The sequence below is a fragment of the Rattus norvegicus genome, chromosome X (genome assembly GCF_021556685.1).
Source record: "Rattus norvegicus strain SHRSP/BbbUtx chromosome X, alternate assembly SHRSP_T2T, whole genome shotgun sequence".
Classification (NCBI taxonomy): Eukaryota; Metazoa; Chordata; class Mammalia; order Rodentia; family Muridae; genus Rattus; species Rattus norvegicus.
Window position 1 is genome coordinate 144468821 of NC_141554.1, and position 72089 is coordinate 144540909.

General features: G+C 40.5%; 1 pseudogene; it reads left to right on the forward strand.

Annotated features, from left to right (window-relative positions):
* The first annotated feature begins 25550 nt into the window (after positions 1-25550).
* LOC120099250 (U1 small nuclear ribonucleoprotein C-like) lies at positions 25551-26030 on the forward strand (annotated as a pseudogene).
* The last annotated feature ends 46059 nt before the right edge of the window (positions 26031-72089 follow it).

The following is a 72089-nucleotide window of genomic DNA, read 5'->3' on the forward strand; positions in this document are numbered from 1 at the left end:
TAATATTCTTTCTTTATTTTGTGTGTTTGGTGTTTTGACTATTATGTGATGGGAGATGTTTCTTTTCTGGTCCAATCTATTTGGAGTTCTGTATGCTTCTTGTATGCCTATGGGTATCTCTTTTTTTAGGTAATGGAAGTTTTCTTCTATGATTTTGTTGAAGATATTTACTGGTCCTTTGAGCTGGGAGTCTTCACTCCCTTCTATACCTATTATCCTTAGGCTTGATCTTCACATTGAGTCCTGTATTTCCTGTATGTTTTGGACCAGTAGCTTTTTCAGCTTTACATTATCTTTGACAGTTGATTCGAGGATTTCTATGGAATCTTCTGCTCCTGAGATTCTCTCTTCCATCTCTTGTATTCTGTTTGTGATGCTTGTATCTACGGCTCCTTGTCTCTTCCTTTGGTTTTCTATATCCAGAGTTGTTTCCATTTGTTCTTTCTTGATTGCTTCTATTTCCATTTTTAATTCCTTCAATTGTTTGATTGTGTTTTCCTGGAATTCTTTCAGGGATTTTTGTGATTCCTCTCTGTAGGCTTCTACTTGTTTATTTATGTTTTCCTCTGTTTCTCTAAGGGAGTTCTTCATGTCTTTCTTGAAGTCCTCCTTCATCATGATCAAATATCATTTTGGAACTAGATCTTTCTTTTCTTGTGTGTTTGGATATTCCGTGTTTGCTTTGGTGGGAGAATTGGGCTCCGATGATGCCATGTAGTCTTGGTTTCTGTTGCTTGGGTTCTTGTGCTTGCCTCTTGCCATCAGATTATCTCTAGTGTTACTTTGTTCTGCTATTTCTGACAGTGGCTAGACTATTCTATAAGCCTGTGTGTCAGGAGTGCTGTAGACCTGTTTTCTTGTTTTTTTTTTTTTCCAGCCAGTTATGGGAACAGTGTGTTCTGCTTTCAGGCGTGTAGTTTTTCCTCTCTACAGGTCTTCAGCTGTTCCTCTGGGCCTGTGTCTTGATTCACCAGGCAGGTCCCTTGGAGCAGGACGTTTTGTCTTACCTGTGGTTCCGAGGGTCAAGTTTGCTGGTGGGGTGTTGCTTATTAGCTTTCCGCGGGGGCAGCAACCAAGAAGATATGCTCTGCCCTTTCTGGGAGCTTCCGTGCACCAGGGTTCCAGATGGCTTTTGGTGTTTTCCTCTGGAATCAGTAATGTGGGCAGAGTATAGTCTCTTCTGCTTTCCCAGGCATGTCTGCCTCTCTGCCTACTCAGCTATTAAAAGCAATGACTTCATGAAATTCGTAGGCAAATAGATGGATCTAGAAAATATCATCCTGAGTGAGGTAACCAGTCACAAAAAAACACACATGGTATGCACTCATTGATAGGTGGATATTAGGCAAAGAGCTTGGAATACTCATGATTCAAGTCATGGACCACATAAAGCTCAAGAGGAAGGAAGACCAAAGAGTGAAGTCTTCAATCCTACTTAGAAGGGGGAACAAAATAATCAAGGGAAGTAGAGGGTGGGAGGAACTTGGGAGGAACGGAGGAGGGAGGAAAGGGGAAAAATCAGGTATGGGAGGAGATGGAGAAAATGTACAGAGGGTCATGAAATTGAACAGATGTGTGTAGCAATGGTGGATTTGGGAACTGGGGGAAGCAACTAGAAAATTCAGATGCCAGGAAAGCAAGATCCTCCCAGGACCCCATGGGGATGACATTAGCTGAAACAACCCACAAAGTGGAGGGAGACCCTGTTGAGACCATATTCAGAGGTTAGGCATGGGCTCCCTGTTGAGGGTTGGGGCCACCCACCCATCTCCAAAATTTATAACTTAGAATTACTCCTGTCTAAAGGAAATACAGGGACAAGGAATGGATCAGAGATTGAAGGAAAGGCCATCCAGAGACTGCCCCACTGGGATCCATCCCATATACTGCCACCAAACCCAGAAACTATTGATGATGCCATGAAGTGCTTGCTTATAGGAGCTGGTTATAGCTGTCTCCTGAGACGCTCTGCCAGATCTTGACCAATACAGATGTGAATGCTCAGAAGCAACCATGGGAATGGTCACAGGGACCTCAGTGGAGGAGTTAGGGAAAGGACTGAAGGAGCTGAAGGGGCCTTATCTGGCATCAATGGGAGGTGAGGCCCTTACTCCTGTGAAGGGTTGATGTCCCAGGGTAGAGGAATGCTAGGGCAGTGAGGTGGGAGTGGGTGGGTGGTTGAGGGAGCACCCTTATAGAAGCAGGGTAAGGAGGGATAGGATAGGACATTTGCAGAGGGGAAATTGGGAAAGGGGACATTTGAAACATAAATAAATAAAATGTCCAGTTTTTTTTTTAAACTAAAGTATGTTGCTTTCGATATAAGAACAAACATCTCATATATTTTGTTCATTTCTGTCGCCCAAGTGTTAAGTGGTGTGCCTGGCATGTACTATATGCTCCATAAAATTCTATTTGAAAGTAGCAGGGAGATGAGGAGGGGAACACTAGGGGGAGTTGAAGGAAAATAGTGGTGAATAGATTTGATCAACCGGCTTCATATTAATATATGGGGCATTTAAAGAAAAATTATTATTTTAAAATAATTAAAACATTGCCAAATATATGGCCTACAAAAACGTTACACAGAAAAGGTTTCCCATAAATCTTTTTTTTTCCTTTTCACAAAGGACAAGATATGTGTAATGAATGAGTGACTTATTATTAAGTTAGTATTTAGCAAAAACTGAACTAAAGATAATAGGAAGCACATTTGATTTTAACAAGAATTTCTTCAATGAGAGCTCTGTGTCAGGCTAAGTTCTGGGCTTGGAGAACACAGACATAAATAAAATACATCCTTTACCCTTAAGGATCTCAAAGTCTAGTCTTATGAAGATAGACAAGTGAACAGCCTGTTAGAGCAAAGTATGGTAAGGGCCATAAATCAAGCCCCATCAGATGAGGGGTCTAAGCTTGAGGGCTTCTAGAGCCATTAAACATGATACTAAAGACATGTTTCATTTTCTACAATAAGAGTCAGTAAGGAAATAATTACTCAAAGAATCTATTTTTTTTTTTTTTGGTTAGAGAAAGTGTGGAAATTTCATTATTGTTAATGGAAATAGAACAGTGAAGAAAATGGAATGAAGAGAAATATCTAAATCAGCTCTCATTATGTATGAAATAGAGTCATTTACTGCTTAAGTGATGTTTGTTAGGAAGTTATCTTGGTAGTCGCTTTTTGAGAAAGATGATCAAAATCGCAGGAAAAATGCCAGTTGGTGCCATCATTACGACAACTTTGCACCAACAGGAGATTTTGTCCATTAAAATAAACTAGCATTTAAAGAATTGAGAGCTTTTCATCTTTATTATTGTGGATTGCTTTTTTTTTTAAAAAAAAAAAGAAGAGCAAACAAGTCAGTTGAACAACTGAGTATTAGAAACAGTGGTGGAGTTGCTGAAACAGGTAAGGAAGAGAAGAACTAAATCTTAGAAGTTTCTTCTCCAGTACAACAGGTAGAAAGCAGAACAAATTGAAAAATCAGTAACTCTAGATCCAGCAGAGATATCATAGCTGACCCCAGCTTGTTCACGAGGAGCCTGGTAACTGCTACTGGCCAAGTAAACCAAAAATGCATGAATTGCCAGAGCTTTGGTGTAGAGATGACTCTGAGAGTTGGAAACTCCAAGAAGATTCAGTCACAGGGGACCCATATTTTGCAAGTTGCACTCCTAAGGTATTCTGCTGGATTCCTACCAAATATTGGCAAAAAATCTCCAACAGAAAAGAGGGGAAAGGAACTTCCTTGAACTGTCAGAACATCTGTCTCTTGTGGGGCCTGGTAAACTGTGTTGACCAGAGCCCCAGTTTCTAGGTTTGTAGCAGAACTTAGGCCACCTGGAGGAAATGAAATGAAATGTCCCACTCCAGCTCCTTCTAGACTTCATACAGAGGAAGGGCATATCCAACTTCAAACCCTTTTTGCCATATTGTCTCATGAAGTGGGGACTGCCTTGTGAATGAAGTTCATTGTTGAGAATGTCAGATCCCCTCTAAGACCAGTACCTTATCATGGAAATGGAGAATGCCTTTAGCTCCTGTAAAGTTTTCTATTGTATTACTAAAGGCCTAGTTATCATAGTTCTATTGTGTCTGTATAGATTTATGGAGAGATGCATGTTCATGTGTGAATATGTGCGTATGCAGCTTATAAAGGCTACATTTGTCAGAAGGCAACCCTTTGTGTTGTTCCTCAGGTACTATCTATTTTTTAGAAATGTTGAGATTATGTTTTTAACCAGCCTGGAATGCTTGCCTAGTATGATAAGAGGGTTAGTCAGTGATCACCAGGTTCTGCTACTTTCCATCTCCCAAGCACTATGGCTACAAGTGTAAGCCATTGTGCCCAGCTTTTTGTGTGAGTCCTGGGGGAAGAAACCCATGTGTCCTGATTATACAACAAGAACTTACCTGAGTGGGATTTCTTCCAGCCCTATAAAAGGAAGAGAGTTTCTTTTTTCTGGTATACCATTTCCACCTCTCAACAATATAATATATAATATACTCAGAGACAAAACAAAACCCAACCCATTTTAAACAAATTAAATCAGAATCTAGTTAGACTCATCAGGAAGCTTGTAATTATCAGACTATAGATTTTTAAAGAGTTATTAAGGGGTGGGAATGTAGCTCAGCTAGATTAATGCTTACATAGGATGCACTGAGCCCTAGGTTTGATCTCCAGCACCATATATAACCAGGTATGGTGAGACAGTCTTTAATATCTCTACTGGGAAGGTAGAGGCAGGAGGATCAAAAGGTTAAGGTCATCTTTAGCTGCACAGTAAGTTTGAGGATAGCTTGAGCTAAATAAGATCATGTCTCAAGAATTATCTGATATAAAAGGATATGCAATTAAAGGGTTGGAAATTTTAATAAAGTAACAAAAGAAAGGATGGAGGTTCAAACCACTGAAACAGGATGAATACTTATGATGGGCTTATGAGGAGATGAGACACAGCTGAAGAAAGAACATAACGCTGGTTGGACTATGATAGGAACTTCCAAGATGTGAAAGAGAAAACAAAGACTGGAAAAAGAACAGAATGTCTTAAATCTGTGAGACAGAAACAACAACCAATAGCATATGGAATACCAGAGGGTGAAAAATGGAGAAAAGAAGAGAAGCAACAATGGACCAGATTGTTTTTTAAAACAGCCTTCACATAAGCAGCATATCATATCCAAGCTGCAGCAGATGAAAGACTAAGACACAGAAGAAAATAATTGTAGGAGAGCATCTCATCTATAGAGGCGCACAAGTAAGAACCACACACTGACTTCTCCTCAGAAACTGTTCGTGTAAGAAAAGAATGTAGTGAAATATTGCAAATGTTGCTAGGAAAAAAAATCAACCTAGAGTTCTCCATCTTGCAAAATAGAGACACTAAATATGCTGTCAGTTAACCTGCCTTGAAAGAAATGTTAGAATGAATTCTTCAGAGAGAAGGAAGTTGACAGAAATCAGCCATTAAAAGAAGGAAGAATATCAGAAAGGAGTAAGGATGAAATAAGACGGCTTATTATTCCTATTTTTTTATTAATCATTCCATTCATTTATATCTCATATGATATTCCACTTTCGTTACCCCTCCACCAGCCCCCATCGCACATCTTCCCTCCCCCTCCCCTTTGGCTGTATGAGGGTGCTCCCCACCACTCCTCCAGCATCCCCCTATGCTTAATTGCTTTAATATACAACAATTCTTCACAGCAACAGAGGCTGGGAGGATAGCTTAGTGGCATGTACAATGCCCTGATTGAGAGCCCAGAAATAAATGCACATTATGTCTGCACGTATGCTATGTATGTGCTAAGTATGTATACATGCTGTGTATGTGTACATGAATCAAATGAGGGCAGTGATACAGGGAACACAGGGGATTAGGAATATTTTGTAATTATGTGGTAATTGCTTGGTCTGTAGACCAGTATAACCATTAAGTGGGTTCAGTTTATCCTGGAAACAACTTCCGGCCTCAGGAGTATGAGGTAAGCCGTCCTACTGTTTCTACCATTAGGAAGCCAAGGAGCTGAATATTTGTAATTAGTTTGCTTTGTCGTTTTATTCAGTTCAGGATTCAAGCCCATGGAGTGGTGCCATCCGCATTTAGAATAGGTCTTCTCACCTCTATTAACCCAATAGAGATAACCTTTTACATGCTTGCTCAGAAATTGGTTTCCATGGTGATTCTAAATTCAATCAAATTGACCATCAAGATTAATCATCTCATTAAGAAAAACACGACAAAAAGGAGAAAGAGGGCCTGTGAGGTGACTTGCTGGGTTACGACCTGAGTGGAGGAAGGAGAGGGAAAATGCAAGTTGTTCTCATCTTCCAATGCTCACGGTGGAACATTCACGCCCACAAACAGACATACTAAGAGAATAGACATGTACTTACATAAATACAAATAAAAAGTAAAATAAGAGAAGAAGTAAACTAGAAAAAGTTAAGTTAAAAGCCAGTGGTAAAGAAAGAAAATATGTAATTTGAGTTAGCCATAAAGAAGAACAAAATTATGATGCTTGAAGGAAAATCAATGCAAACAGGGAGAATCGTGTTAAGGTCCGAGAGGGAGGGAGGGAGGGAGGGAGGGAGGGAGGGAGGGAGGGAGGGAGAGAGAGAGAGAGAGAGAGAGAGAGAGAGAGAGAGAGAGAGAGAGAGAGAGGGAGAGAAACAGACTTGAAGAGGAAAAGGGTTTGAGGAAGGAGGTAGGTAGGACCCAGGAGAGCAGTGATACTGTGTTGTCATGCCTACATACCCATGCAATGTGGAGAGCTTTTGGTGCTGCTTCTAGGACATTTGTCACTGGGCTTGGACAAGGAAGTAGGCTCAGATAAGAATGTGCCATGGGACTTTGTTTACTACTTTGCTGAATCACACTTTATGTGATCTCTTTGCTTTCCACTTAATTACAACCTTATGTGATCTTGACTACTATTTAGATTGATTACATCGTCTCTCATCTAAGAACTGACCATGGTTTTCTAATGTACCTAGAATGATATAAAAGCAAGTTGGAGAGACATAAAGCTGCTTCGGCCACAGTACAGGCTGGATGGAGTCATGTTATAATTTTGTCTAATCGTTTTTCTTCCTTTTCAATCCTCACTCCCTCGCTTGAGACCCTGTTGACTGACTGAGCTGGCTTGGTCCATACAACATCTAGTTGTGGACATTCTCACCTCTTTCCCCTCTGGGTCTCTATTTTCCTGTGTGAAAAGTATGGCTGTTCTGTTATTGGTGAAGTTAAGGATTCTAGGAGAAACAGCTGTCCTAAAATAAGGGGCTGTCAACCTATCAGAGGTGATGCTATTGGCCATCCTGTGAGGAGAAAGACAAGCACTTGAGATCTTACAAACTGGGTTTGGGAGAAAGCACAGGTAGATAAGCAGTACCAAAGGGGCTGAGGTGATCATTTGGACAGAAGAAGCAGAGGATCTGTGTAGGCTTAGATTTTTAAAATCCTACTTTTAATAAGGGTTTTCAAATGCTTCAACTTCCCTTATAGCCCCTCATCCAAAAGTAAGGGAGAAAGGTGGTAAATAGGAAAAGGGGATATTTACCTGTTTAGAAGTAGTTCCTTGCGGGTGATTCCAGTTTCTATGGTCGGGTTACCAGCAGTCCAGTTCAGTAGTATCAGGATAGCAAACATGAAATGATGTCTGTGGCACAATCCAGCAGAAACTGCCAGGCCTCCACTGAATTGGAGTGGACAGTGGAAGTGATCAGGACTCCAGGAGAAATATCTGCTATGCCTCTCTCAAGGAAGTGAAGATCAGCAAAGATGAAGACATGAGACCAATGAAGCTTTGCAAGTGTGTGTTACCTGTTGAGTCCTATTTATACTTTCTTCAAACATCATGTGTCCTACAGGTCTTGCTCAACCAAATACCATGTGAGTTGGCCTCACTATGTGAGTCTGTATTAGCAAAACACCATGTGAGTCTATCAACTGACATATCCAGAAACTTCCACTTCAGGTCTGTGCTTTGGTCCAGAAGCTTAGTAAGGACACTAAGATCTTTCTTTCCGGAACATTCTTCTCACCCTGACACCAACCCAGTCCTTTCAGTATCATTGAAAGAGAAATGTCAAATCTAGAAAGCAGTCTTATATTTACAGTGCCTCCTCCAGTAGACTTCCTCACAGACAAGCCTGCAGGAAATCTTCATTGGCTGCTATAATCAACAGACATTTGGGGAAGAATCCCGAGACAGTTAACCTATATAATTTTTAAATGAATGAATTGAAATGCCAATGGTCTGAGATTTTTTTCTTTGTCCTGAAACTTACTATTAGCAAAATTGCTATAACAACAATATGGAGATATTCATAGCGAATTAGAGAAATTCCATTTTCTGTCTGCAAACACAGTTAAGCATTTAACATCTAATGCTTTTTAGGATTTACAGCTGACTAGGGAGCAATTAAGACTGAGCTTTAATGAATGCACATGAAATTATTTCTTTTTTCCAGAAAGAAAGACTAACTTAGTAATGGGCTTCAGACTCAATTCGGGATCTCACTCAGTCATCTTCTTTGAATAAAACACATTTGTAGGTAAAATTTTAACATACATACCAAATGCAACTTGCTATGTTCACCTCCTTCTCACTCATGAACATTCATGGAGTAGTCCACAATTGTTGAATGACTAAGTAGTTAAACTTATCAGCTGTTCCACAGAAACAGCAACTCCCTGTGAAAGACTGAATTAATTAAACTTCATGTTCTGGCGAACTCTGGCTGGTGGTAGTTTAGAATGTAGCATCTCTAGTAACCTGTATCTGAAAGCTACCCCCATGGGAACAGCTGAGGCTCAGATGCCTCTGCATTAGCCTTTTTCCATGTTACACACATCTGCCCACAACTACCCAGAATTCCTGTTGTCCCTGATTCTTAGCTATTAACTCCTCTGGCTATTATATCTCTCTTACCCCACCACTGATACTTTGGAAAATTGCATGGATAATTATTATTAGACATTCCAAGGGATTCTCTTGCCCCAAAAGACATGAAACTTACAAGTCTATGTCCAAGTTCCTCTTCCTGTTGCTGTGATAAAATGCTGTGACAAAAACCACGTAAGAAAGAAGGGGTTTATTTTATGTCACAGTTCATGGTTCATGGTTCATTATGATGGGAAAATCAAGGCAGCAGGAGGTTGAAGAAGCTGGTTCCATCACAATTACTAATCAGAGAGGGATGAATGGCTGCTACTCATCTCATTTTCTCCATTTGTACAGTCCAGGTTTCCAGCCAGGAAAAGGTGTCACCCACAGTAGACTAGTATAACTTCAATGAAAACAGTGAACATAATCCCCTATAGAAATGCTTAGAGGCCATCTCCAAGGTGATTCTAGATTCTGTTATGTCTACACTTAACACTAACCTTACTTAGCACTAACTATCATAGTTTGGATCCTCTGGAAAGCTGAGATAAGCTTTGAAGGACAATGTGTTTAGTCAGAGAAATATTTATGAAAGGTATGAAGATTGGGGCCAGCAGTAGGCAGGCAGACTCTCTAGGCCTCTTGCAGATCTAGCATTTGTGACAGGAGCAGCAGCAAGCAGGATTGGGGATGTAGAAGATCAGACATGGGTGTAGCTTGGAGAAAATTGGAGCTGGAGCACAGGGAAACTCTGGCCCCAGACACTCTCATGGGGTTCCTGGACCCTCCACAATGCCATTCTCAGTCCCTGGCTGCAGGTATTTTGGCTCTTGGCCAGGGCTATGGCAGACTCCAAAGGCACTGGAGGTATCCCCTCCCTGTGCCCAGTCAATTTCACTTTACCAGCATTCAACCTGCGCCCCTACCAGGGAAATAAATGTAGGTTTCAAGCAATTGTCCTAGATTTATAAATAAACCTTAGAACTTGAAGTTTTCACTGATACAGTTAAAAAGGGATATCCCCAGTGGCTTTAATAAGTTGTAGGTGTATTAGTATTCATAACAAGGCTGGTAAGTGGAAATTTTCAACTCAGAAAATTCCACAGTACTCAGTTGATTACATGCAATGTTCTTCAGTAAGATTTTAAGAGGATTAATTATTAAATATATAATTTGGAAATCTCAAGGGATGACTGAAATTATTTGCTTCATTTAAAACAGGATTCAAAACTTCCTATCTAAAGAAATGCTCGTGGTTTGCTTAATACCAATCTTTTATCCAATTAAGTGGAAGGCGATCTTTACAGATCTGCCCAGGACTTTTCAGTTGTTATGAAAGAGTCATCTGACTTCCATAAAGGCTCTTGCTGTATGAAGAGGTTATTTGCAATTTCCAGTGATTAGAATATAACAGTATTTCCCAATTTTTGTGTTTTCAGGCACAAATTAACAAATTAACTTTCCTACTGGGAAGTGTCTTTAATCAGCACACGCCCTGCACTCAGAACAACCCTGGAAAATAGTAGTGTTTTCTTTTTCCTAGAGTAGGAGCAAATCTAGAACCTCATGGATGGAAGACAAACACTCTCCCAAACTGAGCTATATTCCCTATGTAATGTTTTGATCTCCATTTATGAGATATGGAAATTTAAGTTGATGGCTGAGTTCTACTCTAAGAAAAAGTGATGGACCCCAGACTTATTAGATTCTAGGGATGATACCACATTGTGGACCATTAAAAGTTCCATCACAAATTCATTTACAGGAAGGCAAGGGAACTGATAGTATCCACAATAATTAATCTCTGCTCAAGACTCTTGATTGACTTTACACGGGCTTATCTGTTCACTGAATAAATCGTATCTCCGTCAACTCCTTAAAAACTATATCAGAGTTTTATGTGTAGGTGGATTTGGGAGTAAAATAAATGTGATGATTTTTTTTTTTTTGCAAAACGAATTAGACCCATGGTTTATTTAGATTTTGAAATTTCAAGTGTTGGAAGGATATTTGCCCAACCCCCACACACATACTCTTTTTTTCCTCTCTTGGTTTGGTTATTGTTGATTGTTTAATTCTGTTCTTATTGGACAATAAAATCTATAGAATTTCAGTGAGTTTAAACTTCTGTCCTAGGATATGAGTGATCTTAGTATTTGGTTCATAGGCAGTTAAAAGCGATGCATGCTATGGTATGGCTCAATGGAGCATTGGATCCAATGGAACTGAAGCTGCCGTTATCTGTGAGATGCCATATGGATTGAGTATAGTGTTCCTCAAATGTCGATTGGATCCTGTGGCTTGACAATATTGTTGATTTCTTCTCTATCCTTTCTGATATTTTGCCTACTTTTTTTTTGACCAATTATTGCTACTAGCTACTGGGTTCTTAAGCTGTGGGCACATGTTTGTCTATTATCTTGTAAGTTTTGTTTTATTTTAAACTCATATTTAGACTTAAAATGTTTATGTGTATGTGGGTTACTGACTATCTTAACATTTTAAGGGACTGGAGAGATGGCTCACTGGTTAAGTGCATTGGCTGCTCTTCCAGAGGTCTCGGGTTCAATTCCCAACACACAAATGGCAACTCACAACTCACTGTAACTAAAGTTTAGAGGATCTGGCACCCTCGCACAGACATACATGCAGACAAAACACCAATGAACATAAATAATAATAATGATAATAACAAAATGAAAATAAACATTGGGAAAACTAGATTTATCATGTTTTTCTATAGCTTGTTTTAGTGGTTACTCTAGTTATTATAATGTATGTATATACACATGTATGTATGTATGTATGTATGTATGTATGTATGTATGTATTTGTGCCATGGATCATGTATTTGGTACCTTGATGTTCAGAAGAGAATGTCAGATACCCTGGAACTGGAGTTACAGGTGCCATTAGCTGCCATGTGGGTGGTGCACGATTGAGTAGCAAAGAAGTCACAAAGATTTTAACATGTCCCAGATAAGTTATGCTTTTGTGTGTGGTGGCATTTTCATAGCTATCTTTGACTACACATGGGCTTTCATATGTAGGTTCCCCTGGACTGGGAAAAATAGTATAACGCAAGGATAATGTGCGCCAACAAGCCAAAGTTCCTCTTATGATCCTTGAAGCATAACTAATTTGCCATTAGAATAGCCTTTATTTCTCAGTCTCACATAAGTACATTCTCCCCACCTTTCTTATTTCTAAAGGGTTCATTTTCAAGTAACTTAAAAGATAATCAGGTTAGCAATCTCTACATTCTCTTTCAGGTAATGACCCAATATTTTCATTTAGGCTTATCTAAGCTGTGAGAACTATTACAGTCAATTGTAAAGATATTTTCTTTGGCTAGGAAACATTTTGTCTATATTCTGTCATGAGATCTACTAATGGGAGTAATTGAATAATCACAAAGCAGGAACATTAGGAAGCAATTTCAATGTGGCCTGTGCTGATGTGGCCAGGGCCATAAGAGATTGTGCTTTTTACTTCCAAATCCCAAAGTACATGTTTCCCCTTTGGTCTTATATGCAAGAGGCTCTTACACACCTGAGGGTTGGGAAGCCAGATCATTACAATTTGATTGGACAAAAGAACAAATACCTATCCAAACATGATGGGTCATATTTTATTCTAGTTCTTTTTTTTTCTAGTAGAAATAATAACACTTTTCATTGGATAATTTTCATTTACATTTCAAATGTTATCTCCCTCCCTGGTTTCCTGTCCAAAAATCCCCTATCCCATCCTCCCTCTTCTTCTTTGAGGGTGTTCCCCTACCCAACCATACACCCCTTCCGACCTTCCCATCCTGACATTCTCCTACATTGGGAGGTTCAGCCTTGGCAGGACCAAGGACTTCTCTCTCCACTGGTGCCCAACAAGGCCATCCTCTGCTACATATGCAGCTGGAGCCATAGATCTGTCCATGTGTACACTTTGGGTGGTGGTTTAGTCCCTGGGATCTCTGGTTGGTTGGCATTGTTGTTCTTATGGGGTTACAAGCCCCTTCAGGTCCTTCAATCCTTTCTCTAATTCCTCCAGTGGGACCCTGTTCTCAGTTCAATTGTTTGCTGCTAGCATTCACCTCTGTATTTGTCATGCTCTGGCTGAGCCTCTCAGGAGACAGCTATATCAGGCTCCTGTCAACATGTACTTCTTGGCATCAGCAATATTGTCTGGGTTTGGTGGCTGTATATATACAGGCTGGATGGCCAGGTGGGGCAGGCTCTGAATTTCCATTCCTTCAAGCACTGCTCCAAACTTTGTCTCCATATCTCCTCCTATGAATATTTTTGTTCCCCCTTTTAAGAAGGAGTGAACATCCACACTTTGGTCATCCTTCTTGAGCTTCATGTGGTCTGTGGATTGTATCTTGGGTAATCTGAGCTTTTGGGCTAATATCCACTTATCAGTGAGTGCATAACATGGATATTTTTTTGTGATTGGGTTACCTCACTCAGGATGATATTTTCAAGTTCCATCCATTTGCCTATGAATTTCATGAAGTCTTTGTTTTTGATAGCTGAGTAGTACTCCATTGTGTAGATGTACCACATTTTCTGTATCCATTCCTTTGTTGAAGGGCATCTGGGTTCTTTCCAGCTTCTGGCTATTATAAATAAAGCTGCTCTGAACATAGTGTAGCACGTGTCTTTGTTGTATGTTGGAGCATCTTTTGGGTATATGCCCAGGAGTGGTATAGCTGAGGCCTTAGGTAGCACTATGTCCAATTTTCTGAGGAACCTCCAGACTGATTTCCAGAATGGTTGTACCAGTCTGCAATCCCACCAACAATGGAGGAGTGTTCCTGTTTCTCTACATTCTTGCCAGCATCTGTTCTCTTCTGAGTTTTTGATCTTAGCCATTCTCACTGGTGTGAGGTGAAATCTCAGCGATGTTTTGATTTGCATTTCCCTGATGACTACGGATGTTGAACATTCCTTTAGGTGCTTTTTGGCCATTTGATAATCCTCAGCTGAGAATGTTTTGTTTAGCTCTGTACCCCATTTTGTAATAGGGTGATCTGGCTCTCTGGAGTCTAACTTCTTGAGTTCTTTGTATATTTTGGATATTAGCCCTCTATCAGATGTGGGATTGGTAAGGATCTTTTCCCAATCTGTTGGTTGCCATTTTATCCTAATGACAGTGTCTTTTGCTTTACAAAAGTTTTACAGTTTTATGAGGTCCCATTTGTCCATTCTTGATCTTAGAGCATAAGCCATTGGTGTTTTTTTTTTTCAGGAAATTTTCCCCAGTGCCCATGTGTTCTAGACTCTTCCCCACTTTTTCTTCTATTAGTTTGAGTGTATCTGGTTTGATGTGGAGGTCTTTGATCCACTTGGACTTAAGCTTTGTACATGGTGATAAGAATGGATCAATCTGCATTCTTCTACATGTTGACCTCCAGTTGAACCAGCACCATTTGCTGAAAATGCTATCTTTTTTCCATTGGATGGTTTTAGCTCCTTTGTCAAAAATCAAGTGCCCATAGGTGTGTGGGTTCATTTCTGGGTCTTCAATTCTGTTCCATTGGTCTATCTGTCTGTCTCTGTACCAATACCATGCAGTTTTTTCACTATTGCTCTGTAATACTGCTTGAGTTCAGGGATAGTGATTCCCCCTGAAGTCCTTTTATTGTTGAGGATAGTTTTCGCTATCCCGGGTTTTTTGTTGTTCCAGATGAATTTGAGAATTGCTTTTTCTAACTCTATGAGGAATTGAGTAGGGATTTTGATGGGGATTGCATTGAATCTGTAGGTTGCTTTTGGCAACGTGGTCATTTTTTACAACATTTATCCTGCCAGTCCATGAGCATGGGAGGTCTTTCCATCTTCTGAGATCTTCTTCAATTGTTTCTGACAATGAAAGCACCAAGCTTGAAGTTCTTCAAATTGGCTATAAAATGCAAATCAGAGGGTCCTCAGCCTTTAAGTAGCACTCAGTCACTAAGGTTCAGTGTAGACATACAAGGTTGCATGGGATAGAAACCCAAGCTTTATGATTTTCTTGATGTCTATTGAATTTCTTATGGAATTCTATTAACATTTTTCCCAAGGATAAAACAATTAAATAAAACAGTGACCAATTAAACCAAATAGTTACCAAACTGTTCTGTTTTAGAGAGTTGGAAAAAAAATACATGTAAACATTTTTGAAAGAAATGTGACCAGCCAGAAGATAGTTGTGAAGAAGCTCACAAAGCAATGTGTTTGTCATAAGAGGACCCATGTAGCTTTTGAATACCTTATTTTATGTGTATAGGTGTTTTACCTATATGTATGTATGTATTTATGTGTGTATATATGAGCATCATGTATATGCAGTTTCCATGGAAGGCAGAAGGGAGCATTGGATTCTTGGAACTGGAGTTACCATTGGTTATAAGCAACCATTCAGGTTTTGGGGAGAGTTGTTAGTGCTCTTAACTACTAAAATATTTCTTCAGCCCCAAGGACCCAGGTTTTAGCCCAGGTCTTGTAGTTACTGTGTGTCTCAGTTAGGGTTAACTATTGCTATGAAGAGACACAATTACCATGGCAATTTTTATAAAGGTAAATATTTAATTGGGGTTGGCTTAGAGTTTCCAAGGTTCAGTCCATTATCATCATAGACGGAAGCATGGCAGCATGGAAGCAGGCAGGGAGCTGGAGAAGCTGAGAACTCTACATCTGGATGGCCACGGCAGAAGGAAGAGAGAGAGAGCCACTGGCACTGGCGCAGGCTTTGGAAACCTCAAAGCTCACTCTCAGTGATACAGTTCCTCCAACAAGGCCACACCCACTTCAATTAGGCCATACCTCCCAAATTCTTATGAGCCTATGGGGATCATTTTCATTCACACTACCACATTATCTGGCAGTTCAAGTAATGAATGTAACCTCTCTGAATTTCAGTTTATCTGTGTAATAGGAAAGAATGCATTTGGAGTTTGTTGAAAGTTAAAATGAGACTGAATGCAATCAAACTACATAAATCCTAAATAATTAAATCCATTTGACAAATTAAAGTTATTTAATGTGCTTGTCACTTTAAAAAGTACTTGATTAGTGGAACCATCAGCCTTTGTTCTATAAACTTCTGATTGCTCTGGGCAGTGGTTAATGGAGAGATCCACAACTGGTCTAAGGACTGAGAATATGTGGCAATGGAATTTTGGTCCTAAATGTGACATCCATATCACCCCTTCCAATGCTCAAGGAATATCATGGAGGAGGGATACAGAAAGCATATAAAAACTAGAGCATGGGGTCCTATGTTACAAAAAGAAATCTTCTGGGTACGACATATTTTTTGCACTGGTGCTCCTACTATAGCTGTGGCTATCTGAAGGATGTGTGCACAAGACTGGGACCATCAATAGTTCATCACAGAAGGAGTATTAGATCTGACAGGAGATTCCCACCCCTGACAGAAGGAGTATGGTTATTGGAAAAGAAAAACTTTGTATTTCTTTTGGTGCATAAAAATAAAATCAGTTTATACCTAGACATATTCACCAGATGAGGAAGAAAAGAGTCTATTGTTGAACAAATAAATTATTCTTTTCTTATATGACAATCATTTCTGTTGGAAACACGGCCATGAAATTAATGGAAACTTTTTAAAGTTTTAAAAATTATATCTTATGTATTTTGTGTGCACATATGTAAACATGTAAGACTGTGTGTGTGTGTGTGTGTGTGTGTGTGTGTGTGTGTGTATCACAACAAAGCTGTGGAGGTCAGGAAAGCGTTCTCTCCTTCCACTGCATGGACCCTGGGACTCAAGGCTGGAACTCAGGTTCTCAAGCTTACCAGCAGGTGCCTTTACATACTAAGACATCTCACTACCCTTCAAAAGGGTCCAGGAAGAGCTTACTAGAGTCTAATAACAAACATGATCAGTGTTCAAAGAAAGATACTGTAATACCTTTGGTGTTAATGAAAATGGGATGTTGTTAACATTTCTAATTCTAAAGGGGCAAAAAAGGAAGTTTCTAGAACCTAAGTGAATGAAAACCCTGAGAACATGCTCTGTGGAGGGATGTGGTCAACCATCCCTTCATAAGTCACCTCTGGTCAAGTCATGAGAGAGGAAAGGGGAGCTATCAGAATACATTCACAACTCTCTATTCTCATATTCTGACTTTCTTCTACTGCTCCATTCTGCTCACCCACAGGCCCAGAGTCCCTTGCTTTCTAAGTTAAGCTTGGGATTCAGGAATTTCAAACTAAATGGTTAGAGTCTATCCCACCCAGAGAAGAAACAAAGCAGGATTGTCTTCTCTCACCATCTCGACTCAAGATCAGAATAAAAAGCCTAATTAGTGTGATAGTGTATTGGAACGGAGTGAAAAATCATAAATTGGGAAGGAGGAAATTATAATTTTTCTTCATAGGTGATAAGATAATCTATATACACTCCCACAAAACAAACAAAAAACAAAATGAACTGTAGGTTGTTGTCATTATGCAGGTGAAGGCAGACAAGATACAATGAGGCTTGCCATGGGATGAGAAGGAAGGATGGGTAGGAACAAAGTTTTAGAAGCAGGAGAGAAGGAGTGGGAAGGTAAGCGAGAAGAGGAGCTGGGAGAACAATGCAGCAGATGTTAAGATTCTTCTCTGCACATAGATACAGGTTGTTATGATTATTTTTAAGGATTGGGTGTGTACAGGATTTTGTGCTGTCTAGATGGGTAGGTTATTGTGTGGTGTGTTCTTTCATGTGGCATCTTAACTGAGTCCACAGGAAGAGAGCTGAAAGATAGGCGGTCTCTGTATGAAACTGGCATGGCAGAGACCTGCCTTGCGAAATTGTTGGGTAGAGAGAGAGCTGCCGGGTTCAGAGAGTAGCCATTGGCAGTTTGAGATGGGATGGAACTTAGCGGGTGAAATGCTTTGCTAACTGAGATGAAAATATCCCATAGATGCCATGTGGCCCTATGTATGGTACTGGCTCTAGCATGGGATAAAAGACAACATTTTCTATTTTTACTGTAACAATGAACAAACACCAAAATCTCAGTCAGTCAGAATAAAGCACAGTCTATCTTGTAGTGACTTAAGGCCACTTTATCACCTCCTGGCTTATTAGACATGAAAAGAAGCTCACATGGTAACACAGAGCTTGAACTCAAACCAGCTTATATCCTCAAAGAGGAGGAGCAGTCTTCCTCTCCTTTGTCCCTTCTACTATCACTAAGAACAAAGCTATCCTCATGATGGTAATTTCCCTGGAAAGTCAATGCAGAATAGAAGTGAGGAGCCTGGAGCCTGGAACAGAGTCAAAGAACAGGGCTACTACTATGGTTTGAGTGTAAAGTGGTCCACATGTGCATCTTTTGGTTCTTGCTCCCCAGCTAGCAGTACTGATTTGGGAAGTTTGGAGAAACTTGAGGAAGTGTGAACTACCTGGAGAAAATAAGTAACTGGGGCTGGGTCCTTCAATATGTGTGTTGCTTACCTCTTCCTGTGTCTATCCATGTTTCCCACCCAATCTCAGGTGAGCGGGTTTCTATTGTCTCACATTCCAGATGCCCAAGAGGATTGGCTAAAGAGAGCATGAACTAAAGTCTGAAAATATGAACCAAAATGATTCCTTTTAAGTTGCTCTCTCAGGTGTTTAGGTTATGGTTATAGGAAGCAACCAATAGAGCCACCAAAGCAACCCAGACATTTATGCATGAAAAAAACCTTTCACTCAGAATCCTCTTTTGTTTAAAATGTCTTTTATTTAACTACACTGATTCTCAGCTAATACAGTGAGTTAGATTTCATAAATCGTAGGACTTGGAAATTTCACAATAAGACATACACCTTTACAGAAAAAAGACTTCAAATGTAACCATTTATAATGACTTTTAAGAAAAGCAAACAGGATCCCTTATGGTAGATGCTTATAAACCAAACCTCGGGGTTCTGAGGCACAAAGATGGGGAGTTTGAGGTCAACTTTTAAAGACTTCAGTATCTAAAAATGTAATAAGGATGTACTTATAACCATATCTTCTATTACCTGCCCACCTTCTCCCATCTCTTGCAGCCTCTACCCTCTCTTTTGCATAATTGACAATGGTTAGTCTTAATTAAACATGATTATCTGGTTATTTTAATTAAAGAAAAACCTCTCAAGTACACGAAGGTATGTAAAGTAGTTTAATGAACTCCTGTATACCTATCATCCAGTTTTACAACATTATCACTTCATTGGCTAATTTGATTCCACTTGCAATTTATTATTTCACCTTGAAATCATTTTAATACTATGTTCCATATCATTTGAGACAAGTATGATTATTTTAAATCTGGCTTTTCTTTTAAAACACCTCGATTGGAGAAAGAAGATGAAGAAAAGTGTTTATCAAGGCCAAACAGACTAGCAGTCATCCATCTGCAATACTCATTGTCCTGAAGGCAATGTTAATTCATACTTCAGTCCTAACAGGGCTTGCTCCAGGGTACTCTTCAATCTTAGCTATATGTCATCCCTATTTGATAGTCATTTGGTTGTTTCCTTGTGTGCTTTTCCACTAGAATATATGCTCTTTAATGACAGGAACTAACACATTTCATGGCTCATGTTAAGACTTTAATAAATACCTATTGAAAGACTGGAAGTCAAGGAAAGTGATAAAAGAACAGAAGAAAGAATGCAATGGACAGGGTATGAATGCAAGCAAGCATGAAAGGAAGGCTTTCTATGATTTTGTAGGGGAGGTTATAAGATCGAATGGACTCCTCTAATTGGGCTGCCTCAAGTAGTGTCCCATGGATCATGACCTCCATGTCAGGGATAACAAGTCATATCTGCACAATTGTAAGAAATACTCTATTGCTGCCTTTGCCATTGCTGTGACAACATTTTACAATACAGCTCATAAATGCAGAAGGGACTATACATTACAAAAACTGTAGAAGCTTCCCACAGTGAAATTAGGATATGTAAGAAAGGAGAAAGGAAAAAGTTGAAATCACCTATTGTGCTATTACCTGGAGATAAATAACTTAAGTGTTTTGCTCTTGTTTCTGCTTTTGGTTTTGTGTGTGTGTGTGTGTGTGTGTGTGTGTGTGTGTGTGTGTGTGTGTGTGTGTGTGTTATGTGCAGGTTATTTAATGGGAACATAACATTACAGCTGCCTTAGAACCTGTTTTCAGTGAACAACCCCTCCATAACATGTTTGACTGCCTTGAAGTTTACTATAGGTAGGCAGGGTGAAAGGATCGAGACTCACTAAGAGTCAATGCTCTAGGCAAGTGAGTTTCTGGATTGTGCTCACTAAAGTTGTACAACTCACTACAAATGTCATTGACAACATCCTATGGGATGTGATCCTGAACTGAATATGAAAACGATTGTGAGTTGAGCATGAGCATTCTTTTCTCTCTTTTTCCTGACTGTGGCTGCTGTGCTTTCCCCACCATAACAAGTCATGCTCTTCAACCTATGAGCCAAACAAACAAACAAACAAACAAAGAAGCAGAAAGACATGCAAACCTTGGGTTTCTAGGTTGATTTCATCATGTACTGTGCTACAGCAACAAGAAAAGTAGCCAATGGTGGATGCCCTAAGTGTATAATCTTAATTTTAATGATTGCATAGTATTCTATCTTAAGGAATTTTGAATTATTATTACCGTAGGACATATGAGTTTCTCCACATTTTTCCCATCTGATAAACAATGTTGAAGAGCATATATTTTAGCCAACTCTTTTTAATAAAAGTTTTATTTCTTAATTATCAGTGTGTGTGCACATGTGTCACAGTGCAGATCAGAGGACAACTTTCAGGAGTTGGGTCATCTCCTTCCCCTATGGCAGCAGTTCTTAGCCTGTGGGTTGTGACCTCTTTGTCGGAAGTTGAAGGACCCTTTCATAGGGATCTTCCTAAGGCCACTGGAAGACACACACACATACACACATAATTTTTATATAGTATATAATATACATGTATATATTATATATGTAAAACAATTCATAACAGTAGCAAAGTTACAGTTATGAAATAGCTGTAATAATTTTATGATTGGGGGTCACCACGACATTAGGAACTCTATTCAAGGGTTGCAGCATTAGGAAGGTTGAGAGCCACTGATCTATGGATTCCTGGGATTGACCTTAGGCTGTCAGTCTTGTGCAGTGGGCACTTTTCCCACAGCTAATTTTTGCAGGCATTTTTCCTGTACAATTATTGAAAAAAGTTAATCATCAATCAACTAACATTTTGAGACTTTTCTCCAAATTTCCTCAATGTGTTGCCTTTCTTTTATTCAAAGTGGAGTTGAGTGATAGAATGTATAACTGAGTGAAAGGAAAGATTGGAACTATGGCCATTCTCATAAGTCTCAATAAGAAGTATGTGTGGGCATGAAGGGGTGACATTCTAATCTACTACAACTCTTCCATTAAATTAGAAGCCTGTACTGCACCTGTGTCAGGTAGAGTGCTGCTCACTTGAATGACAATTCTTTGCAAAAGCAACTGTTAAAAAGTCTAGGCTACAGGAGGCACTACCACAGTTTGGATTCAGGTTGAATGGAAGCTTTCTTCAGTAAAAGTAGGGACTGAAGAAAAGGAAAAAGAAAAGCATCAAGGTGAACAGCAAACCTCAATATGGTTTAGACTGAAATAATATGTGCCTCACAAGGAGACACACATCCAAAGCTACTGTCCCCAGCCAGCATCTAGGATCTGTGAAAAGATTCTCCTGTGAGTAGCAAAAGAGGCAATGAAGAGAGATCATTGTGGAGCCTGGGACAGGAGATACAGGAAGCTTCCATGTTCTACGTAACCTTATGCCCTTTCACCTTCAAGAAACTGTATACAAGTAGCCTCTGTTAGCTTCCCTGCAAATGACACCTGAACAGTAATGTAACCCTCTAAGAGTGGTCATGTATACCTTAGAGCACAAAGGTATACAAGGTGGCCATTTGCTTTGATTTTATTATATTTGAGGATAGGGTAATAGTGTAATAAACTACTAAGTTTATAGAACTATAACTGAGGTGAATCACGCCACAGGTAGAGTTTGTCCCAGCTGTAGTCTACACTCCTCTTTGAATCAAGGGAATACAGACTCTACAAGGTGACTGGGAGTGGAGAGGTATGAGGTTTTTCTTTAATTTTGAGATTCTGAAGATATATCTGCACATGATTTGATCATAAATACAGAGTACACCAAAAGCTCAGTGTTTCTCCATGGGAGCCATTTGAAATTTCACTTGTGGAGAAAAGGTTTCCCCTTTATACTAGAACTAATGTTTTTCTTAATAGAAAAACAAAAATAAAAGTCAATAGAAAAATGAATACATGAGAGTTAGAGGTGAGGTTCTTTCTATGGGGAAAAAGCTTTGTCCTCCGGGCAAGATAAGTTTAACAATGAGAGGGTTGGGAGTTGATGATGCAGATGGGTTTGCAGCTGGAACAACAGGCCCTGGGTCCCACAAAAACATGGTCGGCTGGAAGGTTGAAATAAAAAGGCAGAAGGGTACACAGCAAAGGCAATAAAACAATAGTGGAAAGACTCTTGGCTCTCAAAGATAGGAAATTGGCAGCATGGGGGAAGGGGAGTAGCCAGCTTCATATACCAACTACTGAACAAATGTTGTTAAATATTGCTTGCTGTGAATTAAACTTCCCAATATAGCTCTGTGCCAAAAATGTTCAACAAGATATGGTGCATGTGCAAAAAGCACTACTTGATTTAATGTCACAAACACATACTATGTAAAGAGCAAAGCTCATAAAATTCATACCGTGGATATTTTGTGGCAGCCAAAGTCAGCTGAAGGAGGTGTGGGTGGTGCTATTCAAGGGGTTCATGGGCATATGTGGGGGTGGCATGAACACAAAGCTTAGGTTCCAACTAAGAAAGATAGGTCAGATATCCTTCTAAGATTTAGTAAATTAAGTAACGTTTGTTATCTATTGTATACTACGTCTTGTCCTGGGTCCCATATTTACATCCGTGAACATGCCCCTCAAGAGCTTACACAATTAGTAAAATGTTCCAATAACAGTAGAGTGTTAGAAGTATTAATAGAAGTTCACCCAGAGGCTGGGAAGGTGGATCAGATTTAAGGGTTTTCATTCTTCTTGCCAAGAACCTGACTTCAGTTCTGAGCACCCATAAGGCAGCCCACAGCCTTCTGTAACTCTAGTTACAGAGAATCTGACATCCTTTTCCGGCGTCTGTGGGCACTGAATGAATACAGTGCACCTATACTTACATAGTTACATGCAAAACACTCATACGCACACACAAACAACAATTGTTTTAAAAGAGGTCCACTCAGGTGTTCGGGTGGGTTAATCCAGCCTAGGTTTAACAGGGTGGGCAAAGTATGAAAGCATCTGTGACTGTGAGTTGAATGAAGCGGTAATGTAAGCCAGTGTGGGAAGAATTAACTTGGATAGTCATCAGGAGGCATGTGAGCTGGTGTTTATTCAGAAAAAATATATTGTAGCTTCTGATAGCACATGAGGAAATGTGGCCTCTAATAAGGCTACAGAGATAGATGAATATATTTTTCTCTTCCTTCGCCTTTGATGAGAATTGTTATGTTGTAGGGGAGCTGATTGGTCTTTGCTGACTGGGAAGGAAACACTTTGGATGCTCATGAGATAGTGTGTCTTACCATCATGGGCACCCACATAGTTGCTATCTCTCCTGAGAATTGCTGTCAGTAGCAAGAAAAACTTTAGTGATGCCATGGATTTTAAACACATAGTCACAAAACCACTGTGCTGGCAGAATATAGTGGAATGGTTAATAGCATTTTTCTTTTATGTATGTACTCGCAAGAAAGCACGCAGGGTAAATCTTCGACTGTCGAATTTACAATCTAGCTCCCATCAGTGGAATGCTGGTGGTCAGGAAAACTCCCAGTGAAGACTTCTTGGAATGCAGGGGCATTGACCTTTGCCATGCTTGTTCTAAGCCTAGGTGTTGGCTCCCCTGGGGCATCTCAGGGTTAAGAGATTTTCAGAAAGTGCTTCCTTGTGCACATCAGAACTGCAAATGTCTGCATTATTAGTGTCATTTTGTTTGGTCAACTCACAGGAACATCTGTGTGGGGGGTTGCTGTGGTGAAGCTCGTGTTGGATCCTGAAGCAGTAAGATATGTGTGTGTGTGTGTGTGTGTGTGTGTGTGTGTGTGTGTGTGTGTGTGTGGTGAAAGACAGATTGCTAAAAACACCAAATGGTTCATAGAAACCCTTCTATTCTCTCTGAGCCCACGACGGATGTCACTTAATCTTCGTATCCTGTTCCCTAATTGATGACCTAGTTACCCTCTTATGGTGTTTGGAATCTCTGAAGGGTAACATACAGAATGTAAACAAACAAGCTTTTACGTGCTACAAGTTTGAACTCAATTGAAATTCACGAAAACTACTTATTGCTAATAAGCATTGTGGAAAGAGAGGCTCATTCCAATGGGCCTGAGCACAGTGTGGGCATCTTCTTTGTTCTGTTCCTTACAATGTCAGAAACAAGATTTCTTTAGAGTTTGTGAGGTTCTACCTGCCTTGCTTTCTTCTGCATCTCCAGAATCATTTAGAATATTAACATTTGAGGCCAAAAATCATCAGCAGAAGACTCTCAGTCGTGCTACCTTTCCCTCAGCTGCATGTCTTCTTAGGTGTCCTGCTTCATAGAAAAGGGTTGTGCAAGACCTAGTTAAGATGCCTCTCTTGACACTGCCACAGGAGGCAGAAGATACTTAGTGGGCAGTAAAGAGAGCTCTCAAATAGCTGACAGGAAGTGTATTAGTCAGAGCCCTCTAGAATCTCAGAACTTATGGGTAGTCTGAATAGAGTAAGGGAATTTGTTGATTTACAGTCTTTAGTCCAAGTCCCCAACAATGGTCAGCAGCAGCTATGAATGGAAGTCCAAGGATCTAGCAGTGGCTCAGTCCCACGAGGCAGGCAGGTGAATAAGAGAGGATCTTCCTTCTTCCAATGTCCTTAGGTAGGTCTCCATCAGAAGGTGTGTCCCAGATTAAAGGTGGGTACCACCACACTTAGATCTGGGAGTTGCTTTTTCCCCAGATGACCTTGAACTCAGAGATCTCCTTGCCTTAAGCTCCTGGGATTCATAGCCACTTTGCCTCAAGATCTCCATGCCAAGATCCAGGTCAGAAACTTGTATCTCCCAGCCTCCAGATCAGGATCAAAGGTGAGCCTTCCAATTCTGGATTGTAGTTCATACCAGATACAGTCAAGTTGACAACCAGGAATAGCCACCACAGGAAGGAAGCAGAGACACTGGATTCCACCCTCTGTAAAGAATAGGAAAAGAGAAATTGTGTCCTCCTGGCTTCTTCAGTGCATTTTGTTACCTCATAAGTCTGTCCAGAAGTTGTTCAAAAGTGTCAGTTAACCTGGGCTCTCTAGTGAGACCATGTTTCAAAGAAAATACAAAATAAAACAGCTAGTGAGATAGCTCAATGGGTAAAGTCACTTGCTGGCTGAACTTGACAACCCGAGGAAAGCAAAGCAACAAAATAAACAGCCAGGCACAGTGCTGGGCACGGAATGCCAGCATTCAGGAGGCTGAGGAGGAGAAGCAAGAGTTTGAGGACAGTCTTGTCTAAGTAGTAAGACCCTGTCTCTTAAAATTACACATACACGCCCAGGTAGACAACGGCCTGTGGAACAACATGCTTAAGGTTTACTGGGACGACTGTGATACGTATCTTACCCATGATTCTCCATCTGTGAGGAAGACACACTGCAGTGGTCAGAAACACAAAGAGAATGTGAAAGAGTATTACCAGAAATGGATGGAAGAGCAGGCCCAGAGCCTGACTGACAAAACAACGGCTGTGTTTCAACAAGGAAAGATCCCTCCAGCTCCCTTCTCTGCTCCTCCGCCTGCAGGGGCCATGATCCCACCTCCCCCCAGTCTCCCGGGTCCTCCTCGGCCTGGCGTGATGCCTGTACCCCACATGGGAGGCCCTCCTGTGATGCCAGTGATGGGCTCCCCTGCTCCTGGGATGATGCCTGTGGGACCAGCTCCTGGGATGAGACCACCCATGGGAGGCCACATACCCATGATGCCTAGGTTTCCAATGATAAGACCTCCCGCCCGCCCTATGATGGCGCCCACACAGCCTGGCATGACCCAGCCAGACAGATAAGAGCAGAAGTGCTCTTTATCCTTTTGTATTTCTTGTTGTTTCACCAGGAGATCTTGGTGCTGAGCCTGAGTGTTTACTAGGTGCACGACAAGGAACTTCCTTTCCTAACAGAGGGAATGCTTCTGGAGGGAGAAGTGGTACAAAAAAGTGCGGCTTTCACTTACACCGTGAAATGTGAAAAAAAAACTGTCAGCTCTTTAAAAAAATTACACACACACACACACACACACACACACACACAGGCACAGATATCTATTTATCTATATATCTATATCTATATCTATATCTATATCTATATATATCTGCAGGCACATAATGTGTATATCTGTGTGTTAAATATAGAGTTATTTCCTAGGTATTTTAATCCCAGCATTAGTAGCCCTGATGTAACCCTTTCTGCTCCAGTCTAGCACTCTGTATCTGAAGCACTCATTATCTGGTGTGGCGCTTTGTTTTCATGTTTGTTCCCTAGCTAGACTCTACCCTTATGGGCAGATACCTCATTTAATTAATCTCTATATCCTCACCACATAACACAGAGATATGAAGAGAGTGACAATTCATTAAATGTCCCTAATGAGTGGTTGGGTGAATTGAATAAAATAAAATGTCATTTTCTCCACTCGGTATCAGGAGCTAGGAGTGAGTAAGTGAGATTTTCTTGCACATGATCCTACCACAAAATGTAATATATGTTTAGTTGAATTCAGTAGGCATGGGAGGACTTGTTATGTATGAGGATGGTTTTAGGGATAGTGGGAGGGTGGCACTGAACAAGTGCAAAGTGCATCCACTTATAAAAGCATCTGACATATAAAATAGCAAACACGGAAGCAGAGAAAGATGGTGGGTCTAGGTGGTGAGTATGAGCTAATTCATAATGGTTCAGAGAAAGGAGGGGCACAGAGGAAATCACTGTCAAATAGAGCGGCCGCAACCAGCAGAGGTGTTTGCAAATGCAAGGCAGTAAGTATTTGCAACATTGCTGTTCAGTGCTCCATTCTTGACTTTGGTGTGTTTAGAGAGGTCAGAGTGCACGGTAGTGGTTGGTGGAGCCAACAGAACATTTTCAGTAGAGTATTGTGATGGCTCAGTGGGTAGAGCCTGATGACCTGTGTTCCCTGTATTCCTGAACTTAGCGTGCGTGCGCACACACACACACACACACACACACACACACACACACACACACAGAGAGAGAGAGAGACAGAGAGACAGAGAGACAGAGAGACAGAGAGACAGAGAAATAGACAAACAAGTAAATAGGATAGATGATAGATAAATAGATAGATGGATGGATAGATATAGATAGAAGATAGATAGATAAATTTTTAAAAACAATTTAGGTTAAGAAAGAACTTTAAAATAAGTAAAAATAAAATTGAAGTGGACATATCCAAAAGGCAATACTATATCACACATTTCTAGAAATGCTTTCAAATCCTTCTGCATTTTGTCTGGGATCAGTCATGGGGTTTTTTGTTTGTTTGTCTGATTTGGTTTTGGTTTTTTTAAACACTACTCAAACTAAAGCCGAGGCCTGTCCTTTTTCTTTCCCCTCTCTAATTTCTTCGGAGCACTGTTACAGTCTGTCTCTTTACTCACCCTGAGCTATGGCTACTAATTTAGGACAAAACAGACTAGAATCTCAAGAAAGAGAACCCCTTTCTCGGTAATTATAATTAGTAAAGGAATATTATTGTAGATTTTTATGGCACATGGCCTAGATCACGTAGTATCTAACATCTAGAGTTGAATCACAAATATAGAAAGAGATCCAAGATTACTAATGAGCTTCCCGAGTCTGCCGAGAAGCTAATTTGATATCAGGAGAAATTCTATTGCATGGCATCTGTCTGTCATGCTAGCCAAAGAGTTGTATAATGGGCAGTCACAATTGAAAATGACCTTCAGTATGCCCAATTCATTTTTTTGATGTTTCCATTTTTCCCATCTTACATATTGCAACAATAATAGTAGCCATAGAAATAACTCCAATTGTAATTCAAATTTCAGAATGGGAGATTCAAGGTATGGTGACTTTTTCAATTGAATGTCGAGGGTAGATGAGTAAGAAACCTAGGAAGAATGAACAAAGTGAGGGGCATTGTTCAGAAAATCAGACATGGACACAGCATGGGCAAGACAGTTTGTCCTACTCAAACAGGAATTTTTACATAATGAACCAAGAACTCAAGTGGATGATGTCCCATTCAGGAAGAAAAAGTTAACGCTTGCGAACAAAAGCCCAGGACTACCGTATCTTTGAGCAGCTGCCTCTACTTCCTGAGGCTGTGCCTGTGGTGCTCTTGGCTTGGAATTCCCTGCCTGCTGTTCCTTTAACCTGGCTGTGCCACTGATGGAAAGGAAGCTGGCTTTAGCCACTGCATTGACTCTGCTGCTCTTTGTCTATGCCACGTATGTTAGTTATCTCTTTCATGGCTGTGATCAAAACACTGACAACCATTTAAGGGAGGAAGGTTTATCTTGTCTCATGATTTAAAGGTATCATGGTAGGGAATGCATGATATCCGGAGTGTGAGGTGGCTGATCCCTTTGTGTCCACCATCAGGACACAGAGAGCGGTGAATGCTGGTTGCTCAGCTGGCTTCCTGTCCAGAACCTCAGCCTCTGGGATGGTGCTACCCATATTCAGTTTGGGTCTTTCCTCCTGAGTTAACACTCCCACAGATTTGCCCAGAGGTCAAGTTGACAATAATGATTAATTACACCATGTCCTGGGATGACTTAACCTTTGTGCTTTAATTTCTGCACAGAGTGTGTTCTACCTCCCAGGATTATCAGGATCATATGAAATGATATAAAATGCTTTGTCAGTTGTGAAAGGCTGATTTGTCTCCCTGAGTTCAAAGAACACTAGAGTGTCTGAAAACTGGTGTCAGGTTCAACCCTATTAAGACTCCTATTTTTCCATTATTTTATGTATTTTTGCACAATGAGTCTCACTGAGCACTCTCTCCTCTCTCTCTCTCTCTCTCTCTCTCTCTCTCTCTCTCTCTCTCTCCCCCCCCCCTCAGCTTTACCTGAAGTATCTCAGGCTGACTTGGCCCATCTCTCTTGCTACTAACTTGAATATGGTCTTCTATTTGCAGGTGGGGGGGGGATCAATGGAATACCAAATCTGAAGGAATTCAGTACCCAAAGTCACCAAGCCTGAAATATTTACAGACAAATACACATGCACATGCATGCACACACACACACACACACACACACACACACACACACACACACACACACACCTACTCAGTCTGTAGTCTGTATAATGTTACTTGCATGTATGTATGTTTCAGGGCTGACCATTTAGTATCAAATAACCAACTGATGCACTCTTCCCTGAGGAAGACCATTTCTCCTGCTCTAGAAATACTTTTAAAAGAGAGAGAACATATAGAAGGGATATATAGGAGAGTTTAGAGGGAGGAAAGACGAGAAATGATACAATTTAATTATAATCTCAAAAGCAGAAAAAAAGAGTCACCAAAAAGTAGACAGCATTAAACTCATGGCATTTTGCTTAGTGCACTACCCTTTGCTTGGATTATGAAAGGGAGCAGTGAGATAATTCTGAGGGAGTAGTTTGCTGATGAGATTTCTCAAAATCCAGATGACAGCACTGCTGCCATTTATGGGTATAGAATGATCACAGTTGTTTTGTGATGATGACTCATGGCCTTGCAGTTGGGAGGGCCTGTGTCGTTTGCTGTAGAATAGCTGCTGCTTAATAGAATAATAGCCACCCCCATCCCTTTTGGGCAGAGGTTTCACATTCAGTATTGCAGTTGAACTCACTTTCATCTCACAATCACTTCCTAACTCTGTCCTTTCAGCAAGCTTCCTGAGGGTCTTTTGTCAGTGTTTGACCTCTGTAATTGCCTCCCAGGCATGGCTCAGGTTCTGTTCTCCTCAGCGGAAATTGCCTTGACCTGGCCATGATCATATACCATTTCATCACTGGCACCTGAGATCTTTCCTGTTCTCACCCAGTTCTTGGTGGCATTTGATTCTCTTGGAATGCCTTTTCACTTCATAAGACTTTCATCTTGGGAGCATTATTCTTGATCTGCCTGGGCCAGTATGTTTTGTGCATTCCTCTTCCTCTGTCCATTGGAAAGTCTTCGTCTGCAGGACTGGCCCCTAGTGTTCTATTGTTGTTGTCTGTTCATTCATAGGGCTGTCATCTTCTATTGTGTCTTCAGTTCCATTTCTGGGTATTCAGAATCAAATCCAGTCCACACATCTCACTTCTTCTCATCGAATTAAAACACCAACTTGTAAAGATTGACACCAATGGTTCCAGGCATCTCACGTTCATATAAGTTTCCCTACCTTGTTGTATTTAATACACTTAGCAGGTCTCTCTGGATCTGTAATTTCTATATGGTCATATATATTTCACACTTTTGATAATTTCACAAATTTAAATGCTACTGATTTTAGTCGGCTGTCTCAATTTGTGAAATCAACACTGATAATTGTTTTGGACCCATCAGTGGTGGTTACTAAATTGTAATTCTTTTCCATTTTAAATATAATATTTTATTTATTATTTATATTCATAAATACATATAATGTATTTTGAGCATATTTATAACCAGCTTTTCCCTCTAACATCTTCTGGATCCCTTCATGCACTCCTAACTTCACAACTTGTCTTTTACAAATACCCCACTGAATCTAGTTTTTACTGTATATGTAGTCATGGGTGTTGGGCCATCCACTGGACCGTGGCTTATCTATTAGAGACTTTTAAGGAAACTCTATTTCAGTTGGCTGCCTCATTTTTGTGAGTCTAAGAAACACTAGGAATTGTTTTTATTAAGTATATCAGTAGCGTTTGCAAAATTATGCAGTAATTCTTTTTCTCATGTATAGTATTACTTAAAATGTTTAGTTATTATTACACATCGTAAAGCATCATGGGGTTTATAATGTTATTTTGATCCGTGTGTATCATGTATTTTGCTCACTTTCCTTTCCCCGCTTCCACTGCTCAGCTTCATCTTTCTTCTACTTTTTAGCATGAGAATATTTTATTCTCTTGATCATTACATCTCACCACAGTTTTCCCTCTCCCCATTCCTCCCAGCCCCCAGCACCTCTCACCTCTCCCTCTGACTCTTTTGCTTCTACTTTTATGGAACATACATAAGTATGTATGTGTATGTATATATGTATGTATATATGTATGTATAGATAGATATATAGAGATAGGTAGATGAAAATATTTAAATTATGATTCAATTTATAAGAAAACTTGGTATTTGTCTTTATGATAATCTTTCACCTTTTCTTTTTTTTTTTTTTTTTTCCCGGAGCTGGGGACAGAACCCAGGGCCTTGCGCTTCCTAGGTAAGCGCTCTACCACTGAGCTAAATCCCCAGCCTCTTTCACCTTTTCTTTGTATAATGAAAATTAGGTGGCTGTCTTCTTTGTCCTGATAAAAGTCTAAAAAAAAGTGGCATCAATTTTCAAAATGTTTTTCTGATGTGACTATTTTTATTATCATGATGATCTCATTAATTCAAACACAGTTGATATTTAAACCTTATTCAATATGTCCCAAAAGAAACTGTGGTTTACTGAATCTCTTGTATTTAATCTCTTGTTAATGACTTTGCAATTCACAAAATTGTCCACAGATGACTATTTTACATTCTTTCTTCCACAATGTATCAAGTGTATATCCCTCTCCATTCCTCTAAATATGACCCAAATTGTCTTATTTCTATAATGATTATCACTGTCCAAAGTTTGTGAGTCATGAACACATACTCCCTATCTCTCCCTAACTATTAGGTCTCTTGTTCTAATGCATTCCCACATAGGAATAATCTTTCAAAATGGGCCAATAGGAGCTCAGGACTTCTTCATAGCTTTCATGGCTTCTTATTGTTAATACATTAATACCTAAGCTGCTTGTCATACCCCTCAATCTTATAACATGGCTTTATAGTGGAGCATATATTTTAATCTCCATTAATCCTCCCCTCTGGATACAGTAAACAATTCTTTGTTCATAAATACAACACACTTGGGTCGTGTTTCATATTTTGCATTCTGTGCAGAAATAGAAAGCATAGAAAACCAGCAAATCAGAGGAGACACAGGGAGGCTGCGTGAATCCTATGGGTTTCTTCATTCCTTTCTCTCTCTCTCTCTCTCTCTCTCTCTCTCTCTCTCTCTCTCCTTCTGACTTCAAATTAGGTTAATGCAAATATAACCATTGCCCTTTTAAATAAAGGAAAATGGAGACTTGTACGTAGCAACACAGCTAGGGCTTGAATGAACACTCAGTCTCACAGGAGCCTAGTTCTCTTGGCCAGCTTTTGCCATTCTTCACCCTCTGAGAAGATAACTACGAATTTAGGACACACAACAATCAGCGCATATTCAATAAGACAGGGCTAATTGGTACACAAATCCTTCCTCTAATTGAAGCAGCCATACAATTCTAGAAATACCAAGACAATGTGGTTTTTAAATAAAACACATTTACTGGAAAAGAATATTAATGAGTCAAGTTAAAAACAGTGACAGTAACAGCTTCATGATTACAGTCTCCTGTTGTTCTTATAACTGTGGAGCCCTCATCTGTCCTTTGAGTCAACAGACATGGGGTCACTACTATAAAGTTGATCTGGAGACACCAGAGTTTAATGCACCTGCATCTACCTTCTTCCTTTCAATGGGGTTGTCGACATAGGCAGATGTTATCCGCAATTACATCTGGAAACGACCGATGTATAGTGTGCAAAACAGGAGAAACTGATAGAACTGAAATGAAAAATTGGATGTCTTAAGACAGCTTGAGGCTAATGAAAAGGGTTGCCAATGGCTGAGGCACTAGGGCTGGCAAGTCCAGAGTTCAAACCCTGTGTGTGCTTAGGAGGGCTTGGGAAGCTTGTACCAGGCGTGTTGCTTCCCTCTCGTTTTTCTTACTTTTCTTTTGAGACTACCCATAATAATTATTCGGAGGTTTGTTGTTGCTATTTTGTTCTACTTTATCAGAACATAGATAAACCTGTGTTGCTTAGTAACTGGACAAAAATTTCCCTGAGAGAACCAGCTCTTGTTTTATGGCGGCAATTATAGAAACTGTGATTTGTGTGTGATCTCTTTAAGCAAATTTTGCTTGAATGTGTCTGTTAATTTTTGCAAGAGATATCTGAATTTTTGAACAAAAGTTTGGGAGTTATTCTATTTAAACATGCTTTCTATGGGGAAAGGGACAAAATAGTGAAATAGAAGGCACCTGAAAGCAGAAGTGGGTACTAGCTTATAGGAAATTAGGGAATCAGACAAGCAGCTGGGGAGAAGAGGAGGGCAAGCAGAAAGGCACTGACTTAGAGTAAATTATAAGAACACATATGTTTGCAGAAGTCATAATGGCACCCTCTGCTTTGTATTTTTACTTAAAAGTTAATTCCAATAAAGAATATTGGTGGCCAATGTTTGAAAGTGATATATCTATAAGAAAATTATATCTAGAATATACAAAAATTCTTATGCCACAAACATAAAACAACAAATTCAATTTAAAGTGCATACAGGACATAATTAGGGCTTTTCCCAAGACAGATATCAATAACCGAGAAGCACATGAAACGATGCTTGGCATTTCATTCAGGGAAATGGTGTTCGAACCCACAGGAAGAGAGTGCTTGGCATGAACCAGCATGATGATAACAAGCAGTAACAAGAATATGGGAAAAAGGCTCCTACTCTATTTTAGATGAGACTATTATGAAAAAAAAGACAAACAAATCTTCAACTAGGCAAACAAAATTGTGATATGAGCCAGTACTCCAGTTCTACCTAGGGACTGAAAGCAGAGACTTGAACAAATCATCATGCATCATTGTTAACGGTAGCATATTCACTGAAGAGAGATACAGAGAAAGACACAGGGAAACATGTCAGATTTCCATCAGTTGATGAATGAATGAATAAAATGTGATGTGGTCATTAAATGAAATGAAATAGTAATACATGCTATGACACTGATGAACCTTGAAATCTTTAGGCTATTTGAAAAAGCCAAACACAGAAGATTACATGTATTGTTATATTTAAATGAAATCTTCCAAACAGACTACTCTACAAAGACAGAAAGGGAATTAGTACTTAGAGCTAGGGGAAGAAAACTCTTCACCCTGGAAGTGAAGGTTGTTGCCCAGTTCTGTGAGCATTCCAAAACTAAGTTACACATTTTAAATGTGAGCGTTGTACAGCATGTGAATTAAATTGCAGCAGATCTGTTACAAACAAAATGTTTGCTGGATCTGTTCTTTTCTTGTTGCTGTATCAGATAGTAGAGACAGGGTTATAGAGATAAGACTCAGAGCCATCAAGGGGCTTGTGATTTAAGGAGACAGATAAGAAAAGGAAAAACTTGGAGAATAAATAAAATCTTAAAATAGAGCCCTGGGTATCTCAGAAATAGTGAATTAAAGAATGCTTCAGCTAGGAGAAAGAATTTAATCTGGATCCTGAAGTGGGAATAAAATTTCAGCTCAATTACCAGAGCTTCAGGGTGTGGTTCGTGTCAGTGAAAAAGCAAGGTCATTCCAAGTTGAGGAATCACTGACTGTGAAGGTACCCCCGGTCTTCAGTCACCTAGCACCATCAAAGAACAATGGAGAATTAGATGGTGTCTAGCAGTGTGGCGTGTGTTGTGACAGATGAATTTCAAAAACTAGTCTGGATCAGAGTGCCAAGGGGCTTAATTTCTCTAAAGCATAGTATATTCCCTGATTTAGGACCACATGTCACATAGAACTAATGTGGTAAAGTTCTCATGAAGTGACCTATAGCTGCAACTTGGACAACTGGCTGATCCTCTCAAGATCATAATTTCCTTAAGTTTAACATGAAGATGAACATGCTCTATTTTAGGCGTTAGTATTGAACAAATGAAACATGGCTGCAACAGACCCTCAGGGACTGGATAATGCAGGATTGATTTTCATCCATTTTCCTGTTCCTCTTGCCTGCATCTACAACAGTGGCTTGAAAAGCCAAACATTTTCCCAGCTTCCCTTGGAGTTTGAGGTGGACATATGACAGTGACATACTTACAGCTAATGACACATAAACAAAAGATGGCTGAGGGCTTCTAGCAGAGTTTTTCTTTCTTGAAGAAAAGACCCAGGCACTGCTAGTGCTGCCTGCTTTCTGCTAGTCTCTGCCTTAAATGCAGGCGTGATACCTGGGGTTCTAATAGCCATCTTACAGCTGAATTACTGGTGACAACGAAGATGAAAAGCCAACAAAAAGGATGGCTGGCAGTGCAGAGAGAGTCTAGTCTTTTGATGGTACCAATGGCTAGATGCCAGCTGCCAGCTACCTTTGGACTTATGGGAGAAAAACAGCCCGCTTACTTGTATGAGTCATTTGTCCTAGGGTTTGTTACTTGTAGCAGAAAGCCTTCTTTTTAAAAATAAAACCAACTGAACTACATCTTCAATCCAAGACGCACTCATAACTAATCTAAAGGTTATGAAAGCATTTTGATATTATATGAAAAAAGACATTTTACATGACAGATATATGTTTTCACTTATATTTTTTCTTTTTGTTCAATAAATATTCATCTTTTATTCTTTGAAATTTTCATAAATGTATGCAATATATGTTGACCATAGCTATTTCCTACTCTTATTTAATACCGCCTATGTGCCGTTACATTTTTATGAATTTATTATTAGCATTGTCATCATAATTATCATCGTCATCATCCATCTTATTATTGTAAGCTGTGCACCCATATTATGTATGCATGTAAATTGCGTCATGGGTCTTGTGTGAAGATCAGAAGACAACTGTGGGTTCTCAGGATAAATGGCAGATTGTTAGGCCACCGGGACTGGAATGTAGATCAGTGTACAGAGTGCCTCTCTAGCATGCACAAAGCCCTAGCTTTGATCTCCAGCTCTATATAAAGCAGGCATGATGGCAGCAGACCTGGAATCTCAGCCCTTGGAGGATGGAGACAGAAGAATTAGAAAGTCAAGTTCATCCTCAGCTACATAAAGTTTAAGGTTAGCCTAGGATGCATGAGTAAGACCTCGTTTTCATGTAGAGAATATTAGTGAACAACACAGTTGCACATGGTGAACAATGAAAATGGAGTAGGCACGAAGCTGCGGAGGGCAAACTGGTAGGATCTTACTACTGGTTGGACATGGGGCTGGGCACGGGAGTGTGTGTGAGAGAGGGGGAGGAGGGAGAAAAGGGGAGGAGGGAGAGAGGGAGAGGGAGAGGGAGGGAGGGAGAGAGAAAGAGACTGACTATTTGGGGTGAAAATTTTTTTCCTGTTTTCTAAAGCAATGTTGAGGCTCTAAGTTGCCATTCGCTGTATAGAAATAAAGATAACTATAGTGGTTTGAATGACAAATGTACGCCATAGGCTCATGTATCCAAGCATTTGGTGCCCAGCATTAACTGTTTGAGGATGTCCTGAACTCATTCAGAGGTATGGCCTTGCTGGAGGAAGTCCATCATTATGGATGGGCTTTAAGGGTTTACAGCCTTATCTATTTCCAGTTCCCTCTCTGCTTCTTGGTGGAGATGTGGTCTTTCTGCTTTTTTGCTTCTGCCACCACACTTTCCATCCCATTATGAACATTCAGTCATCTGGAACCATACGTCAAAACAAACTTTTCCTTAAACTGCCTAGGAGAAATAGAATTTTATCACAGCAACAAGAAAGTAACTAATAAAGCAATATTAAAGAGAAACGAACGAGTTCCATGTTGGCCACTATCCTTGAATTGGTTGTCACATACCCGAGAGGCCCTCAGTGATGGGGGATTGGAACTAGAGATGGGAGTATACATGGGAGGGGGTATCAGTGTGTCCATGGCAGCTAAGGCCTTGAGAGCAGCTGAAGGGAGAGCACAGTGAGAGCGAAACTGGTGAGGGCTGGAAACTTTAAGTACTGGGGAGAAAAGGAAGAATAATCAGCACAGGAGGGAACAGGAAGTGCTCAGTCAGTCAGTCAGAAATATTTGTCAAGCACTGCTGGGCTCAAAGCGGAGCAGTGGGAGAGATAGGCAGCAGAGTGTAGTGCCTTGGAGGCTGGGGAGAGGGCAGGGCTGGACAGCAGAGTCAGATGCTGAAGACAAGTCCAGTGGGATGAGAAATGAGGAGCTTCTTCCCTCAGCTACATTCATCTAAATTCCTTTAACGGGAGTTTATTGTTAGCTGTAATAGCCTGTCTGGAAGATAAATGCTAAATTAATTTGGGAACTGAGTTCTAAAACTCTCAAGTGGCCTAAGTCGTTTAAAAGAAGATCAAATTCTATTATGTGAGATTGAATTGGTTTCTGCAGCTGGTTGTGCAACACTCTTCCCCAGAGATCGGTTTGTCAAATATGGTTTCTGTCCAGTTCTTCCTAGGAGCACAAGGCATGGTGGTGTGAGAGCAATGCAACTCCATCAAGCCCCTTGGATACCTTGTTCTGTGAATGGAAATCACAGTGCCTGACTCCTGACTCCAGCAGACTTAGCTCTCTGGCTGTGTGATAAACATCCTATTCCTGCAGCTTTGTCTTTCTTTACTTCTGTTGTTAGCATCGCTCTTGTCTCCTTAAATAGACTGAAAGTTCCTCGGTGGTATACATTATGTTTCCTGCCCACTATTCCCTACAGTGCTAGAGGGATAGCAGTTATTTAATAAGAATTTCATCATGCTAAAGTGCTGAAATCAAGGTGTTTTTAGACAGTGCCCATGCATGTTTTACAAAATGTACACCTTTTAAAAAGCTAGTGTTATTTAAAAATCCCAACATCAAGAACCCAGATATATAATCTCATGGGCCAGAAAGTGAATGAATAAACTAGCCTGTGCGGATTAATTCTGGGTTGCAGAAGTAAACAGGCAAGAAACAGGTCCAGCTTGAATAAAGCTCAACACCACTTGGCAGCAATCTCCCAGCCCTCAATGGGGAAGACTGGAGGAATGCCAACAGGATAGGAGATATTTCAAGAATCCATTGCAGTACTTAAGAACATGCACTTGGGAACTCCATGGCCCAGGCAACAACAACAGGTGCATTGAGCCATTTTTTTATAAAGTACTCCAATGAACATTTATTGAACTTATATCTTGAGCAGGTACAGTTGCCATTAAATATTGCAACTCCTCAGTGCTCAATCTTTCAGTCCTCGTCCCTTCTCACTCCACACTGTCTCCTTTGGCGATTTCATTTACAGCCTCTGCTTCAATTATCACCCATAGGAAGATGACTCACAGGCTTGTATCTTTAGATCAGAACATCACTTTGCAATTTGGACCTATGCATCTAGCTGCCAGCCTGACATATCCTGTTTGATAGTTCCCAGACATTTCAATAAAATAATCTTAAAGGGAACTCGTGCTCCTCGATCTCTCTCTCTCCACCATCCTCTTCAACCACACATGGCTCAAATCCAACCTTCTCTATCTCAGCTGATGACACTTCCATCTATCTTGTTCCCTGAGCCCAACACCCAGCAGTCATCATTGAAACATCCCACTCCCAAACCTCACATCAAGCACCTCAGGAAATCTCAACCACTCTTCAATCTGTGAGATGCAGGCTGATCTATCCATTCATTTCTAGAGTTGCTCTCACAACCCTAGACTTGGACCAGTCTGCTCTCACTTGGCTTTGATCACTGTAAGTTTCCTAACTGGTCTCTCCATTTCCATTTTAATCTCCCTCATGTTTGGTGTCCATCTGGCAACCAGTGGGACCATTTTGAAACACAAATCCGACCACAGTATGCTACTGCATGAAATACTTCAATGGTATATCCTTTGTGTTAGAATAAAGAGCAAAGTAATTTGTTTGGCTTACAAAGCTTGGAATGAGTGCCAAGTTTCTGACTTGGGTTTTTGTTTAATATAAACTATCTTTTGCCAGCAAGCTCAAAGAGAGTTTTTAAGGCAAACAAATTCCTTACAATTATAGCATTTGAGAACGTCAACATGTAAAGAAGGCTTAATTATCCAGATCACTTAAACTGGCTCCTCTAAGTACTATATACTGTATTTATGCCTTCACTCTCCTCAATGTAAATTAACCTTTTCAAGGTGGCTCCGTGGTTCTAGCATCTTTCTCCCTTTGAACTTCACTTGTCAGTGTGCATGCTTCAAATATTCTTTCTTCCATTTTTGTTCTGTACTTTCTATTACTACTTTATTAGCATATAGTACTCAAAACAATAGGTTTGTTATGACTTCTCATACATATATAATATATTTTGATCATATTCACCCTCTCTTGTGCCCTTCCTTTGCCTGTGGGTTCCCCTTCTCCCAACCAGTTCCTGTATTATTTTCATGTGGTTTTTTTTTCTTTGCAAACCCAGTAAGTATCATTAGTATTGCTAGAGCATGGCCAGCCTACCAGGGGCTATACCACTTGAGGAAATGTGTGCCCCCTCTCAAACAGCCATTAACCACATATAAATCCTCAAGAAGGAAAGGAGCCTCTCCCTTCCTCTCCCTCTCGCTCCCTCTCTGCCTCCCACCCACCTCCACGAACAAATATTGATGGAGAGGAGAACACTTCATGACTGAGATGTGGAAACTCTTTGCACCATGGTTGGAATAAATTGTCCATAGGAAATGCTATCAGAAATAACCCACCCTTTGAGGGTTTTTTTTTTATTATTAACTTGAGTATTTCTTATATACATTTCGAGTGTTATTCCCTTTCCCGGTTTCCGGGCAAACATCCCCCTCCCTCCTCCCCTTCCTGTTTTTTTAATGTGTCTATACATATCACCAAAAAGAAAATAATCTCCTAAATGAATCTACACATTTGAGCATAGTAGCATTTAAAAGAAACACTAAGGTAATTATTTTATGTATGTGTAATATATTCATCCCTCTCTCTCTCTCTCTCTCTCTCTCTCTCTCTCTCTCTCTCTCTGTGTGTGTGTGTGTGTGTGCGCGATCGCGCGCACACACATGTGGAGGCCAAAGGAAGATGTCAGTTGTTGTGGTAAATATTATTTGTGCTTTTTTCCCCTTAATTTGACTTAGGTTATATAGTTCCTAAATAAAAGACCCAAAAACATTTACATTTATAATAAGTCTTAAATCACTAGAGCTGGACAGATGTCAACCCTTTATGGTATTTTGTCTACTTCCCTGTCAATAGCCCTGAGCTATCACTTGCTGTGTTCCACCTGGGCTCCTACTCCAACAGGCCAGCCCTCACAGCCATGCCCTCAAGATTCACCTACCCCATGATGACTTCTTCCTTCTCCCTACCTTCTCCCCTCCTAGACCCTTCCTGGGACCCAGGAACCTTGACTTTGCTCCCCTCTCTTTTGCCCAGCCCAGGTTGCAGGCAGCTTTATTAGCCAATCAAGTATACCATGGGTGGGGGCAAGGTTTACACACAAAAGCTAGTCTACATGAAGTTCTCCTCATCTTAGAGCAACCAGATCACGGGGTGTAAAATTTAACCCTTGAATACAAACAGCATTAGACCAACCCTCTAGAGTGAGGCATTCTTCTCTATCACTTTCTGCTATGTTCCCTTGAAACAAGGTCTCCAGTGAGTCTATAGCTATACTGGTGGCCAGCAAGACCCAATCTTCCTTTCTCTGCTTCTCATGGTGTAACAGTCACAAGCTTTTGATGTGGGTGTTGGGGATGTAGCAAGCTATGTTTGTGTAGCAGGTACTGTTACCCACTGAGCCATCTTCTCTACTAAAGAAAAATTATTAATAGATAAGAATCTCTAAGCCCTGTGCTGTCGTGTGCTTTTGAGAAAAGAGTTGGTAAAGGTAATTATAAGCAGATCATAGCATGACACCAATGTCACAAGCCCCCATTAATTTAAAGAAGAGGAGTCTTACACAAGTGCTCAAACATTACTAAAATATATTAGCACAAGATACATGTTGACATTTGTTTGTAATATGCAATAAGGTCTAGGAATGCTGTACTTCCTGTTGCCAGATAGCTGGTGATTAAATTCTGTCAGGAAGACATTTTAGTGGGTGAGTGGAGGGACAAATGTAGATGGGACAATAGTCTGTAAAGGAAGACAGTGGAGCAAATTTGAGTCATCTGAATTAAAGTATCTCAGGAAGCATGAGACAGTTTCATCATGAGCATGGATAGCTGGCCCAGCATGGTGACCAAAGGGATGACCCATGCTTGTTTCGAAAGTTCCAGAAAGCATGCAGAGAGTTTCCTCCACCTAACTTTCTCGACCTTCTTCATCTGCTAGCCTCCAGAGACGTAACTGATTGGCACATCTGCAGACCCCATAATCATTGTCTATTTATTCTTACTTCTATGGAAACATCAGTAGCAACAATTTCTCTGAAATGTTTTCCTTGGAGGGAACATTTCCTTAAGTTGAATTATTCTCTGCCTGAGTGCCAGTACAGTGTGGCTCTCTATTGGGGGCAGGGATGGTGGGCGTAGCGCCGATTGTGGACTCGGACTCTCAGATTTATGTCCTACGTCCACGTGTCTGAACTTTGCTTTCTTCATCTAGAATATGAACAGCAATGTCAAAGAGATCAGTAAAACAAAAATGGAGAAGAGTCCTTTGTCAACTCTAAGCATATATATATATATATATATATATATATATATATATATGCCTATATTCTAAGTGGAGGTAGAAAAACACAGAACCAGAGAAAGAGAATAAGCAAAATGGATTATGAAACTTTGCTTTGAGGCTTGGGGCTATTTTGTTGTTGTTTCTGAGCAAAGGCAATGTTCTTTTGTGAGCTGAAAACAATCCTGATCAAGGCCAGGGAAGATCAGTGCTACTGATGTGTCTGGACCCATAAGCTTTGAAGTCAAATTAGATATCATGGAACCCAGTGCTGTCCTCAGTCTTGAAAGGCTTAGAAAATGACCCAACATTACCTTTTGCTCCTCCACAGAAGTCCCCATCTATCTGCTTAGTTCTCTTAATTATGTCTGATTTACCTAAAGCATGAGTCACAAAGCGAAGCAGACACGACCTATGGAAGCATGTGACATTTTCATTTGCCGGTTTTAGAACATGACAATGAAGCTGTGAATATGCATCACAAAGGTGTTTGAATACATTTTTTTAAAATACATTATTTTTTTATGCCTGCATTAAAAAGTGACCCCATGGTCAATTTTGGTTTTCAAAACTTAGTTTTAAAACTCAGCCAACATATATTACTATTGCTGTGGTATGAGTTTAACAAGACTTTGTGTGGCTGTCTCTGACTTTAAGCAGGGAGACAGCAGGTTGATAATGAGTAATCACAAGTTGGTATGGGTCAGAGCTGTATGATAGTCATCTGTATGAGGGAATTTTCCTCCACAAAATGGAATAAAAGATGTTTTTCTGAAATGTAGCTCTCCCTACAAACTATGTCTTTAGCCTCTAATTCTTGCCATAGTTGATCATATTGCAAATTCTATATTTTCCAAGGTTCACTGGTGTCAAATTACAGCTCTGGTATGCCTACTCCCTTTCAGAAACTCTAGGGAGAAAGTTGTTTTCTAACAGGTGACCTCAGGAGTAAGAAGGTTGAGAGGACCCTCTAGAATGTACCAGAGACCTATGAAGTGAGAGACTCTCAGGACTCAAAGAGAGGGACCCTACATGAAATGCCCTACAATGGGGAGAGGGAACTTGTAGAGCCCACCCCTAGCATAAATACAGGGCATCAAGTGAGGGATGGAGCTACAATCCCACAGTCAAAACTCTGTCCCATAATTCTTCTTGTCTGAAAGAAATGCAGAGATGGAAATGGAGAAGAGCCTGAGGAAAAGAAGGTCCAGTGACAGGCCCAAAAGGGGATCAAGTTCAAGAGAAGGCCTCAAGACCTGACACCATTACAAAAGGGGACCTATTACTGCTCTCCAAAAGACCCAGCAAGCAGCTGAAAGAGTCACATGCAGATATGTGCACCCAACCAATGAACAAAAGATGCCGACCCTTCTGGTTGAATGAGGGAAAAGCTGGAGGAAGCTGAGGAGGAGGATGACCCTGTATGAGGACTAATAGTCTCAATTAACCTGGACCCCCGAGATCTCTCAGACACTGGATTACCAACCAGGCTGCATATTCCAGCTGAGATTAGACCTCCAACACATATAATGGCAGAGGCCTCCCGAGTCTAGGTTTAGTCAGAGAAGATGCACCTAACCCTCAAGAGACTCTAGGCCCCAAGAAGTTTAGAGGTCTGGTGGGGTAGGTGGGGTGGGGATATCCTCCTTGTGGGAAATCCTTGTAGAGACATGGGGGGTTTGGGGGGAGGAGGTATGGGATGTAGAACTGTTGGGGAGGGGTGGACTGGGAGGGGAATAAAATCTGGAGTGTAAAAATAATTAAATAAATAATTTTTAAAACAAAATTTCCATTGGGGAATGTGGGTTTTCTGAGACAAGGTTTCATATATGCCACACTGGTCTCAAACTCAGTATGTAGCTGAGAATTGACTTGAACATCTGACTCTAGCTAGTTACCTTCTAGCTTGGGATTTCAGGGTATGCATCAATCTGCCGTGTTTTATGCAGGGCTGGGGCTTTAGCTCACCAGGGATTTAACTCAGGACTTGGCACATACTAGGCAAGTGTCTCCCAACTGAGGTCTATCCTCCCCCAGTTTTGCTTGAAATTTTTTAGCTTCTACATGTGTTGGCTCCTTCAGCCATCTTCAAAGGCATCAGGATGGCATTCTTTAAGAATTCTTTCACTGTCAAATCACACTCCTCATTTCTCCTTCTATATTTAGAGTTCTGCATGATCACATTTTACTTATCCAGGTAATTCAGAATAAACTCCCCCACTAAAAGACCAGTTTACTCAAAACCTTAAGTAGAATTGTAACTTATTTTCTCTTTTCTTTGTAATATAACATATTCTTGGGTTCTGAGAATAAGGATCAGAACATCTTTGAGGGTTATTGTGTACACACACACACACACACACACACACACACACACACACACCTTTAAAAAATTACATTTTCAGAATATGTGAAAATGATACAGAAAGTTCTTATTGCTTCCTAATGTTAGCATTTTATGTTACCATGGTACATTTGTCACATGAGATAATACCAATATACTACTATTAATGAGATGACACTTCATTAGAATTTTGTCAGGGTTTTCACTAATAACATTTCTGTGTTTCAGAATCCAATGTAGGACACTATGTTGTATTTAGAAAACTACTGCTCTGATAAAAATATTATAATTTCTATGACAAAATACATTCTTGATTCAGACAACTAATTTGATTCAAAATTTCCCATAGAGACAAAAAGGACAGAACTCTAGACACAAAGATCTTTTATGCTTTAGACATTCTTTATTTTCTCTCTCCTTCTTTTTAATGCACCCATTTCACTATCTGTCTTGTGTTCTCTTAGGGCCTGGGGATGAGGAAAGAAGAATGAGATAAGATAATCCCCTGCCTCCGAGTAGCTGACACTCTAAGGGGGTAGGTTAAGGAAAGCACAGACAATGAGGAAGACAATTAGCTAGAAGCAATAATTTGCAGAATGAAATGAAATAATGAAATTCAATAAATTAAATCAAGAAAAGAAGACATAAATAAAATGCAAAACAGCAAAGAATATGGAGGATGCTAGGTGCTTTAGGAGCAATTTCAAATAATGTGCTCATTTATACAGAGCCTAAAAGAAGTGATAGAATGTGCCACAGAGGTACACAAGGGAAGATGGTTACAGGTAGAGAAAACAGTTTGAACCCAGGGTCTAAGATTTCCCAATAGGTTGGGGCAAGAACAGAGGCCAGGGTTGCTCAAAGTGAGTAAATGAGGCCAGAATAGCAATTAAATATTGGTCTATTACCGAGAGCATCACTGAAAAGACTTTGGCATTGAGATATATAATAAAAACACACAACAGGAAAGTTAAAAAAGACACATGATATATCGAATCAAATCAATTCTGGATGCTGTGTGGAAAAGAAATCCTAACTGGGCATGTGTTCAGGTAAACTGTGGTACTCGGAGGCCATCATAACCTGTGAAAGAGAGGATATAGTGGGGATTTTGACTGGACCTGAGAGAGGGGTAACGTCTCTTGGAAGGAAGGTGACATGAAGTTCCTGGTAGTGAGTGTGACTTTGGAAATGAATGACTGAACTGGGGGTAATCTAGAATGCAAGAAGGATTATCTACATCTGCATGTATTGTTGAAGCCACTAAGATTTAAGATAGATAGGGTATGGCAGAGAATGAAGTGCGCTCTCTCTCTCTCTCTCTCTCTCTCTCTCTCTCTCTCTCTCTCTGTGTGTGTGTGTGTGTGTGTGTGTGTGTGTGTGTGTGTGTGTGTCTGTTGCTAAAGTACATAGAGAACCAGGAGTTATTGGATAGCACAATGAAGGGGTAGTAAGCAGACTGCGGTGACATCATATTGATGGAGAATGATGTACAAGGAGGACCTTTGATGTGTTTTTGGATTTGGCTTATAAGATTCTTACTGAAATTCTATTGAGTATTATGGCATCGACATTCATAAGAGAATTTGGCCTGAAGTTTTCTTTCTTTGTTGGGTTTTATGTGGTTTAGTTATAGGTGTAATTGTGGCTTCATAGAAAGAATTTCAAATCTCTGAAGAAAGAAATTGAAGACCTCAGAAGATGGAAAGATCTCCCATGCTCATGGACTGGGAGGATTAATATAGTAAAAATGGCCATCTTGCTGAAAGCAATCTACAGATTCAATGCAATCTCCATCAAAATACCAATCCAATTCTTCAGAAAGTTAGAAAGAGCAATTTGCAAATTTATTTGGAATAACAAAAAAACCCAGGATAGCCAAAACTATCCTCAACAATAAAAGAACTTCTGGGGGAATCACCATCCCTGACTTCAAGCAGTATTACAGAGCAATAGTGATTTTAAAAAAAAGGTATGGTATTGATACAGAGACAGAGAGGTAGATCAGTGGACTAGAATTGAAGACCCATAAATGAACCCACACACCTATATTCACTTGATCTTTGACAAAGGAGCTAAACCATCCAGTGGAAAAAAAGACTGCATTTTCAACAAACGGTGCTGGTTCAACTGGAGGGCAGCATATAGAAGAATGCAAATCAATATATATCAATGGATATCAATCCATTCTTATAGCCTTGTACAAAGAATAAGTCCAAGTGGATCTTGGACCTCCACATAAAACTAGATACACTGAAACTAATAGAAGAGAAAGTGGGAAAGTGGGCAAGAGCCTGGAACACATGGGTACAGGGGAAATATGCTGAATAGAATACAATGGCTTATGCTCTAAGATCAAGAATAGACAAATGGGACCTGATAAAACTGCAAAGCTTCTGTAAGGCAAAGGACACTGTCATTAGGACAAAACAGCAAACAATATGCTGGGAAAAGATCATTACCAACCAATCCTACATCCAATAAAAAGCTAATACCCAATATATACAAAGAACTCAAGAAGTTAGACTACAGAGAATCAAATAACCCTTTTGAAAAATGGGCTACAGAGCTAAACAAAGAATTCTCAACTGAGGAATATTGAATGGCTGAGAAGCACCTAAAGAAATGTTCAACATCCTTAGTCATCAGGGAAATGGAAATGAAAACAACTCTGAGATTCCACCTCATACCAGTCAGGATGGCTAAGTTCAAAAACTCAGGTGACAGCAGATGCTGGCTAGGATGTGGAGAAAAAGGAACACTCCTCCATTGTTGATGGGATTTCAAGTTGGTGCAACCACTCTGGAAATCAGTCTGGCAGATCCTCAGAAAACTGGACATAGTACTACCTGAGGACCCAGCTATACCACTCCTGGGTGTATACCCAAAAGATGCTCCAACATATAACAAAGACACGTGCTCCACTATGTTTATAGCAGCTTTATTTATAATAGCCAGAAGCTGGAAAGGACCCAGATGCCCTTCAACAGATGAATGGATACAGAAAATGTGGTACATTTATACAATGGAGTACTACTCAGCTATTATAAACAATGACTTCATGAAATTTATAAGCAAATGGGTGGAACTTGAAAGTGTCATCCTGAGTGAGGTAACACAATCATAAAAGAACACACATGATATACACTCACTGACAAGCAGATATTAGTCCAAATGCTCAGAACACCCAACATATAATCAGCAAACCACATGAAGCTCAAGAAGAAGGAAGACCAGAGTGTGAATGCTTCAAATCTTCTTAGAAAGGGGAACAAAGATACTTACAGGAGGAAATAGAGTCAAAATGTGGAGCAGAGATTGAAAGGCCATCCAGGGCCTGCTCCACCTGGGAATGCATCCTATATACAGCCACCAAACCCACACAATATTGTGGATGCCAACAAGTGCTTACAGGAGACTGATATAGCTATCTCCTGAGAGGATCCGCCAGAGCTGGATAAATACAGAGGTGGATGCTCGCAGCCAACCATTGAACTCAGCATGGAGACCCCAATTGAAGAGTTAGAGAAAGGACTGAAAGAGCTGAAGTGGTTTGCAACCCCATAGGAAGAAGAACAATGTCAATCAACCAGATCCCCCAGAGTTCCCAGGGAGTAAACCATCATCTCAAGAGAACACAGGGATAGACCTATGGCTCCATTTGCATGTGTAGCAGAGGATGGCCCTTGGTTCCATCAAGGCTCAATGCCCCAGTGTAGGGGAATGTCAGGGCAGGGAGGTGTGAGGGAGTAGATGGGTAGGTGGGGGAGAAATTTCATGGAAGCAGGGGGAGGGGTGAGATAGTGGGGTTTTGGAGGGGACATCAGGAAATGGGATAGCATTTAAAGTATAAATAAAAAAACAAAATTAAAAAATAAATAAATAAAAAGAAAAAAGATTGTAGTGAGTTTATGGAGGAGAGCTCTAGAGAAGATAGTTTCATCAAAAGTGGCTGTAAGAGAAAGGTCTTTGATCAGTAGCAATAGGTCCTAGGATTAGCCTGGAAAGTCTGTCCATGTGTCAGAGAAGCAGGACTCCTCAGATGGACATAGCTTCGTGTCTGTCTTTTAAATCCACCTAACATTCCTTGTGTGGATTATTCCAAAATCTTTTGGGTTTTGATCTGTTTTCCAAGTTACCCTTTGTTGTGGCAGAGGAGTGTTGGTTGGCTGGCAGTTCCAGTTCTAGGGGTAAATCCATCAATTTTCTTCCCATTGAGTCCCCTGTAAATTTGGTTAGTGTGAAACAGTTCCCTGAAGCCTGACCACTTCTGTGCGAGTGCCATACAAATCAAGTTGCTGAATTTCTTAGCCTGAAAACCAGACAGTGGCACTCATGATGACCCCAGTAATAAGGCCTAGTCTGAAGCGATGATGTCTGCTTTCTCACAGATTTACCTTAATTCTCTTCTACTAAAGTAAGGTGAAGAATAGAATGCACTTTAACCCATTGTCATCCTTTACTCTTTCGGCAGCAAATCCTGTTGACTACAGACTGATAGTTGCTAATATTTGATATCAGGTTTCCATATTTATACAGATATGCTATGAGGAACTATGGAGAAATATGGTTTGGCATATACTTTGGTGGCGCATAGACTGTCCCTTGTTACTTGAAGAACCCAGCATTGGTGTTTAAGGTATCTTGGATGGCTTCAGGTCAGAATAGTAAAGCCAGTTGGCTAAGAGAATCACAACAGTGATGACGGAGTTCTCTCTCCCAAATGCCTTGAGTAATTGAGAAGTCGTTCTTGACTGAAGTGTAAAGAACAACCAGCTGTCATCAAGCATTGGGGTCCGCAGGAATGACTATTTGGCCCCTCTTTCAGTCTATGATCACCAGTGTTATGATGGAGACATACCACTTTCCTCCCCTGTGAAAGAACTATTTGATTCATTGTCTGGAAGATGAAAGAAAAGTTAACAAATGCAGTCATCTCAGCTTTTTATACCATCAAGGAAAGGAAAGATAACCATTTAAACATTTTTTGTCGTTCTTCTTCTCCTTCTTTTTCTCCTTCTCCTTCTCCTTCTTCTCCTTCTTTTTCTCCCTCTTCCTCCTCCACCTCCTGCTCCCCATACTCCTCCATATCATCACCATCCTTCTCCATCCTCTCTCCTCCCCCTCCTATGTGGGTTTAGTTTGCATTATCATTGCATCAAAAATCATTATCATTTATGGTCATTCATATTTATAATCCCAACATTCAGGGCACCATGGAAGAATAAAATTGCCATGAGATAGACATGTCTGGGCTACAAAGTGAAGCCCACACCAGTGTGTTTGACAAGTAATAATCTATCTCAAAAAACCAACATTAAGTTTTTAAATTAAAATGCATAGTTAAAACTATAATCATATGCCTGGAGAGTAATTAGAAATATAAACATAAATGAAATTATGAGAGAAAACAGTCCAAAGAATGCTGTGGCCAATGTGAGCCTGAGCAGATGGTTAGTAACAGAAAGAAAACTCATATGATTTTTTGCCTCCAAGTGTCCACAGTATAGTGATGCAATTTAAGTGAGAAGAGGAGAGATATAAAGGCTACTGAGTTTGTTGGACCCAAATTGGTGATAACTTGAAGAGGTGTCAACAAAATATAGTCCCCAGCATGAATACTGCTTGCCACTTGGACTTTTATGATCAACATGAGGAGCTGATTTTCATGAAGCTGGCACAAATAACAGGAAGAAGGGTCCTTGAAACTTGAAAGCCATATTCAGTGTTCATAATTTGTATAAGAGCATAGCTTCTGGCCCTTTTGTGTACTGTCTGTGTGTGCTTTTGTACTACTATGCCAGAGTTATGGTGACAGAAACTTTACGACCCTATGAACCATCAGAGTTGCCTATATGTCTCTTTACAAACAAACAATGACAAAACCCAAATTCTTCAGTTTGAGTGCTGAAGAGATAGTACTTTGTTTTGTTTTTGAGATGGCAAATTTGTCAACTGACATTCTTAGTTAAACTCAGACTTTGAAGTGATTTGAAGATGCAGCTCAGTTGGGAGAGTGCTTACCTAGCATGCCCAAAACCCTCACTCACATAGATCCTCAGCATCAGTTTAACCCCAGAAGTTCTCGGGCTCCTTTTATCTCTCTATTGCCATGACATTCAGGATATAATTTCTGTCCTTAGTAAACCTCACAATACAACATGGCTTCCGGGACTACAACCGTCTTGTCCATGATCCACACAGAGAAATGGAGAAAATAAAGAGGAAAAAAAACCCTCCTCCTAGATTGTTGGTTCTATTTCAGGGGGCTTTAAAAAGCCTTTTAAAAGTCTTGTGTGTATTTATGTTAAGGTCACTGGCCACAAAGTGAATAGGTAGACACACTTCACAAGAGAAACTGAAGAATAGACTGCTTACTCCTGTGGTCAGTGTACTCTGCTAATAATGTGTCTCTCACACATTAGCCCCAATAAAGAATATAAGATAATTTCAATAATTGTTAGTGAATTAAATCTAACTGGTTCTTTTAGATTGTGTCAAAAATGTAGCATGGGCAGTTTATAAGTTACATATAACTAAAATGAAATGGCAATGATAATTTGTAATTAATATTTGGAAAAACAGGAGACAAATACTGTTTGGAGTTAAAACAGCTTAGATAACTAGAACCTCAAGTGTTCATGAAGAAGGAACCCCTGACACCATTTGAATAAGTATTCAATTAGAGGAGCTAGAAGGATAACAGGAAAACCTTCTGAGGGGGAAATGATAATATAATTCAATTTTCGAAAACTGGAGTCTAATTAAGGATAAGAAAAAAAATAGGTCCATACCAAAATAAGTAAAGAGAGTCTACTAGACTCTCAAAAGAAGAGCGGGTCTAGTAGAACAATTGAAAGTGGAAAATTTGAAACATTTTCAGAGAGCAGAGTATATGTTTTTATAGCTTTGACTCTTGAAATGATGTTGACATTTTAGACATTCTGAAAGTGAAATAAAATTAGTAAGAAGGAGAACATCTCTAAAATGGCACACAAATATAGATGGGAAGAGATATTTGCCAAACTGACCACATAACCAACTCAGAAGAAAACAAGCCTAACAGAAGTAACCTTTAACCTCTAAGGAGGAAGGGGACAGTTCACAAAACTTAAATCTTTCCTATTGTTTTGGTGTTTGTAGTGGTGACGGTATAGTAATTTTGAAACTATTTTGTGTTTGTGAGACTGAGCAAATGAGTGACTAGATTAATACTGTTGGGAGCCAGAGTTCTCACAGTGAGAGAGGAAGGACAGATCTTTGGAATAGGAGAAGAAAAGGAAGAAGCCTGTGGTGTTGGATTGAAATTAGAGACATCGAGATGAACTCATCCCCAATGCCGCTCTGTGGAGGTGGCTACAAGTAGAAACCCACCCTAGCACTGAGCACAAATCTTGCCAAGATTTTGTTCTCTCAGTCACATTCTTCAGCAAATGGAGGAGGAGAGGATTCTGGGATTGGAGCTAAGGAAGTTTGAAGTAAACAGGTAACATCTTGTTGTGCCAAGATGTATTGCAGTGATCAACAATGACCACAGGAGATGACTGGAAAGGCTCCTGCTCTCAAATTTGGAACCATTTTACCCTCAAAATCCACAAAGAAATAGGTTTAACAAATGGACTCTAAGAAATTAGACTCATAAGTCTAAACAAATATTAAACCTAAAGTCAGGGGAAACATAATAAATCAAATAAGCCAAGCTGTCAGCTATCTGACAATGGGATTGATTTGTCCTCTCTAAAAGAATGTCATGAGTCAGACTTGATAGTACAGCCAGTGATCTTAGCTAGTAAGAATGCTGAGACAGGAGAACTGCAAGTTCAGTGCCTGCCTGGTACAGACAGTGTTTAAGGCCAATGTGGGCAACACATGGAGACTGTCTCAAAGCAAAGAAATGAATATAAGAAAAAAGAACATGAAAAAATAGAGTCTATAATATGTGAGAAGCTAGTTTATAGTTATAGAGGTTTATTCCATTACATCATCATGACAGGAAGCATGGTGGCATGCAGGCAGGCAAGGTTCTAGAGAAGGAGCTGAGAGTTCTACCTGTGGATCCGCGGGCAGCAGAAGGAGAGTGTGTGCCACACTAGATGGAGCTTGAACATACAAGACCTCAAATTCTGTCTCCACAGTGACACATTTCCTCCAAGACGACCATACCTCCTAATAGTGTCACTCCCTATGGGTCAAGTGTTCACACATATGAGTATATGGAAGCCATACCTTTTCCAACCACACTCAAGAACCACACAATTGAGTTCCAAAAAAAAGCTGATGAAATTAGAAGTGGGGGGACTAGTTGGCTAGTTGGGGAAAGGAAGAGGATCAGTGGGAGGAGAAGGGGGCAAAGGGAGGCTGATGGGTATGAATACGATCAAAATACACACACACACACACACATGCACACACACACGCACACACGCACACACGCACACATACATACACACACACGCACACACACGCACACATGCACACACGCACACACACGCACACACGCACACATACATACACACACGCACACATGCACACACGCACACATACATACACACACACGCACACACGCACACACACACACACACACACACACACACTTTGTCAGCTCCTGTGTGTTTTATCCTTCCATCTTGGCTTCTGTCATTAGCAACTATGCATTGAAGCTTTCCCAGTCTTTTGTAATTGATGGTTCATTTTCTTAAATTACTGGATAATAATCTGTAGTGGTAAAGCTTTTCAACGTGATGGAATTTATAGTCTTCCAATGAAAATGGAACTCTGGACACGTCTGTGAAGTGTTATCTGGATTAGGTTAAATGACATATCTGTGAAGTGTTATCTGGATTAGGTTAATTAAGGTGGAAAGACTCACCCTAAATGTGGGTGACACCATTGAATGGGCTGGGGTCCTAGAGTGCATTAAACAGAGAAAGTGAGCTGAGCATCACTTTTCATCTCTCTCTGCTGTGCATGCAATGTAACCAGATCCCTCAAGTCCCTGCTGCCATGACTTCCTCACCATGATGGCTGTACGTAAACTGTGAACCAGAATTTTTAAAAGTGTCACACTATGTGTAACAACTTTTTAAAAAATCAGAAAGGTAAAACATTTGAAGGGGTTTCTTTGGGTTTGTGTGTGTGTGTGTGTGTGTGTGTGTGTGTGTGTGTGTGTGTTTTATCCTTGATCACAGGTTGAGCATGTGGTACTGAGATTTATTCTCCTACCAAATTGTTTTGTTGTGGGACTGCAGTCAAGGAAATGAAAAACCTTGGATCCATGTAGAATAGCAACAGCAAAAACAAATGAAAGTAAAGCAAGAGAACCGCACTAAGAGGAGAAATCAGGGATGTCTTGGGGCATCTTGGGAACTGACCTGCACTTGTCTTTGATCTTTAACAACACAGACCTTCTGTGAATACATTGCATCTAGCCTGTGAATGTAAAGTAAAACCCCGAAGGCCGATGGTGGCATTTCCTAAGCTTTTCTGTTGGATATTCACTCTACCTTGAAATGGTTTATGTAACCAAGAAATTATCTCTTATCTAAAGGGGTGGTGACTCATGTAGAGGTATAAATACATAATTACTCCTCAGCTTTAATGACATTTCCAAAAAGTGCTTCTGATTTTTCTAAACCAGAGCATGGTGCCCTCCTGACAGCGTTTGTTTTTGATTGTCTCATTTCCCATCTCCTCCCTGCTAACCATGAGCTTGAAGGGAGCAGAAGCTAGATCTGCCTCACTCATGCCTGCAAGTCTGTGCTCACATAGTAGGCACTCAACAAACTTCTGTTAAAAGTCTTTTCTTGAAAAAAGTTAATGGAATAAAAACTCCTTACTGCAAGAAACGTTCTCTTTTTCAACAAATGTTCTGGAAGCACTTCATGATTTTCCGTGATTTTGCTTCACTATGTGAGGGCTTTAGGAATCATTCCAGAAATTTCCAGTTTCTGACAAAACCCAGTCTCTAGGCTGACTGCTGGGACGGGGTGTTTGCAGAGTCGTTCCGCCACCTTTTGGCAGCACCTGGAAACTACAGCATCTCTGTCCTTCCCCCTGGTCTTGAGTAGTGCAAGTTCACTTGCCCTGTAACCCTGGAGTCCAAGTGTCACTCTTTCAACCATTTCAGGAATGCTCATTGAACGCACATTGCTTACCAAGTCCTGTGCCAGAGCTGGAGTTACAGTTCTGAGAACGGAAGCGAGGCTCTTGCCCGCAAGGCGTTTACAGTCTGCTTTAAAGGGGGAGAGGAGAGTTCTGAGTGCTCTATGTCCCTTCTCTCCTGCTTTTAATTCAGTACAAAGCCAAGCGTTGCTGCACTCGGTAGCCCATTTCTACACTCGGGAAAATAGAAACAAGATGCATTTTGCCTTCTTAAGGAGAAGAGCAGGAAAATAAGCGATAGGGTTCTGGTGAGGGTGGGAAAATATGATGAGAGAGGCAGGGGTGATTCATGTCAAGCAGATTTTTCAGTGCTCAGTGTGCCTTTCGTCCAACACCAGGCTGCTATTCAAAGTGTTCAAACCAACGTGCTGCTCCTGAGTTCAAAACTCTCACTTCGGAGGAGGGAGGAGAAGGAGAAGGAGGAGGAGGAGGAGGAGGAGGAGGAGGAGGAGGAGGAGGAGGAGGAGGAGGAGGGAGGAGGGAGGAGGACGAGGAGGACGAGAAGGAGGGGGAGGACGAGGAGGAGGGGTAGGAGGAGGAGGATGAGGAGGAGGAGGGGGAGGTGAGGGGGAGGAGGAAGAGGAGGAGGGAATGGGAGCTTTCTTTTTATCTGGCATATTTGAAATACAGCAGCTGGGCACACACTCATAATGAGCCCACAAGGACCAGTATATCGCTAGTGTTCCTGCAAGAACAGTGATGGTGAGAAGCAAAGGCAGGATCAGCCACCTGTGAACCAGCCAGTGTAACTCTAGGCAATTCACCTGTTTTCTCTTGTATAAAGCAGAAATATCCATGAGCCTCCATTGTAAAAATGATGTGCACAGCAATTGCAATTAATGTGAATGCCTGACACATGGCAGGGTTTCACTTCACTAGGTGATTGTTTCTATCGTGGAGGGTATTTGGGCTTCTAGATCTGACCTCACCAAAGCTTGCCTGGCTGCTGGGTGGTCCAGGTGATGAGAAGACAAGCAGTCTGGCTCCTGAGCTTGACCTGCACTTACAGCCACTCTGCCCATCTAAATGCCTCCATCTGTTTCTCTGGCAACAGAAATCTCAAATGTATATTCTGGGATCCTTGTGCTGAGCCTGGGTCTTAGCTGAATGCTGCACTTGGCTGTCTTATTCCCTAGGAGGAGAGCATACAGTTATGCTGTGGAGGTCATTTCTCCTCTCTAGATTGATGGAAGCATTGGAAAGGCATGCTTTCAACAACACGGTTGTTTTCATGCAGTGTCTGTGGGAACATGACACACCCCTCAAGAAACAGCAGCTTTCAAAACAAACAGAGCTGGTATGTATCCCAGCTCTACCTCTTGACTCAAGACTGGGCTTTTCTTGATGTTGGAAGCAAGCATAACTTCCTCAAAGAATTGGGGTGGTGGAATAAAGGAGAATACATATATACATACATGCATACATACATACACACATACATACATACACACATACATATATTATGTACACATATTCATATAAATGTGTATATATGTACACACATGTATATGTGTGCACACAAGTGTTAAATATACCTCAAGTTGAGATTTAATGGGTGATGACTCTCACTGTGAAAAGGTTTAGCCATGGCTGTGAAGAGATGAGCATGCTGCGGATGATCCAAGCACACAACAAGCAAACATAGAACATATGGGAGGAAGAGAGGGGAATGGGTAGCACAGCAACAACAACAAAAAAAAGACATGCAAATAATTTCACTCTGGTCTCAAAATGCAGAGTGTGGCATGTCTTCCTGGTAAAGACAACCCTCAGCGGTGATTACCAGAGTCCACGGTCCTTGCACTGCCTGCACCATCTGGGAGAAATGTGCTGATTGAGAGCAGCAGCCACAGCTGTCCCTCTGAGAGTGAGGTTAATGGCAGGGTTAAAGAAAAAGGCAGGTGAAACGTGTCTCTCTAGTCCATTCCTCCTCTTGCTTTAATGAATGCTAGTTCCAAAAGCTCCCTTTTCCTGGAACTGAGGGCCACTTGCCTTGGAAGACAAATCAAACAAAATTGATATCTTTTCAGATGTTTTCTTAATCAGTCATATGAAAATTCCGAGGGTGGGACTGACTCAGAGCAAGTCTTGTTCTTCTTTATGAACCATGTTTCAGCTGTTTGGATCTGATTGGGCCTCAAAGTGTATTGGGAAGAGGGTTGGTTTGGCAGCAAACAGGGTTGGAGAAAAATTCCTAACTTCACTTAGGGGCTCAGGACCTAAGGTTCCAGATTTGGATTGGATAAGTGGGATCTCAAACAAGATAGATGTTAGGGAGAGTTGGTATTGTACTGGATGGTGAACTGGAAGGCATGGTAGCTGGATTTAAACTATCTCAGATGTAAGGGTTTATGGTACCTATTGTCTGAGGTTTGATGTAAAATTAGCTGGAAACTTCAGTTGTCATGGTGATGCTGGAAGCTTACCAAGTAAATACAAGCTATTTCTTGCTTGTATTGTCAATGTCATAGCAGGAACATTTGCCGTGACCCTTCTATGCAAACCACACAATCACCTAAATGTGGCATTTAAAACAGGCATGGGTACTGAAAACTTGAGCCAATGAGAAGTTCTCTCCAATGGTGTCTAAATTTGCAGTGAAGGATTTGTGGAATGCTGTTTAGAAGCTAAACACGGGGGCACAGTGACAAATCCAGAAGAAGCCAGGACTGAGCCCACAGAGGAAATAAACTACCTCCTGCAAACGCATCTATGAACAGGAAAATAATGATAAACAAAATCTCAGGCCAATGACATTCAGAGAATGTAGTGTCTGGAAAGATAAGTAGGGTTAGAGACAAGTAGGGTGAACTGAATAAAAAGGAATAAACAATGATAATACTACATAACTATAACCCAAGGTCTAGATCAAGGAGACATCACAATGTAAGGATGACGAAGCATGCCTCATACTTAGGGCTCAAAATTAGTTTGGCCAAGAGGAAACGAGATGGGTGTTGACTATTTCATTTTAGGAACTGTGCTGGATGGCCAACTTGGCACAGTCTAAAGACTGATGATCGAATAAGAAAATGCCTCCATAAGATGGGGATGTAGGCAAGCATGTATGTTTTTTTTTTTTTAATTACTGATTGGTGGGAAAGCGCCCAGTCCACTGTGGATGTGCTGGTGGTCCTGGGTTCTAGATGAAATCAGGTTGCTCAGCCAATGAGGGGTAAGGCAGTACACAGCAGCCCACCCTGGCCTCTGTGCAGCTCCTGCTTCCAGGTTCTGCTGTTGATGATGAGCGGTTATATGGACCTATAAGTGAACTAACCCCTTTCCTCCACAAGTTGCTTTTGTTCATGGTGTTTCATCATAGTAATAGCAACTGTAATTAAGACAGGAATGTTTGATAATTTCCCTCTATCTGATCTTACCTTGTCCCACCTCGCAGTATTGAGATGTGTGAGACTTGCATCCCATATGATTCCCAAATCCCAAACTCTTAACTGCTGGGTCCACTTCATGTACTTGGGAAAATTGAGAACTTCTACATTATGGTTCTGAGATCTTCAAGAGCTTTGTAGATGGCCTGTTGGTTTGTTTTGTATATAGCAAGTAGGAAAAAGAGAATTCAGAATCACATGCTGGAAGGTATGTCTATATACACATCCACATATTTATGTATGTATGATATCACTTCTGCTCACATTTCACTGGTCATAAGTCAGTCTTTTTGTCCCATGTAATGACAAAGAGTACTAATCCTGGAGACTAGTTCTATGATTTTTTAAGAAGGGGAAAGTGAGGTGTTGTAAGCACTCAACACCTCTGCTCGATGCCCCCGTGGCCACTCTAGTCTGTTTTACTGGCCTGGCAGTTCTGTCAACATGCCTCAGTCCTTGTCTTTGGGGTCTTTGCAATGAATTTATCTGTGCCTCTTGCTGATGAGAAGCCACCATTGCCTCTGAAAGCTTTTCCTTTATCACATGCAAGACAAGTCTCATCCTATCTCACTGACTCCTTTATCGTCTTCATTGTACTTCAAAGGCTGGTGCACACTTACCCCAAATTAGATGCTTTCTAATTTGCTTTATTGTCTGCTCTCCCATTCTGCTCAAAAGTAGTTCCAGATTTGGAATCTGGAACCAGAGACCTTGTACATCTTGTTTTGGCCCATATCCTCAGCATCTTGAACAAGGCCCAACTCACAGTAGTTGACTTTAAAAGGAACCAAGAAAACAGAAAAATAATGAAAGAAAGAAGTTGTCAAGTAACACAATGCCCAGGAAGGCTGGGGACTTATTAATGGGCATGCTGGCCAGTTGCAGTAAAATAGTTAATACTTCTGCAACACTTAGTATGAATTTAATGCTCAAGATGTCACTCAGAATGTGACGTGATTATTGAGCTCATTATGTAAGAAAAGAAAGTACAGCATAAGAAAGTTAAACAATTTGTCTAAAATTGTACAGTTCTGCAATGCAGGAAATGCAGGCCCCATGGCCAGAGGCTGAAAGTGATGTTCCCTTTAACCTTGTAGGAAAGGAAGAAGCTAAGCTAGGGTACAAGATGTAGAATTGCACACTGGTCTAAGAATTGGGCATTCTTGGGAGATTTGGAATGTTAGACTGATACAGTTTACCATTATACTTAGAAAGGGGAGGAGGTCCTTGATCATATAGAGACATGTTTATCCTAGTGATACAAGGTACTCTAATAGTCAACTTGTGCTCACCCCAAAGATTAGCCCACACTCCCTGCTTGCCTCCTGATGAAGGTATTAATGTGACATAGTGAGGGAAATGAGGGCAGAGGATTAGTCAACTGAACCCTCGAGAAAACAAATGAGCATATACTTCACTAGAGAAGGCTGCAGAGCAAGCCAAAATCTACCACTCCCAAAGAGTTGATTGAATAAAAAAGGTGAATCATCTCCACCTGCCTCCTCATAGCAGTTACAAAATAAAAATGGAAATTCCTCCCCTTCTCAGTGGAAAAGCACAGGCATTGAGGAAATGTATAATACAGACCTCAGATAACAACCACGCTGTCAATCACAAGCTCTCCTGAAGGCAAACTGCTTCTCTGGTTCTTCCTCTCGTCATCTCTAATTGCTTGGGTCATAGTGCTGACCTCTTCTTCCCCTGTCACACCTGGTCTCTTCCCTGACTTATCTCATCTAGACATTGACTTCAGTTTCCATCCACAAGCTGATAACACCCACACTTGCATCTCAGGCTCAGAAGTCTTGCATGAGCTCCACAGGGTTATGCATCCCTACTGATTTGACATTGCTGTGTGGGCTGTAGAAGAACCCCCTCACACTTAGCAAAATCAAAGCCCTCCTTTCTAAAGCTGTGCCTGCCCCATCCTTTCCAGCTCAGCACAGAGTACCACTGTGCACTTTCTTAGATCCCAGGTTGGGGAAGCATCCCTGCACCTTCCTAATTCCTCAGTCTTTTACCCCCAGTCCTCATGCAGTCCACCATCAATCCCTGCCAGCTTCATCTACAAAGTCTGGAGTCACTTTTCATAGTTCAGGTCTATAACACCTCTTGCCTAGATGGCACCAACGGTCTTTACTCTTGGAGCATTTGCTACTCTTTTTGGTATGCCACCAATATTTAAGCAGTGATCTTTTGAAACTCTCATGCAGTGAAATGTATTACTCTGTTAGAGTTGAAGACATCATTATAGAGTATGGCTGAGTTCAAAGAGAGCACAGATAAATAAATACACTAAGTTCCTGCATATGTAAACATAGATTGGTACATATCATGTGTTTTCTGGCTATGTCAGAGCAATGATGTTCTGTCAGCAATGACAGCATCTGGTACATAGATCTTAGTTTCAAAAGCCATAGCTTAGGAAAAGGCACCCACACTCGTGGAGAAAAAAGCTGATTCTGGAACTGAGGAACAATATAGATGACAATACAGCAAAACCCCACAGCATGAGTCTTAATAGTGGGGGAAATTATCAGACAAACCAAGATTAGGATATTTTACAAGGTTGTTGTTCAAATTCCTTCCCAGGGGAGACAATGTCTATCCTTTATGCTAAAGTCCCAGTGACAAACCAATATACAATTTCGCTATACTTTAGGGAACCAACTAGTTTATTGGGCTTCCTTACTGAGCACAAGTGAGGGGCTACTGATGAGGTTTTGATTACTCCACCCTACAACAGGCAACACTTAGAAAGCCTTTATCAGAAAGCCTTCACTCCTGCACAGGGAAGGGGTGAACAGTTAACAAAACCAGCTGGGAGAATTGTTTTGTAATGAAGTATAGCTGAACTTCACAATATGGCTGCAGCTTGGCTTTGAAGACAGTGACTGACAAGAGGGTATATTATTGGAACTCTTCAAAATCTTTAGTTATGGAAAACAATGAAAGTATCCCATACCAGAAAACATCATGAAAATGTAGTAATTAAATACAATGGGAGGTCCTAAATTTAAACCTGAAACAAGAAAAGGGAAAGGGTAAGAATGAGTGAAATCTACTTATATAATGTGGGTATTTTTAAGATGTTAGAAACAGGAGAAAGGAAGGCAGTATGGTTGTCATCTTATTACTTACAGGCCTATCATCTGATCACTCAGAAGGCGGAGGCAGGAGGATCAAGGACAGCCTGGGCCACATAGCAAGATCTTGTTGCAAGACACTCAGCCACAACAGAGAAAAACAAACAAAAATCCCAACAAAATTGGGAGAAATTGGGCAAAGGTGTCCAGAAATATTCTTCATTATCTTGGAAACTTTTCTGTAAGCATAACATTACCTCCAATGTTTATTTGTAGAAATGTGATTCACATTACATGGCTGCCTCATTTAAAAGTGTTCCGGTGTCTCCTACACACAATCTTCCCTAAAGGGGGTGGGGGTCACCTCTAACTCTTTCTTCAAGAGAAGCCACCCCTAAGATCCTATCTCTTAGCATCCTGCCTTTTCACCATGACTTAACTTTATTCCCTTTACAGCATGAAGAATTATTTGAAACCCTCTTATATATTTACTTTATTCTCAACCATGAGTTCTGTGAATTCAGGTCTCATTTTATTTGTTTTTCTCATCCCACCATCTTGCTGGCACCAAGTACTCAAGGAGCTGCAAAATTATTTGAGTTGCTTCTGAAATTTTCTTTCTTTCTGAAATTTCCTTCCTTCCTTCTTTCCTTCAATCATCCCTTCCTTTCTTTTTCAAAACAGAGTCTTATGTTGCCCAAATAGACCTCAAACCCTCTTTGTAGCTGAGGATGGCCTTGAAATCCTGGTCCTCCAGTCTCTATCTTTTAGTTACTGAGATGGTGGACATGTGCCCATAGACATCACTGAAATTCCCACTTTTCATTGGGATCACAACCCAAGCTGTTAAAAATCAGAAGAGAAGACAGAAAGTGCAGGCCATTGTTGCCAGGGGGCTTGAGAAGTTAGGCATCTTGCACAGTCTCTTAAATTCATGCTGCAGAGAAAGGCAGTCTCTGGTTGGGAAAGAGGAGCATTTGGAGAGTCAGGGTTTATCCTAAATGACTCAAAAGAGCCTGTAGGCGCTCATTAGAAATACTGATATTCCAGGGCCTGTGTTAATTCTGAATTGCTACAGTCTTGGGTTTGTACTCTAGGATACTGGCATTTCTTAGCAATATCTTTCAGATGATTCTGTTACATAGCCAGGATTGAGAACTACCTGTCTAAGAGGTACTACGGAAGGGAAAGAAGATAAGAAACTTGCACTGAAAGTGAGGAAATTTTTTTTATTAGAAAATCACTCTGGGTAGAGGGAAGGCACACAGTATTTCTAGAGTACTAGATGTAAGACAGACAATCCAGGATAATTGACTATGATCAGAAAGCAGGCAAGATTGAAGATGATTATTCTCGCTCTCTCATGGACCTCAAAGTTTCCTGAGAAGTTGACAGGGTAAATGACATGTGGACAGCAGAGAGTGCACTTCTATAGAGTATGTGGAGCCCAAATGCATCCTTGATTTATTTAGACCCGCAGGGCAAAATTGCTGCCTTGCTCTAAGTGTGGCACTTGCTCTGCTTCATCCAAAATGTCAAGTGCTTTCGTGCATCCATGAGTGTGTAAGTTCGTGTGCGTGTGTGTGTGTGTGTGTGTGTGTGTGTGATCCCAGCACTATGTTCTCACTGCTCAATAAAACTTAACTTTTTAATACAAAAATGTGATGAAGTGCCACACATATTGTATCCCTGCCATAATTTGGATGTTGAATGGGGGGGATACAGAATAATAAAATGTATGTATAATTCAGCAAGAAGCAATATTCAGCTGTTATAAGGAATAGAATAATGTTCTATCATCTCCAGGCAAATACCTGGAGCTGGACACCATCATATCAAGGGAAATAAGACAAACTTAAATATTGCCTTTTTACCCTTACATGCAGAGCCTCCACTTACATAAGCATTCATACATACATATGACATGACAGTAGGAGGGGAACTTTTTGGAAAAGGGAAAAGAAGTATCAGGACAGGGCATAGGAGAGTATAGTAGAAGTGAATATGGTCACAGCACTTGATGTACTTGAATAAAACTGTAATTATGAAACCCATCATTTCATATAATAATATATGCTAATAATTTTCTTTAATTTTGAAATTTTATCTTAACGTTTTCTTATTTTTAAGAAGTTCGTATATAACTACAATGAAATATTATGCCATCTACTCCTTTCTCCTCTTCCATTCTCCCCCTCCAAAATTCATGTCTTTTTACTTTTTTAATAAGCTACTAAGACCTGTTAGTGAAACTCATATGTGCATAGAGGGTGGGATATTACTTGATCAAGAAAACCTACCAGGGACCTGGAGCGGATAGCTCAGTTGTTAGGAGCACTGACTGCTCTTCCAGAGGTCCTGAGTTCAAATCCCAGCAACCACATGGTAGCTCACAACCATCTGCAATGAAATCCAATGCCCTCTTCTGGTGTGTCTGAAGACAGTGACAGTGTACTTATATACATTAAATAAATACATAATTCTTTAAAAAATGGGAATGAAAACTTACCAGTACCCATATCCCCACTCAGGAATGATGCTTCCTTTTCCAGCAATAACCCACTGCCAATAGCTCATTAGTATGGGATGGGGCCTGGAGACCATCTACCTCAACTACACTGGGACTTTTGCTGGCTTGATCAAAAACATCTTTTAGAATTTCATAAGATGTATTTTGATCATGTTCACTCCTTATATCTTCTCCTAGATATAATCCATCTCTTACCCATCCCTATACAACTTCATGTCTTTTATTTGCTAGAATGCAAATTTGCTTTTGATTTTACTAAATAATAAAATTATATGTACACTGGAAGAAGTGCAGGTTTTTAATTTTGTATTAATTACTTGAGTTTCATATAACATGTTTTAATCATATTTACTCCCCCTCCCCACAACTCTCCCAAGGTACATTCTGCTTTTCCCTACCTATCCAAATTGTATCCTCTTGGGTTTTTGTTGTTGTTGTTGTTGTAGTTTTTTTTAAAAAAAAAAAACTCATCAATTCCAATCTGTACTATCTATATACTCCTAGAGTGAGGTCAAATTATACAACTTTCTACTTCCCAAAAAGTTCCTTTGTAACCTTCATGTGTTTATTTGATGTTCTGCTACCTCTGATTGCAATTGTTTGCATTAACATAGGTTATCTCCTTCAGCAAAGGGTAGATTACCAGTGGCTCCACCATTAAGGAACACCATTTTCTCCATCCAGCAACCAGTAACAGCCAATAATTCATCAAGGAGATATGGAGCCTTGTGGCCCCCTCTCCCATCCATGATGCAATGTTGATGGCCTTCGTCGTATGCAGGCAACTATTGGCACATTCATGAGTGTAGTGGCTACATAAAGTCCAGGAGACAGTGTTTCTCAGCTCTCCTCTCCATCCTCTAGTTCTTCCATTCATTCTTTCAGCTCTGCCTTCCACTTCAGGTTCCCAGAGCTTTTCTGGTGTTGGTCACTCATTACTCAGTTATTCTCATCACTTTGTCCAGTTACGAGTGTCTACACTAATCATCGCTCACTTCGAAAAGAAACTTCTCTTATCTAGGTCGAAAGCAGAACTGATCTATAGGCATGAATATAAATATTTAAAAGACAGTTCAACACCATATTCATTTAATAAAATATCAGTATTAGCTTCCCCAAAGGACCTAAGATCTCCCCAGACATGGGCTTTTGATTGTATTCAGCTGCACTCAGTTTTGTACTTTAAAATGTTCTAATGCTCTGGTTCCATGCATTTAGCTGTGAATGACAGAACTTATTTCCTTTAAAAGTATATATCATATTTCATTGACTATGAACTACATTTTCTTTATCCATTCATCAATTGACAGACGTAAAATTGACTCTAAAGTTTAGCTCTTTTGACTAATGTGTGACTAATTCTTCCAATTTCTGATTTCTTCTCCTTTGGGTGCATCTAGGTTTATTGAATCATGTGGTTACTGGCTGTTTAGCTTTGAGGGCCCACCACAATATGCTACACTAAATAAACTAGGCACAAAAGGCAAATCCTGTAAGATTTCTCTCTGAGGTAGAATCATCTCACAGAGAAGGAGATAGAACAATGATTACTATAGGCATGGCAAATACAAGTTGAGACACATAGACCAAAAGGCACAAAGTCTCACATAGGAGGGATAAATTGTAATCATCTGCTGTGCCACAGAATGACCACTCTTAATAGTAATGTACCATGATTTCAAAATTGCTAAAAAAGATTGTTAATATTCTCACCACAAAAGTTAATGAAGTAATAAACATATTAACTAGCTTAACTGTATTTCTCTATCATGTATACATGGACAATTTTAAATCTATTTTTTGTTGTTTGTGTGTGTATATGAGAGTGTGTGTGCATGTGTGTGTATGTATGGCAGAGAGCATTGCTTATGAGCACATATGGAAGCTATCAACTCCCTCAGGGCTAGTTACACATATTTATGGGATGCCCAGCTTGCTACATGGACATGTTCCAAACTGTTGCCCCCATGATTTTTTTCAGCAAGTAACCTAAACTTCTGGATTACCCTTCAGTCCTTACTGTGGATAATTGTCATTTGCTAGTTAAGAATCAGCGCATGTTCTCCCCCACTTCATCCCTCAAATTCTCATCTTCAACCCTCCCCCACCCAATCCCCTCCCTCCATCAACCCCCAATATCTAGTCTATTTCTCCTTCTCATTGAGATTCAAACATCTCCTCTGGGCCCTCCTTGCTTCTTAGCTTCTTTGGGTCTGTGTTTTGTAGCACGATTATCCTGTACATTATGGCTAATACCCACTTATAAGTAATCTTTCTGGGATGTGTGTTTTTCTGAGTCGGGATTACTTCACTCGGGATGATATTCTCTAGTTTCATCCATTTGCCTGCAAATGTCATGATGTCTTTGTTTTTAATAACTGGATATTATTCCATTGTGTAGATGTACAACTTTTTCTTTATCCTTTCTTCTGTTGACGACATCTAGGTTGCTTCCAGTTTCTGTCCATTATGAATAAGGTTGGTATGAACATATTTGAGCAAGTGTCTTTGTGGTATGCTGGAGCATCTTTTGTCTATAGCTGGGTCTTGAGGTAGAACTAGTCCTAGTTTTCTGAGAAGCCTCCAAATCGATTTCCACAGTGGTTAAACAAAGTTACACTTCCACGAGCCATGGAAGAGTGTTCCTTTTTCCACATCCTCGCTGTGGCTTCAGTGTTTAATCTTAGCAATCCGATGGGTATAAGATGGACTCTCAGGGTCACTTTGATTTGCATTCCCCATGAGTAAGGATATTGAACGTTTCTTTAAATGCTTCTCAGTTATTAGAGATTCTTCTATCAAGAATTCTCTGTTTAGATCTGTATCCTATTTTTAATTAGGTTATTTGGTTTGTTAGTGTTTAGTTTCTTGAGTTCTTTATATGTTTTGGTTATCAGCCCTAGCAAAACTGTCCTCTAAGAAGCTTCACCAGCAGCTGATGAAAACAGATGCAGAGGCCTACAGCCAAACAATAAATGGATCTCCGGGCATCTTGTGGAAAAGGGGGAGGAAGGATCGAAGGAGCCAGAAAGGTCAAAAGCACCACAAGAAAACATATGGAATCATCTAACTTGGGCCCATAAGAGCACACAGAAACTGAGCCACCCACCAAAAAGGCATGCATTGGGCAGACCCAGGCCCTCTACACATTAGTAGTTTGGTCTTCATGTGGAACCCCTAACAACTGGAACAAGGGCTATCTATGACTCTGCTGTTTGCCTTTAAATCCCTTTCCCCTAACTGGGCTGCCTTGTCTAGCCTCAATAGGAGAAGATGCACCTAGTCCTACTGTAGCAACTTGATATATTATCCATGGGAGGAGAAAAGAAGAGGGAAATTGGGGAAGGGGAGGGGAGAGGGAGGGACCTTGGGAGATGGGGGAAGGGGAGGAGAGAAGGAGGAACCTTGGGAAATGGGGGAAGGGGAGGGGACCTTGGGAGATGGGGGAAGGGGAGGAGAGAGGGAGGGACCTTGGGAGATGGGGGAAGGGGAGGAGAGAGGGAGGGACCTTGAGGAGAGGAAAAATGTAAATTAATTAATGAATGAAAAATAGTTATGTTACACCCAATAAAAAGGAGTAAACAGAAAAAAAATCAATGAATGAAAACAAATTAAATGCATTGATTCTACATCAACTTCTTACCTTCTGATATTCTCAAAACCTCTTTTCCCCAGCCTTTAGTGGTTACAGTCTCTAGCCTTCTACTCTGCAGTTAGTGAAACTTATAAGTGCAAGACAGTAACTCCTCATATCCACCTGTTTTCCCTTCTAGAATATTATCATTTTCAACAGAAGGAGTTTCTGAGGCAGAAGCAAAATGGTACTACCTGTCACCTGACCTATCTAAAAGCAGTTGGGGCCAGACTAGGAGGCAGCAGAAAATCTCTGCTGGTCTTTCTCTCTAATCTAGATCCTGCTACTCTGGGGTCCTCATGAATCTGCGCCTTTCCTGGCTCTTGGAGTTTTGATGCCATCTCAGAGGTCTTGCATGCAGCCTTGGGATTACCCAACTAGTGAACCGCCTCCCCATCTCATGATAGCGATTGTTTCTTATGGCTTGATCCCCCACTTACCCACTACATAGTTGGATTTCAATGAACTTTTTTTTTCTTTTGCTTTTATTGGATTTTTAATTTACATTTCAAATGTTATTCCCTTTCCTGGTTTCCCATTCATAAGCCCCCATCCCATCCACCTACCCCTTCTTCTATGAGAGTGTTCCCCCTCCCCAACTATCCCCCTTCCTGCCCTGACATTGCCTTACACTGGGGGGGGGTACAGCCCTGGGAGGACCAAGGGCTTCTCCCCCCACTGGTGCCCAACAAGGCCATCCTCTGCTACATATGCAGCAGGAGTCATGGTCAGTCCATATAGTCTTTGGATGGTGGTATAGTCCCTGGGAACTCTGGTTGATATGGGGTTGCAAACGTCTTCAGCTCTTTCACTCCTTTCTCTACCTCCTCCAATGTGGACCCCATTCTCAGTTCAATGTTTGGCTGTGAGCATTCACCTCTGTATTTGTCATGCTCTGGCAGAGCCTCTCAGGAGACAGCTATATCAGGCTCCTGTCAGCATGCACTTCTTGGCATCAGCAATATGGGCTGGCTTGGTGGCTGTATATATCCCCATCCCAAGCTTATAAAGTTTAGAGTGCCCGGAGTCACTTGCCACTGTGTTTGTACTGCCTTATAGGACTGTAGTTTGTACCAAGCATCTGCTTTCTTGAAAAAAATATGGTTTTCCATTTTTTATGTTTTTTTGTAAACAGGGATAGAAGTGAGTTTTCTTATAATGAAATGATATTGCTTTAAATCTTTAGCCATAGAACTTTTTAAAAGTAAACAACTGAATGCTTATGTGAAATTGTAATGACTTGATTTTCAGTGGTGAAAGGAAGCAGCGATGTTGCACACCAAATGCTATTCAAGAATAGTGAGTAATTCCATTTCGGGAAGCTCCCTGACTTTTCTAATGAGGTTAGCAGTCTAGACACGTGAAAAGACAATACATTTGGGAACAGTTTATTTCTGCCAAGTGGTATCACATGTTGATTCCTTTTAGTCTCAGTCTCCTGGAGAGCTGTGAGCTCCGTATGTTAACCAGAACACTGTTACAGAGCTCCTTAGGAACATGGCCAAGGCAGGACTTACAAATTAGGGCCAGAGCCAGGGCAGGGCCATGGCATGCCCTGTTTTTGTCTGCAACACAGAAGAGCTGTCTGTGTAGTATTAACTGGCAAACAACATGAAGACCAAAATGTTAAATGCCAGAATGCCTGAATTTTCTAAGCGTGCAAACCCTCTGTCCACATGGATCTGTTGTCTATGGGGAAAGTCAATTTCAGGTCTATTACCCACATGCTTCAGGCCCCATTACTGTTGTTTGCACTGCTGCTGTTTGGAATGTAGAAGTTTCTGTGTCTGCTGATTTGCTGACAGCAACATTTGGAACGCCCAAAATGGGGAAGACTATGAACCAATACATTTAATCCGTTGGTTATTTTTTTTTTATGGAATCCATGGAGTTGAATGACTCTCACGTGTTATTTAATTTAGTCTCTCCCTTTTAGCTTTAGAAATTTGAGTCCCCAGGAAGAGAAGTGACTTGCTTAAGGTCACAGAGAGTAGAAGTGCCAGACTACAGTTGTAATTACCTCTTTGTAGCGCAGTACTTGGACTGTAGCTAGTCTTCTGCTCTCTTTACATTAGGGATAATGCTTTTTATACAATAGTTAACTGTCATTGAGCACCCGTTGTTTCAAAGGTTGGGCTAAGTACTGTTTGTTCATTTTTCATGTTTTAAACCTGCTTCTTGGGCTAGAGTAGTGATGGAGTACTTATTGCTTATACCAAAAGTAAGGCCAGAAGCAGAATCGCAAATTCAAGAATACAAAACTGTGCACTCCCATTCCTGACAAGATTATAGGCTGGGAAATTTAAGATCAAGGTGCTGGCAAACTGAGAAGACACCAATTTTGAGATTCACATCCTCATGTCTTTTCCACTCATAAATAGCACATTTTTCCCTCATCTCCATGAGGGCATCATTGAAATTTATTTTCCTTTAAGTGAATTTCCTTATTTGTTTCCTAATTCATTCACTCAGAGAGCATATGCACAGCTCTCTGGTTTCCCTTCATAGCACTTCAAACAAAACCCCTCCAACCACAACTGATTTTTTAATTCAGGAAAGAAAGTGTGAGTCAGTAATCAACACCCCTCCCTGTTCTCTCTCCATTCTGACAATAGGAAGCTATGAAAACCTCAGCTAAATACTCAGTGGTGGCTCCTCTTAGGGTTTGAATCTCTGGGGTCTTCCCTTCAAGTCTAGCAATTTTATCTCCCACCAAGGCATCTCCATGGTTGGTATTGTTGTAAAAAAGAGAGCAAAATTCTAACTTTAAAAACAACCAGTGATCCTCTGGAGCTGGGTTTTTATTTTCTTATTCTGAATATAAAATGCAGTGAAATGACCACATTTACTTTTTTTCTTCTCAAATGGGTGTCCCTACATTTCATTTTGAGAATATTGTTTTCCCTGAGTAAATATCTTTCCTGTCCTCTGAGATTTCAATCTCTGCTTTTGAACAGCTTGCTGGAGGAGCCTGTTTCACAAGCACAATGGCCTTGGCCTTTCTAGGGAAGACAAAGGGCCAAATTAAAGGCACAGCTGGTGACTTGCCACGGGCTGGGCAGGGGAGAGCTAGTTAGTATTCACCCATTTACCTCTGCCCAGTTGGCAGGCTTGCATTTCTCTCTTTTTCTCTTCCCATGAAGGCTGGAAGTAAAGAATCACTAGGTTTTCATTGTACTTTGAGCAGCTGGGGCTATCAGCAAGGGCCTGCCTGGATTTGTCTTTCTTTGGAGTAAAGATGAGTAAGCCCAGAAACAGAATCTCAAAAAAACAGGAAATGCAGCAGATAAAACCTAACTGTCAATTCCTCCTGCACGTATCAGTTCTCCCTTACAAACAGCATGCATTCCCTCTATTTCTGGGAATGTATGAGTCTGTTGGGAGATAATTCTCGCTTTGAAAGCCTTATACACAGGATAAGTTACAGCCTTGTACAGCACAGACACTGTGGCTTACTTCTTCCAACTAGGCAGTACTTCCTAAAAGCCTATTCAGCTACAAATTCACCGAAGGATGGATCCTTTGATGAGGTTAGCATCTTCAAGGCCTAACCTTCTGTCAGTAGCACAACCAGCTTGAGACAAGACTTCAACATGTGGGTATTTAAAGGCTATTTTTGTATCTGAACTATAAGAGCCACTAAGGCCAAGACTGCCTGTGTATTCACTGACTTCATTTGTTTTTCTTAGACACTCGAGACAAGTGTAGTTTTCCATGCTTTCTTGCAGTGAACTTGAGGCTATGAAGCTGAGTTCTAGCCTGTGAAATGTGGATAGAAGTATCATTTGCTACCTCTTGCTTTGGCTCAAAAATATAGTACTTGGAGTTCCTTTCTTCATCCTCCATTTATCACTGAGTTGCATCTTATCCAGAGGAACTCTAAAGCTCTTGGGGATGACAAAACCAATAGATTTGAGGACGAAATCTACTTAGGGCAGCTATTAGGAACATCTGCTTTGGGCTTGCACAAGGGAACTATAAACTTTGTGTTGTGTCACTGAGATTTGAGGTTTCTTCATTGGAACTATAGCAGTCAGCTGACCCTAATTAATGACTGTAGCAAACTATGAGAACTCCACTACTCAGCCCGATGACTTGTGGATAGTGGATACTTGCAAATGTATCTTGAGTACATTCATTCTTGTCACCACTTTAATTTGTCTTGGTTCACATTAACACTTGGGGATATTGTTTGATGCAGGACTAAGGTTTCAGTATGAGTACTGTTTTATGATACGTTAGGCAGTTAGGTAATTAGTCATTATCTTAACATTTTTAATCAGTTTTGAATGGGCTGTTTATAAAAAAAAATGCCACCAAACCTTTAGGACTGAGGTAGATGAAGGTAAAAAGAGAGGGCCCAGTTGCTTAAAACATTGTGAATCTATGTCTTAGAATGGGGCATACATTCACTACTCTCACAAGATTTCAAAGACATCAAATAAACTAACCTAGACTGGGCTACCTTCTACCCCCAGAGGGAACTGGTTTTTCCCATCTTAGACACGATAGTCCTTTGTACCTTACATGAAATAACAACAGTAGCACGCCTCTGAGGTGGGGTTTCCCTTAGGTATTGTGTTAAAGGGTCTTAGAACTTTCATTTTCAGGAAACTCTTCTTTGGGGAGGATCAAATAAAATAGTATATGCTAAGGCTCTTTGTGAAACATTAAAGTACCGAGCAACTGTCCCATCATTAACCATTGTTTTACCAGCAAAGCCCATTTCCTCCTTTTCTGCTCTTTTAATCAGGTAACATAATTTTCTTTACTGATCAGCCACTTAAAAGAACAAGACTTGAAAGGCATATTTGAAATATCTACATTGCACATGTAAATAGTCAAATGTTTGAATTAGATATGTGTGGTGGTGTTCCTGGAATATATGCTATACACTGAAATGGAAGAAGCAAGGCTAGTTTTCCTGTAGAAAGCATGTTCTTTGGAGACACTATAGTAGAATCATTTCCTAACTGTGGGTTGGCTTTTATTTGTAAATAAAGGGACTAGTACTATCTATGTTGTCATATTATCATGGTTAAATGGGTTGGGTTATATCTATAACATACATGATACAACATTTGTTATAGAGACACTATCCTATAAACTACAGTTCCCATGGTGTTTTAATGGTATCAGTACAGAATCTTGGACCATAGAGCTGGGGTTCAAGTATTAGCTTTGTTAGACACAAGCTGGGTAATCTTAGAAAAAATATTTTCTGCTCATTGACACTCATTTCTCTCGGCTATAAAATGAAGGCAGTGATACTGGAGACTGTCTCATAAGATTATTATAAGGAACAAATTATGT